We start from the raw sequence: 72089 nt of genomic DNA on the forward strand, positions 1-72089 counted from the left end.
CTGTACTGAGGAGCCCAGAACTGGACACAATACTCCAGGTTTGGCCTCACCAGCTCTGAGCAGAGGAGAAGGCTCACCTCCCTCAACTGGCTGCAACACCCCTCCTAATGCAGTCCAGGATACCATTCTCCTTCTTTGCCCCAAGGGCACACTGCTGGCTCATGTTCACCTTGGTGTCCACCAGGACCCCCAGGTCCTATTCTGCCAAGCAACTTTCCAGCTGGGCAGCCCCCAGCATATATACTGGTGTCTGGGGTTGTTCCTCCCCAGGTGCAGTACTTTGCCTTGCCCTTGTTAGTTTCATCAGGTTCTTGTCAGCCCATTTCTCCAGCCTATCAAGGTCCCTCTGGATGACAGCATGATCCTCTGTTATCAGCCACTCCTCCAAGTTTTGTGTCATCTGCAAAATTCCCGAGGGTGTGTTCTGCCTCATCATCCAGATCATTAATGAAGATGTTGAAGGACCCAGTATTGACCCATGGGGTACACTGCTAGTCACTGGCATCCAACTAGATGTTGTGCCACTGATCACCACCCTTTGGGTCTGCCCATTCAGCCAGGTTTTAAATCCACCTCACTGTCTGTTCATCCAACCCATACATCGACAGCTTGTCTATGAGGATCTTATCGGAGACAGTGTCAAAGGCCTTACTGAAGTCCAGGTAGACAATATCCACTGGGGGTCATTTCATTGTAGAAGGTTATCAGGTTCGTCAACCATGACTTCCCCTTTGTCAATCCACACTGACTGCTCCTGATTATTTTCTTGTCATTCATATGCCTGGAAATGGTTTCCAGGATTAGCTGCTACATCTTGGCAAAGATGCAGATGTGGCACAAAGTAATCAGACGCACGCAATCAGGACTGTTATGACAAAGATTTCACAACCACAGCATGGGATGATTTTTTAAAAAGAGATATTTGCATTGTTTAAATGAGCTATAGACTAGGGGGTTGATGATATCCATCCCCATTTTCATTTGCTTCAAGTTTAGTTGGCTTGGGTAGTTCCAGTCTTCCAGAGCCTGCAAGTAACATGAATTGCTGGTACTCTTTTGATCAGTACCCTTAGTTTTTTGCTAAGTTTTCCTAAACAGACAGGAAGGGTGTCAGTAAGCTTCCCAGAGAGAATTAGTCATTTCAAGTGCCCTAATATGTGGTTATTTCTACAAGATTATGCTTAAAATTGTTTTAAAGGTGTTTCAGCACATCTGAAATCATTAGCTTCTTCTGTAGAGTTAGGTCAAGACAACCTGACATGGGTTATTTTCCCTCCCTCTTTCTCCACAGATGAGAGACTCCAATTAGAGACTCCTTTTAAGAAGTGTGGGCTTCAGTTTGCTGTGGGACAAAGCAAGATACCTATTATTCACCATACTGCATAATCCACAGTATTTGTGGGTGACTCCCCTGAGATTATTGCATCTTTTGTCTGTGTACTTCTAGGTAGAAGAAATAAAGTGTATTTAATCAGAAGTATCCTAAAGGGAAAAAGTACACTAGGCAGAATTATGCAGACAGACAAAGTTCCCATTGAAATATATGGGTTTTGCTGTTATAGTGCAGAATTACTGTCTGATGCTGTGATTCATACAACAGCCCGCACCTCTTCCACAGCAAGCCTGCTGAAGTCCCCGTGGTCACCTCAAGACTGATGCATGACTTATTACCAGGGTTTCTGAATCCCACTCTTGGTGTGATGGCTTGCTGGCAAAGCACAAGCCCTTCAGGCATCTGCTGCTTCCCTTTTGCCTCTTGTTTCTTGATAGGACTCTCTCATCAGCAGAGTCCTTCCACATCTGACCTACGGCCAATCAGCCAGCAAGCAGCAGTCAAGCATGAATGATTGCCTGAAAAGATCAAGACCCAGGGGCATTAGTGAACAGCCAGCATCCAAAAATCCTCCCTCAGGAGAACTTCTTGTGCTTGAGGACATGAAGAGACAGAGAACTGCCTGGGGCTTTGACAGTGGTTAGGAGGGATGGAAGAGCCATAGGGTCTGGCTAGACAGAGCCCCTGAGGAATATAAATTAGGTAATTTTGCTATGTGGAGCTGGCTGAATGACAAGCTTTTTCAAATGGGAAAAAAAAATCTGTAAATTGAGGTGTACGAGGATCACAGTACACATTTGCACAGCACAAAGAAATTAGCAAGTATTTCCTTTTGTGGATGTGGCCAAGAAAACACAATGTTAAAGAAGGCTTGGAGATGGATGTGGCATTCAGCACCCACCTTCAGCAAGGAGTACTTCCTACAGATAGCAAACTGGAAGGACTTTGTGAAGCAGCTCTTGAGTAGGTTTGAAGTGCCAGTGACCTCAGCAGAATGACATAGTATACTCAAGCTAATGGGGTAGCTCAAATGTGTGCACAAGAGCATTGCTGTAAAAGTTTGAAACTTGAGCATCCCAATCCACACAGAACTTCTCAGCAAAAGTAAGTCCTGTGTTTCATATCTGAATTATAGGTAGCTCTTACATGATCTCACACTCAGAAGCAGTATCAAGTTGTGTCAAGTTTTAGCATTGCCATAGAGCTTGGAAGGTGGAGAAGAGAGTCTAATTTTACCTGTGATGTTACTAAGGACTTGTTGCGTCTTCGTATGGTATAGCTGAGATGTTAGAGATAGGCCGGCTGTCAATTGTAACATATTAATTCAAAACTCCGCCTCCCAGACCTATCTCACTTTAGGATGCTAAATAATATGCTATACACACTTTTCCATGGGTTTTACAGTACTGCTTGGTCAAAGAAAGGCTTTGCTTTTATACAAAGCCACTGACTGAAGTGAACAATCAAATCTGCAAAACAAAAGGTTCAGAGAAGAGTTTAAGAAAGAAGTGCCAGGAAAATTCATCTAAGTGTCACTCAACTGATACTTTTTTCACCGCATCTTTGTCCATTCTTTTCTGATCTGTACCATAAAACCTACATAAAAACAGAAATGAGGTAGCACATCTAAAGCTGTTTATCTAGATAGCTGTTTTGGTTGCTCCACGGGAATTAAGAAAGGTCAAAGAAAGCATATCCCCCCAATGAGAAAGACTGGCAAACTGGTAACAATGGACAAGGAGAAGGCTGAGGTACTCAACAACTTTTTTGCCTCAATCTTCACCAGCAACCTCTCTTCCCACACCTCTTGAGTGGATGGACCACAAGAGGGGGCTTTGGGCAGCAAAGTCCCTCCTGTAAGAGAAGATCAGGTTTGTGACCACGTGAGAAACCTGAACATACATAACTCTGTGGGACCTGACAAGATGCATCCCAGAGTCCTGAGGGAATTGGCTGATGTAGTTGCCAAGCCACTCTCCATGATAGTTGAAGAGTAATGGCAGTCAGGTGAAGTCCCTGGTGACTGGCAAAAGGGAAACATTGCACACATTTTTAAAAAGGGTAGAAAGGAGGACCCTGGGAACTAGCTACCTGTCAGCCTCACCTCTGTGCCTGGGAAGATCATGGAACAGATCCTCCCAGAAGCTATGCTAAGGCACATCAAGGATAGGGAGGTGATTTGAGACAGCCAGCATGGCTTCACCAAGGGCAAGTTTTGCCTGTCCAACCTAATGGCTTTCTATGATGGAGTGACTACATCAGTGGACAAGGGAAGAGCTACAGATGTCATCTATCTGGACTTCTGTAAGGCCTTTGACATGGCCTCCCACAACATCCTTCTCTCTAAATTGGAGAAATATGGATTTGATGGGTGGACTGTTTGGTAGATAAAGAATTGGTTGGATGTTCTCATCCAGAGGATAATGGTCAACAGCTCGATGTCCGGATAGAGATCAGTGACGAGTGGTGTCCCTCAGGGGTCCGTATTGGGACCAGTACTGTTTAATATCTTCATCAGTGACACAGACAGTGGGATTGAGTGCACCCTCAGCAAGTTTGCAGATGACACCAAGCTGAGTGATGCGGCTGACACACCTGAGGAATGGGATGCCATCCAGAGGGACCTGGACAAGCTTGCGAAGTGGGCCCATGTGAACCTCATGAGGTTCAACAAGGCCAAGTGCAAGGTCCTGCACTTGGGTTGGGGCAGCCCCCAGTATCAATACAGGCTGGGGGATGAAGGGAATGAGAGCAGCCCTGTGGCGAAGGACTTGGGGATACTGGTGGATGAAAAGCTGGATGTGAGCCAGCAATGTGCGCTTGCAGACCAGAAAGCCAACCATATCATGGACTGCATCAGAAGCAGTGTGGCCAGCAGGTCGAGGGAGGTGATTCTGCCCCTCTACTCCACTCTGGTGAAACCCCCCTGGAGTTCTGTGTTCAGCTCGGGAGTCTTCAGAACAAGAAAGACATGGACCTGTCCAGGGGAACCAACCCCTGGAGCAGGTCCAGAGGAGGGCCACAAAAATGATCAGAGGGATGGAACACCTCTCCTATGAAGAAAGGCTGAGAGAGTCGGGGCTGGTCAGCCTGGACAAGAGAAGGCTCTGGGGAGACCTTATTACAGCCTTTCAGTACTTAAAGGGGGCTTAAAACAAAGATGGGCACAAACTTTTTTAGCAGGGCCTGTTGTAATGGGACAAGGGGTGATGGTTTTAAACTAAAAGAGGTTAGATTTAGACTAGATACAAGGAAGAAATTTGTTACTATGAGGGTGGTGAAACATTGGAACAGGTTGCCCAGAGCGTGTCCAGAGAAGGGCAATGAAGCTGGTGAGGGGTCTGGAGCACAAGTCTGATGAGGAGCGGCTGAGGGAACTGGGGTTGTTCAGTCTGGAGAAGAAGAGGCTGAGGGGAGACCTTGTCGCTCTCTACAATTACCTGAAAGGGGGTTTTGGTGAGATGAGTGTTGGCCTCTTCTCCCAAGTTACAAGTGATAGAATGAGAGTAAATGGCCTCAAGTTGCGCCAGGGGAGGTTCAGGCTGGATATTAAGAAAAATTTCTTTACTGAGAGAGTGGTGAAATACTGGAACAGGCTGCCCAGGGAGGTGGTGGAGTCACCATCACTGGAGGTGTTCAAGGAACGTGTGAACGTGGCATTGTGGGACATGGTTTAGTGGGCATGGTGGTGTTGGGTTGATGGCTGGAAATGATGATCTTACAGGTCTTTTCCAACCTTAGTGATTCTGTGATTCTGTGATGGTAGATGCCCTGTCCCTGGGAACATTAAAGGTCATGTTGGACAGGGCTCTGAGCAACCTGATCTAGTTGAAGATGTGCCTGCTCATTGCAGGGGAGGTTGGACTAGATGAACTTTAAAGATCCCTTCCAACCCCAACTATTCTATGATTCTATGATTGATTCTGTGATTCTATGATTCTACGAAATAGCCTGCCATTGAGCTAAAACATTACTTCAAGTTGAAATAGTAACAACCTGATTGGCTGATTCTTGATACTCTAGTATCAGTACAGCTAGTCAGCAAATGCAGGCTAGAGGACATTTGCATTGTTGAGGTGGCAGGTGCTAAAAGTAGTGGAGACGAAAAAGTAGATGGGGTCATCTCTAGCTGAGGGATCCAACCGTTTTGGAAGGACAAGTTATTCCTATATAGATGTACTGGGCTCAGACCACTGCATGAGACCAGGGCTGCTGAAGACTCTCAGGACTTTGATGTGTTAAGGTTCCCACCATCCTAGCTAATGCTCAACAGTGTTTTACTCATTTGGGGCCATTCAAATTTATGTATTTTATATTTGATGTATCAAGATGATAAAAAAGGGGGTTGAGCACTTTTGGGCACCTGCAATATTTAACACGACTAACTCTATAATAGTCACTGCACTTGGAATTAGCTCTTTATTTTAAATCTTTATTTTCAATTTGAAGTCAGCTCTAATTTGCAGTTTTCCAGCTTCCACACTACAGCCATAAGGAGCTGGGGTAGGTGACACTTCTGTAGTATCTTTCAATCTGAGTAACGCTTACATATTTTACCAACAGTGGCCACTACTTTCAGTTATGAATTTCAACCAGCGAGAGGATGACATACACTACCTGATTATCAGTTAAACTAAGCTAACTGAGTAGATAGGGGAAATGCCTGGTGAGCAAGCTGAAATTAGTGTCCCAGTCTAGAACATACCGGCTTACCATTTAATATCCCTATTTACGCATGACACATGACCCATGTCCAATATCAGCATTCTCCCCACCCTGGAAAGGGATGTCTGTTCACAGCCTTCTCTTAATGAATCCTAGATCTTCCCAAAACTCTCTTCCAGAGATTAATCCAATTAGACCAGTCCTAAAAGAGCTGACAAAATCACAGTGTAGAATAAGAACACATTTTTTCCCTAAATTCAGCTCCAATTTTGCTTTGAGTGAACAGTCTAAGTTACGGGTAATAGCAATAAAAGAGCATTAATCACCATCCACATCTGTTCAATTAATACTTTGGATTTTCAGTCATTGCGCTAGCTAATTCAAACCTTTTGTGTAAGGCACCACAACAGAAACATGCTTCACCTCAGAGGAGTCATTTTTTTTCTCTAGCTATGAACAGGATAGAAAATTCTACCATTTGCATTGTTGCTCAATTGTGTAAGTGCATATTTGCTCATGGCTTGATCTCTAGCTTGGAAAGACAATTTTAACAATTGTAGCACGCTTTCCTGGAATCGGGTGGCTGGTTCCCCTTTACTATCCCCCTCAGGAAGCACACAATCTTCATACTGTTAGTCTTGGAAATCACTCACAAAGGGACAAATGAGAGGCATTTAGTTCCACCTTTGTCCTGACATTTTCTGTAAGTATTTTTCTGCCCACTAACAGCTTTCCGTTCCACAGTAGATGTTCTCTCTTCCATCTCAGTAACCCTGTCGCTTAGATTTGCAAGGCCATTTTTATTCCTGTTAGATTTTCTGACATGTACTGAAGTTCCTACAGTATTTTTTCCCCTCCACTGATGCCACTAATGATATTTACATTTCTGTGTCATCTACTGATGCAGTTTTCCTTTCTCTGAAGGACTGTTGATGAATACAGCTACAGCTAATTGCTATTCCCAAGCAACATAGTCTGTTTTTCAGTAAAAGACCAATTTCCAACCCAACAGGACATCTTAAAGACTATTCAAATATATGAGGGGAGGTGAAGGAAGGTCAGGGAGCCGGAACGGTGAGTTTCAAGGCACTAGTTATGAACATAACCCTGCTCATAACATAACCTTTACAACATTTTAGCTATGTGGGATAGACTGGCTGAAGGTTAATCACTTCCCTTCATCCAGAATTTAGCAGATGGGTAAAAAAGGCATTATTCATTCTAATGTGAAGACATAAAAGCTGTGTATCTGAATAACAGCAGATGGAAACAAGCAGCAAATTCTCACTCCAGAAAATACGAGACGAGACACTACAGTCGTTTCTCAGCCTGCTAAATCCTGCACAGTGAGAAAAGTAGAAGTTAACTTGTGCTGAAATCTCACTGGAAAGTTTTGATTTTTAAGTCTTTCAGTCAAGATGGAGGGTATTCCCAACAGAGTCCAAATTATTCCTGTTTCAGCCCACTCAGCGACAAGTGAGAGGCTCAATGTGGATTTCACTGAAAAATTTTCTGGAGGACAAGTTCAAACGTTGATCATGGTCCATTACAAACTTTTAATCTCAAAACCAGGCTGTTGCCACCAACATAAAACATCTGTCCCCAATACGCGTCCTTCTGCTCCCATGCTTACTCCCCCTTCAAATTAAGACAGCAAAGGCTATCAGTTGACACCCCGTTTATGAAGAAAGTGTCCTGTAAGGCGGGAGTTGTGCCCATTAATGAGAGGATATTCTTGGGCTCACTCTCTGCAAAGCAACTTGGAAATCTACAACACAGATGTGCTTTGTTCATGTTGTACTGTAGGGAGAATGAATAAAAACCAGCCTTTTCATGGCTGAAAGATGGGTGCTTGGGTGTTTTCTAAAATGGCTTCTCTAAGCTTTCCAAATTTCTAGTATGAGGAAAAGGAACCATGTTAATGGGAAAACCGTGAAACCAGGGTTTCATGATTTAGTTCAGAGTGTCCTTTTTTATTCTCCTAATTCTCTTGGACGCTTTCCGGTATCACTCCTTTTTATCACCCAGTATCTCTACCCCAGGTGAAAGCATTTACTTCTTTATGTCACTGGCACATTAAACGTTGAAGCAACATGCCTGAAAATGCTGCTGCTTATAAGGCTCCTCCTGCCTTTCCACATTCCCACACATTTCAGATCCTTTCCTATATTCATTCAGACGGTGGGGATTACTTTGAATTACCATCACCCCTGTGCATCAAAACACAGAGACTGAACATCACCATCACAGCCGATTTATGGCGGGCCTCAGACACCACGGGAAACCCTGCGAAGTGCATCCCAACAGCTAGATTCATTCTTGGGGTCTTGGAGAGGGGGTAACACGGGGGAGGCTTTGGCTCTAAGGGCCTCCTGCGGGATGAAATTCGGCGACAGCACAGCATTTCTGAAAGCCCTGTTCTCCGCTTGCACCTGACTCGGGAAAGGAGAGTTTGGGGCAGGGCTGCTCTCTGTCCAGGGGAGGATTTACTCCGCAAACCCAGCCCCACTAAGGCAGGGGCTTTGCGGGCGGGGGGCCCCGTGCAGCGGGAGCGCAGTCCCGCCTGTCCGGAGCGGGGGCCGGTGCACCCCGGGGAAGGAGACCCGTCGGGGGGTCCGGCGCGGGCTTCCCAGACGCGGTCCCCTCCGCCTGGCAGGGGAAGCCTGCCCGGGGTGGCGGCAGCTGCCAGCGAAGGCGCCGTGGCCATCAGGTGGGGGGAGCCCCCCGAGCCTCCCCGGCCCGCCCTCCTAAAAACTCCCCCCCTACCAACCCCGCAGCCCCCCGCGCCGCGGCACCCGTGGGCGGTGCACGTACTCACGGCTGCTGCGGGGCTCCGGCGGGGCTGGGCGAGGAGGAGGAGGAGGAGGAGGAGGAGGAAGGGCAGGTGTCCCTTGCGGCCGCTCGCTCTCCGCCCGCCGGCTGCTAGAAAACGCCTGGGTGTCTCTATCCCCCCCCTCCCCGCCCTTCGGCAGGGTTTGAGCCCCCCACCCCTGTGCCCACGGCTGCACAGCCGTGCCCACGCGCGCCCGCCGTCACGCGTGGGAGGGCGCGGCGGGTCTGCCGGCGGGGGGGCGCTCCCGCCTTAGCGGAGCGGTCGGCGGAGCGCGGCTCAGAGCGGCTCGGGGGAGGGAGGAGGTAGGACGGCTGCCGCCAGCCGCCCCGGCCCGGCCCCTGCCCGGTCCCCGTCCCCGTCCCGCCCTCCGGCTGCGGCTCCGCCGAGGGGAAGCCGAGCGGTGCCGGTCGTCGGGGGCCTCCGCGCTTCAGTGTCCGGGAAACTTCAGCCACTGCCCGGGGAGCATCCACCCCCTGCCCCGAGGGGCTGCTTGGGTGAAGGAAAGTGGTCCTTGGCACGCCAGCAGGATGGTGCGGACCATGAGACCCGACGACATCAACCCCAGGACAGGGCTGGTGGTGGCTCTGGTCAGCGTCTTCCTGGTGTTCGGCTTCATGTTCACCGTGTCCGGCATCAAGGGAGAGACCCTGGGAGACATCCCACTGCTGGCCATCGGGCCAGCCATCTGCCTGCCGGGCATCGCTGCCATTGCCCTCACCAGAAAGACCGATGGCTGCACCAAATGGCCCAAGAACAAGTGTCCGTGTTGCAAGCAAGTCAAGGACCGGGATGTCATGGAGCTGCTGAGGAGCCCCTCGGACCTGGAGTCTGGCAAGGGGAGTTGTGACGAGCTGGCCAAGAAAGCATATCAGGACAGGAGGGTGCTGCGGGGTGAGGACTCCGTGTCCATATGCACCACCACCACCACCACCACCATGGGAGAGTGCAAGAGCCTCATCAGAAAGGTGGAACAGGAGGAGATGCTGAGATACCTGGAGACCTGTTACCCAGACATGCCAGGGAACGTGTTCGTGGGAGATGGCTCCACGTACAGTGCCTTGGAGAAGAAAAGCTCTTCTCCCACCAGGGACAGCGCTGCTTGTCCTGACATTGAAGACAACATTTTTGTTGCTCCTAAAGACAGTATCATTGTCTGCTCTTACAAGGAGAACAGCCCTTATGACAGATACTGTTGTTACATAAACCCTACTGGAGTCAACTCAGACCAAGAGACCATAGTGTGAAAGATGCATACTTTATATATCTGTATGTATACAAAAACTGCAACTTCAACTTCTTGATAGGGGATAATATAGCTGACTGCACTGCATGGGACAATCCTGATACTATTACAATTTAACCTGGTATGTGACTGATACTCAAACCTTTTGTGCCTGAAATACTCTTTCTGTAAGTAAACAAGCATGTTTAAAGGTTAAAGTATTCAATTATTCATTTTGGAAAAAAGAAATTACATTTTAATTTTATTTTCTCCCCTTCCTTCCCTTTTGTTTTCCTGCTGCCTGTTGTACCCAAGCCCGTAGACACACTGGCAGGAGGGCAGCAGTGGCTGCTAGCTGAGGTCAAGAGCTGAATCAAAACTCTGGAGCTGTCTGTAGGAAAGAATGTGGTGCTCTATGGCTGAAAGGGTCTTAGCAATAGTGTCACTTTGTTTTGGAAGGGATTGAGAGATGTCAGCATGCACTCCAATAGCTGACTGATGTTAGGGAGTGTAGAAGTGATTTGTCTCTCTTCCTTCTTCTTCCTGACAGGATTTTATTTTCCTCTGCTTCAAGGAATTGATGTGCTGACCCTGGGGGCCCTTCTGGAAGTCTCCTAGGAGCCAGATAGGCTCAGGGGAGTTTTCAAAGGCTAATCCATCATCAATAGTGTGCAAGGTACAGGTTTTAGCTTCATTCCCCACTGGTATTGAGTTCACTGGAATGTTTCTACTGCTCTTGGATTTTATAGGCATACTTGACAAGGAGATTACAACATGATCATGACATAGTTCTTTCAGAGGCTGGGACCAGATGTCAGTGGAGTCAGGTCTTAAAAATATCTTTCAGTACCTCTAAAGTCGCTTAGGGAATAGACTTCTATGGGTCAGATCTGACTTTTCTGAAAATGTCATTTTCTTGTGCCTTTTCTAAAATGCCAGATGTTTCTTTATGGGTGATGAATGGTTACAGTCCACTCAGGGGTCTCAAAGCCATGCTTTGCTGGGAGGAGGGAACAGAGGACCTGGCTGACAGATGTTTTTGTTCACAGCTTGTGGATACACAGCAAGAGAAATATGAAGTGAGTAAGGAGGATTAACCATTCAAAATCTGAGCCTGCAGTTTACATAGAGAAACACAAATCCTGGCTATTCTGTCCAACAGTAAATTGCATGTTCCATGCTGTGTATAAAAATCTTATCTGGCTTCTACTATGTAGGTAACAGAGATGTGGTATAATACGAAGTGCATGCTAAGCAGCTACTTTAAGGGTTAAGCTCTCAGGGTGATGGTTACTAAACCATAGATTGATTTGCTAGCATCTCACAAAGTCCCAGTTCCTATAACTAAACTCTCACAACTCTAAAAAATTCCTCTGTGATGGAAGTCTTAACTGTTCTTACTTAGCTGGTTTTTGTCAACCATATGTTGTACCGGACAAATGTATTGAATAACCAGGGTAGGAAAGAAGAAAAACAGCCTTTCTTTTGTAGCAACCTGAGATGTTGTGTAGAAAGTGGCAAGGAATTTTCCACTGAAATAAGCCATTCTTCAATGCCCATGGAATTGTTTGGAAAGTGAATGGAAACTTTACGCATCCACTAGTTTGTTTGTTTGGAAACTTATGTCAAATCATTACAGACAACCAGTCTCTGAAGAGGTTTCCAGGAGGAGGAAATACAATTTTTTACATAAGATAGTTTGGTTTCTTTCAGATCAAACAAGATATTAATGCTTTGGCCTGGCTTTGGTGAGGCATCAGGATGCTATTAGGATAAAATCAAAAAATATTAGCTAGTTTGAGTCAGGTAAAGCCTCTCAATAGGCGGCTTTGCTGCTCTGGCATACAGCAACAGTACTGTGGGAATAAATAAACACTTACACTCTGTACACCCCAAGTTTTAACCACTGAACAAAGGAACTCCACAAAAACAGACCCTTTCCCTGCAATGTTCAACTCCCACTTCCACATAAAAGTACTCTGTTGTTGGCAGGCAGATTGTCTCCTGCAAGCTTCGTCACTGCAGGACCTTATTCTGCAATGTACAGAGCAGCTCTTTGAAGGCACTGGGAAGTCTTATTTCATGACCTCTAAAGCCGACAGCTAAAATACTGCTGATGAACATGATGAGGAATAGGGTCTTTCATCACTTTCAGTTCCCAAGGGAAACAGGTGAGGGTCTCAGCGTGTTCCCATGGCTGCTCAGCATCCCTGAAGATCAGACCCACCATGAGAAAACAGCCTACCAGGTAGCTGTGTACTGCCTTTGCTGGGGTTGTGAGCAATTGCTTGCCTTGCATAAGAGAGCAAAGCGTCAGCCCGCTGGGAACCTAGATTTGTACAGTTCTGCAAATATATATAGGAAGAGGTCAAGTTTTTCCATTTTGTCGAGGATTAGATGTTCTCTGTCAAAAGTTATATGGGGTTTTACAAGGCAAGATAGCAAACTCTAGTGACAAATGGAATGGAAAATATATAACTTGCGATACAGCCACGCAGATCTGAGTCATGTGTTTCATTCCATTCTTAGTGTAACTAGAGAATGTTTGTATCAAAGCAAAGTTTAATGGGAGTCAAAATTTCCCAGAATATAGAAAGAGATATAAAAAAAAGTATTTTTAAAACATGATATTTACAGGCAATGTCCTTCCTCTGTTCATTTAGATGAGGTAAGATTTCATAACAAAATACAAGTTTAAGCAATATTTCTAGGCTAATCCAACATAAGTCGCTGAAGTTTTTTATTGAACATGTGAGAATTTGAAGTTAAAGAAATACATTAGTACTGCCTCTGAAATCTCCTTCTCTATGATTTTTCCTTTCTTTTCTGCTAGGTAAGCAGGGAATGAAATGGAAATGCATTAATTTGGCCATTTTAAAAATAAGTTTTTGTGTTTCTTTTTTCAAAATTAAGTGAGCATTTGTCATACGCTACAGTTTTGCCAGTAGAAATATACTCTTATTTGATCAAAGATGGCATGACAGCAGCTTCAAGCTTTTTATGCAGATACCATGTCCAGGCCAGAGTATTGTTGGGGCTTTATTTTCATTCAGCTCTTGTAGTCTCTTCTGATGGCCACTAGAACTTGTAGGACCAGTGCTGATCTTGGAACAAGCAGGAATAAGCACATTGCTTTTCAGAGGCATCTTTTAGTCCTGGGTCTGAATTTGGCTTCAGGATACCGCAGCTTGGGGTGGGATTCCAAGCCATGACCCAGAGATGAAAGCTTCTTTCTGTCCTTTTTACCTTTAAAACACCTCTGGGTCAAAATCCCACTTCTCTCCTCAATGCTTTTCTCCAAACAATGCATGCAGTTGTAGTGGAGCTCTGTTTGTGGGTTTAATACCTACTCTTATTGAAGTCAATTGCCACATATTGCTTGGTCCTACAGTATGGCTGGCAGGGCACATATTAGCGTTTGAAGAAAACCAGTTGTTTGGACATTCAGAGAAGGTTCCTTAGATATATAACAATTATTCTTAGAATAGCATGTGTCATGGTGCTACAGCGGAGTTCACCTTCTTTTAAGAAACAATGTGATACAGATCAACTGTACACAGGGCAATTTTGTGTTGCTTTGTTTAAATTTCTATTGTCATAAATAGCATTTTTACAGTCGTACAAGCTGATCATTGCAAAGCCTTTAGCAGAAAATTGGGAGTTTTAATCAGCGTGCAGTTTGTCCTCTTGGAGCACTAAACAATAGCTGGTCCTTTCTGCCTGGAACCAAACAAGTGGGAGGTGAGTGTTCTCAGGGTGTGTGTCCCTCGGGACCAGTATCGTATTCTTGATCTGCGTTCTGCAGAAATGTGGTGCTCTTCCACAGGCAGTTCCTGCCCATCCGATCCAACCTCTCCACAGTCCTGGTTCCAGTAACTATTCATTATGTTGTAATTAGCAGAGTAACAGCCACTATGACCCCTTCTCAGCATTTCTCCTGGGACATACCAGGTGGTTTGCAGAGCGAGCTCCAGCTTTTGACTGGGGTGGTAGAATTTGACCCTACATCATCCATCCCATGTAAGCTATTATGTTGAGACATCCAACTAAATCGTCAGTTCTTGCATCACAGGCCTGGGATTTTGCATCTCTATGTAACACCTTTCATACTAAAGGTGCTGTAGAGATGGGTTAGAGATGGGTGACTGCCAGGCCTCAAAGGCACTTCCAGCCTGATTTTCATGAGCATTTAGGGACTGATCTATTTATATGCAGAGCACGATCTGCACTCAGAAACTTGAATCTCAACATGTTGCCAGTAAAACCATATTGCTAGAGAATGCAGTTCTGACACGGGAGATTTTCTGAGTCTTTAAAGGTTTGTGTGTAAGTTTCTAATATCAATCGTATTAAAACTTGTAGAGGAGTTTCCTAATATGTAGACTGGAGGAGTTTCCTTGACACATTCTTAACACACAGCATGGGGCATTAGCTGCAAAGCAGCTCATGCTGAGCCCATTTCTACTCTGCAGCCAGTCTGAACATGCAATCCCTACTGGGACGACAGTCGCCAGGTTTGTTACTTCTCTGGCAATATGGGCCCTTTTATGTCTGGTCTTTAGAAACAACACAGAGAGAGGATCTAGAATTCACTTTTAATGCTCTCTGGCAAACTTTCATTGGTAAGCGTTACCTTTAATTTATCAGTCCTCTCAGTGGAGGAATTCCAGACCCTGTATGTCTTTACCAGGCAAGGAGATCCAGCTATCATTGATTTTTAAATCACGATTTATTTTCTGTTCAGAACAGTTGCATGGAATAGCCGTGACTATCCTATTGTCAGATGCATGCAGAAGTGTTTATGCTTAATGTTTTTTCTTACAAACACTGCACCATGCATAGGTGTATATACGTTACACATTTGTTTGCATGAGCAGGTCACAGAATGCACAAGCACAGCAATATATTAATTTGAGGTCTGCTCAGAGGACCCCTCTGTCTTTCCAATACCTCACCGAAATTTTCTGCCTCAAGACTATTATTGTTGCAATTTAAAATTCCTTCCATCCTTTAGGAGGAGAGAATTTTTCTAAGAGAATTTTTCTCCTTTCTGGCTCTTTAAGGACTCACAGTTCTTCCAACAGGATACACAGAGTTTAAATGTCCCAGGGCTGTGTTTCATTATAACCCCCATCCTGGCTCTTTTACCAATTGCAAACTGAAATTTTCCAGTGCTTTGCATTCAGCATTTCCCCAAAACATTGGTAAAAGCCTTGAACCTTTGGTCAATTCTGACAGATTCAGTACTAGTATTTTTTCAAACTACAGTTTCATTATCTAGGGAATGGAAAACAGTTAAATACTTTGAAAATCTGGCTCTGTACTTTGTTCTAGTGAGGCAAGAACAGAATAAGAAGTATTATTCATGAAAGAAAAAGAGACCAAAAAGGCCTCACAGACAGTATTTCATTATTTTGTTAGATTAACTGTGTTATATTCTGGTCACATAGGCAATATGTTTAGTGCATTCTTCCATATGTGTAGCTTCTTTGGTATCTTACCCTGAACAGGCTCCTCAGGTAGAGACAGAAAGTGTTTTTTCTGCCTAGAGGCAGGATGCCAGAGCTACAGAAAAAAATTGGCATGTAGTAGGGATCTGATGCCAGGAATGCTGTTTCATTTTCAGACCTCATCAAAACTCTTGTTTTGCACTGTTTGCAAAGAACACCTAACTTCATTCCACTTTTCTTTAAGTAAATTGATTTTTTTTGTACACCATTGTATTTTACTAGGAAATGCAGTGATAATCATTAGCAATTATGTGCACTCATGAACATAAGAATGCTACTACAGTAGCCTGGTATTTGGCATTCACTGCTAGGAAGTACCTATTCTATTGCCATTGAAATCCATGGCAAAATTCACAAAGCTGTAACAGTAAAAATTTCACATGGAGCTTCAAGGTCAAACTTAGTACTGTGTGAAAACTGTTAAATCCAGCACTAGATGTTAGTTCCAAAAACGATGCATGTGCGCTTAAGACCTAGTACAGTGGAAAGGTGAGGTACAAATACAGAAGATGGGGTAGCTTGATTCCCTGTCTGAACCAGAGGACCATGGCTAGCATCCTATGGGACACTAAATAACATAATGTAGACTCATGCATGCTCATTGGAAGGTTTCAGTCATTAGGGTTCCCGCACAAACAAATTCTACAAAACCCACTCTCTCACATTTCAACCTGGTTGTATTAAATCTTTACATCAGAAAGTGCATTTTAGCAAATTTTGAATTAGCACAAGAGGGAATTTTCCCCTATTTTCTTTGGAGAGAACATTAGATTGCAAATTATTTTATCTTTGAATTCCAATTTAGAATGTAATAATGTACAATCCAATGCTTTACACTGGCTGGTGTGAAGTAGGGGAAAATTCAGACAGGAATTAGGAGGACAGAGTACTCATTAGCTGAAAAGCAGATGGTAGCCAGCTGGAGAATAATCAGAATAATCTTGCATAGCCTTGTCTTTTTCCTGGTCTGAAAGGACAGCCCCAGAAAGACACTCTTAAAAAACCAAAGACTCTTACTATTGAGGTCAATTCAGATGGAAGGGCTATTAATACCTTTTGGGGGTCTGAGTGGGGTGGGTAAGAGAGATATTCTACATGCTGGGGAAGCTCTTACCAATCTCTTCTTCAGACATAGATTGTCAAAAGACCCTGCACCCTCTAACTGCACAGTCGGGCTCAACACTCATACTATGCCCTTGCACTGTTTGCAAAGAACACCGAACTTCATTCCACTTCTCTTTAAGTAAATTGATTTTTCTGGTTTGACAAATTAACTGTAGGAAGAAGCAGATAACTTTTATGTTTACACAAAAGGAACCATGGAACGGAAGACCCTCTGCATATATCCATAACAAGCTAAATAAAAGATGTTTGCTACCTAATCTAGGGGATAAAGACTAACTTTTCGGTGGCAAAACACAGTCTTTTTCTGATGCCAATGGTTTGAATAAAATCTAGGAAGTTTTACACCTGGAAATACATTAACCTTTTTTTTTACTTCTTGGGATTTTTTTTAAATATTGTGGTTATTCGATCTATTCCTCAACATTCAAACTGAAACAATGTAGTGAAGGTTTATCAATCTAATTAAAGACTTTCACAAGTCATTTTTTGCACTGTGTGATTTATTTAATGTACCTGCCTGCATACTCATCTGTATGTAGATGGAGCTGCAATAAACAATAATCAAAATGCACAATCATCTTTCCATACAATCTCTACATCATGAATACAGTATTAGTATCCTCTGCATTATTTTACGTGACCGTAGACAATGAATGGCCACTGAGTGAAGAACTGAAGTGATCTATAAAGTATGTATCACCTTCAGTTCTTTAGCTCTGTTATTACAATTGCTTTCCCATTTTCTGGTAGGGGTATAATCTCCTAGGAAAGGAAAAACACATCACATATTTATCTTTATAGACTGCCATTTTAGAAAAGAATACTTGCTAGATTAGCTGACTAATTCCACATCTGGGTTGTGAATCTCTGTGGTTTTAAAGCATCTGACAGATGAGCACCGTGATGGTTATCATACTTCAGCTTTACCAACTGGTAAATGCTTTTCTGCATTGCCAGGGTCATCAGGACTTTAGCAGCAGCTACAGTGTTAGCCACAACAAGCTTCCTTGCTACATTTCCTGGGCAGTGAGAGATACCAGGAGCTATAACAGGACTTTCTGGAGATCCGAATTTGCAGTAACATCAGTCACAAGTGCCACCCCACACAAGGATATAGATTTAGAGTGGTGAAATGGGACAGCGTTTTGGTTTGCAGATGCTGTAAAGACCACCTGCCCTTGTATATGAAGTTCTGTGTGGAGCATGACTCTGTGTTCCCTTGGTGGGTTCAAAAACTAAGATGCTTCCAGAGTTCAAATCTGAGTCAACAATTGTCAACAATTTTGTGTCCATATACTGGGTATTGATTTGCACTAACCTCTCACTATACAGCTATATTTATAGCCAGACATGTTTTACATATAGATGAATATGTAATTCTCTCTATATTGTATATATTTTATATATATTCTTACACATACGTATGCCTGTGTGGCCACAATAATAAAGAAAAAAATGGTGTCTGTAGCTATGCCATCCCCAGAGGTAAAAGTAAGGCACATCTCACAAGCTTTGTGCTGCAGCTACCTTTGCTGAATTTGCTGTATCATACAATCTCTAATGATTGCCGCATTGTATCTTACTTCTAGTAAAAATCTGGGTAACCAAATAGAGCTCATGTGCCTGAAACATGCTCTGGAGAAGAGGAGGCTGAGGGGAGACCTTATCGCTCTCTACAACTACCTGAAAGGAGGTTGCAGAGAGGTGGCTGTTGGTCTCTTCTCCCAAGTTACAAGTGATAGAATGAGAGTAAATGGCCTCAAGTTGCGCCAGGGGAGGTTCAGGCTGGATATTAAGAAAAATTTCTTGACTGAGAGAGTGGTGAAGCACTGGAACAGGCTGCCCAGGGAGGTGGTGGAGTCACCATCACTGGAGGTATTCAAGGAACGTGTGGATGTGGCATTGTGGGACATGGTTTAATGGGCACGGTGGTGTTGCGTTGATGGTTGGACTTGATGATCTTACAGGTCTTTTCCAACCATAATGATTCTGTGATTCTGTGATTCTATTGCTTTGGTAGTTGACAATGAAATATGACTGTAGGCATTGACTACATCTGTCAAAACGCCTGACATAAATCTTAAATACTTACCAGTCACAGAATCACAGAATCACTACGGTTGGAAAAGACCTGTAAGATCATCAAGTCCAACCATCAACCAACACCACCATGCCCATTAAACCATGTCCCACAATGCCACGTCCACACATTCCTTGAACACCTCCAGGGATGGTGACTCCACCACCTCCCTGGGAAGCCTGTTCCAGTATTTCACCACTCCCTCAGTAAAGAATTTTTTCCGAGTATCCAGCCTGAACCTCCCCTGGCACAACTTGAGGCCGTTTCCTCTTGTCCTATCACTTGTCACTTGGGAGAAGACACCAACACCCACCTCTCTGCAACCCCCTTTCAGGTAATTGTAGAGAGCAATGAGGTCTCCCCTCAGCCTCCTCTTCTCCAGACTGAACAACCCCAGTTCCCTCAGCCGCTCCTCATCAGACTTGTGCTCCAGACCCCTCACCAGCTTCATCGCCCTTCTCTGGACATGCTCCAGCACCTCAATGTCTTTCCTGTAGTGAGGGGCCCAAAACTGAACACAGTATTTGAGGTGCAGCCTCACCAGCGCCGAGTACAGGGGCACGATCACCTCCCTACTCCTGCTGGCCACACTCTTTCTGATACAGGCCAGGATGCCGTTGGCCTTCTTGGCCACCTGGGCACACTGCTGGCTCATATACAGCCGGCTGTCGACCAACACCCCCAGGTCCTTTTCTGTGGGGCAGCTTTCCAGCCACTCGTCCCCAAGCCTGTAGCATTGCATGGGGCTGTTGTGACTCAAGTGCAGGACCTGGCACTTGGTCTTGTTGAACCTCATACAATTGGCCTCGGCCCATTGATTCAGCCTGTCCAGATCCCTCTGCAGAGCCTTCCTACCCTCAAGCACATCAACACTCCCGCCCAGGTTGGTGTCATGTGCAAATTTACTGAGGGAGCACTAGATCCCCTCATCCAGATCAGTGATGAAGATATTAAACAAGACTGGCCCCAAAACTGAGCCCTGAGGAACACCACTTGTGACCAGCCACCAACTGGATTTAACTCCATTCATCACAACCCTTTGGGCCCGGCCAACCAGCCAGTTTTTTAACCCGTGAAGAGTGCACATGTCCAAGCCAGAGACAGTCAGTTTCTCCAGGAGAATGCTGTGGGAGACAGTGTTGAAGGCTTTACTAAAGTCTAGGCAGACAACATCCACAGCCTTTCCCTCCCCCACTAGATGGGTCACCTGGTCATAGAAGGAGATCAGGTTGGTCAAGCAGGACCTGCCTTTCATGAACCCGTGCTGGCTGGGCCTGATCCCTTGGTTGTCCTGCACATGCCCTGGGAGCGCCCTCAAGATGAACCTCTCCATAATCTTCCCCAGCACTGAGGTCGGGCTGACAGGCCTGTAGTTCCCCAGATCCTCCTTCCAGCCCTTCTTGTAGATGGGCGTCACATTAGCAATCCTCCAGTTGTCTGGGACCTCCCCTGTTAACCACGACTGTTGATAGACGATGGAGAGTGGCTTGGCAAGCTCCTCCGCCAGCTCCCTCAGCACCCTTGGGGGGATGCCATCAGGCCTCATAGACTTGTGAGAGTCCAAGCGGCATAGCAGGTCGTTAACTGCTTCCTCCTGGATCATGGGGAGTTTATTTTGCTCTCCATATTTGTCTTCCAGCTCAGGGAGCTGAATACCCTGAGGATACCTGGTGTGTCTATTGAAGACTGAGGCAAAGAAGGCATTAAGCACCTCAGCCTTTTCCTCATCCTTTGTGACATCCAGTAAAGGATGGAGATTCTCCTTGGCTCTCTTTTTGTTGTTAATGTATTTGTAAAAACATTTTTTGTTAACCTGACTAAGGACATTTCAGTTTGCATCTACAATGTCCATTACCCCGTACTTCTATTTTGTGGAGGAAGAACAGTCATATCATCACAGTCATCAGACAAACTGACATTAGTAAGGACTACTGCTTGAAGTCTCAGGAGAGATACCACAAGTTCAATGATGCTTAGAAAATAATCTAGTTCTCATTCTGGAGATGCTCTGTTCGAGGAGGGGATCAAGAGATAACAACAAAACAGAGAGGTAGGCTGTCACTGGTGTTCTTCAAGCTGTACCTCTTTTGTAGATAACCACCAGAATCTAAACCTCTTGAAGTCAGCAAGAGTCTCTCTACTATCTTCAGCAGAATTTGAACACTACCCAAGGACATTCCGGTGGTGAAGGCTGTCAATCCAACAAGCTTGCTAATGGTCACTCACCACTTATTTCTATTTAGAAGACTTCAAACTCAGAAGACACTAATTTTAAAGCTTTTAATTCTAAAAACAACAGTAAAATAAAGCAGAAGAGTAAAAGCTGAAGTACTGCTACCGATGAACATAAAACAAAGAACATGCTTTCACATTCACATTTGATAAAAGGCCTTATGATATGCACCCTTCTAATAAAAATGTAAAAAATGCTAACTCATTAAAAGAATAATGTAAACTATATTATACATCATGCAGCACTATTACAGAGCAGAGAGTTTCACAATATCTAGGTAGCATTTGGATAAAGGAAATAGTTGTATTAAAGGACATCTGTGGGTTCTGGATAACTGAAAGGTTTATTTTGCTAAGATTGCAAATAAAGTAACTGTACTGTACTGTGTGCTAATATGAAATTCAAAAATAGAGAAAGGAGTCTTTTAAGTTTAGAAAAAAATGTGAAACCAACTAAAAATTTTAATTTTTAAAAATTTGGTGGGACTCTATCTTGGGATCTCATGTGACAAAATCAGCTATGTTTATGTCCCTTGCTGAGATTCTGGTCCCATTCAAGTGGCAGTAGTCCCACAGACTTCTGAGACAGAGTTTCACTCAGAATGTTCTATATATTTCTGTGGATTTCAAATAAGCCTTCCATAATTCCGAAGGATTTAGCGTTCTGCCTCTGTTAGGCATCTCTGAAAAATCTAACGTTATCACTGCATTTACTTGCCACAGAAGCTGAAGGACTGTAGTGAGACTCCTCTGTTACTACCACACAGCACAGATTCAGAATTAAAAATATGCTAGCTACATGGGAACATGGACAACTAGTCAGCTGCTTGTTTAAGCTACATAAATTTATACCAGAAAAAATGCATCGACATGTGTATTTTTGTACTTGTACCTAGAATTGGGGACAAACTGGAGGATAAGGGAGCAGAATAAGGAGGAGTAAATGGTGCTATATCACTCATAGTCCTTCCTTTTCACCTCCTCCCAGTTAGCTTTGGCCAGCCCACTTCACATTATGGTGGAGCTGCTGTGACTCTTGGTGTCCTTCCTTCCTCTAGTTCATGTATCTAATTCTGTTAGACTGTTAATCAGTTCAACAGGGCTGGCTAAACCATTCAAAATAGACTAGCCCTGAAAGGAAATTTATTGCCATAAATAAAACCCTAAAAGGTATAAGCAGGGTCCACTGTACATATGCTTTGTCTTTAAAGAAAGTCAACACCAGCAATGCTTACAGATCAACAGATTACTCCACTTGTAGTGAAGCATTACAGGAAATGCTTGCTTAGGAATGACCTTCTCTATACTGTGTCCTAAATTACACAGTGACTCAGAGGGCTGCCTGATTTCAGCGTCAGACATCTAGCCAGCAATAGTAGGTTCACCACCACTTTAGTCAAAGCAACTCCATAATACAAGCTAACGTTAAGAGCAGTTTTTCGGAGAAATCCCAGAGCAGCTGAAGACAAGAGCAGCTGTAAAGGACTCTCTTCTGTTTAACAACAGTATACAAAGTCTTTCATTTATCTCCCAAGATTTTCAGATCTCTGTACCAAGATGGCAGGTATCACTAAGTGTTGACTCCATGCAAATATCCCAGACTTTCTTCTTAATTCTTCTTTCTATGCTCTAGGCAACGGAGATGAAACGGAAGCAGGAGCACAAATTCTCATTTCAATTTGTATCCACTATGATTGCACTGCTTCATCCTCCTCTTTAATGGGCCTTGCTTTCTAATACAATACACATCTTATTTTTCCCTTTCACAGCACAAAACCAATCACACCCACAAGGTTTATCATACCACTAAATAGCAACACTATACTGTCTCCTTCTTTCCTGTGGGAGCAGCTTACAGGCTGGAATGTCCAGCCAGACGGTTTTGAAGTGATGGAGGCTGCTAGCAGGGGATTACCCAGCAAAACCAAATCAACAAGTAACACTGGGAGTTACTTTCAGCCCTAGTGGGTGGTGGGCCAATCTTATTTATCATTCCTCAAGATGAGTTTTTGCTTTTTGTATTTTTCCCGCTACTGGTGGGAGAGAGATACCTGTGTATAAAGTCTGAGCTAACACATCCACAAGGCCAAAGGGGCGTACTATCTCTTTTCTTACTTTCTGATTCAGCAGGGTGACCTAGCAGACTGAAAGCTGGATGGATGCTGGAGTTTGTGAGTGGCTAGTAATCAGGACTTGAGAGAGGATCACTGGGAAGGACACCTGGTATCAAACTAAAAGAAACTCTGTTGGGGTCTTGAAGAGTCACAGAAGTGCTGGTGACTGCCTTCTGGGTGGCAGAGGCTTTTTTACCTTCAAGCCAGTATGTTACCATGTCTCCTTTCCCCTAAGGAAGAAAATGGTTCATGGGTTATAATACTACCCATCGTTTGTGTAATAATCTTCTTATTACAACTCAAAGGAAGTCCCAAAAGGAGACTGATGTACCTGTTAGCCATTTTACGTACAGGAAAACTGAGGCATAAAACTTTTCCTTAAAAGATAGTGGTAGCACTATAAATTAAAATGATTCTTTGAAGTCCCATCCAAAACTGAGTCCAGAAGTATGTTAGTCCTTTTATGGAACTCTTACCAATGATTTATGAAGTCTCTGAATGACCTTTTTTGATTTCAAGCAGTTATGACAAAGTGACATGCCATGCAGTACTTCCAAGTTTGGCTAAGTCCTTCATCTCTGAATTGTCAGGGTTGTCCCATGAACAAGACCATGGAATTGGTCCTGGTTTAAAACTTGAGCCTGCTCTCTTCAGGGACAGGAAATAGTCTAACCCATAGACATAGAAGACTGCATGGGTTAAAATTCAGGGACTCCAGAGTACTTTCACACTCTCCTGTCTGTAAAGCTGAGTATAAATGTTGCATACACACCTTGACTTGTAAATTCCCACGGCATACTAACACATACTCTCCAATCTGCTCCAACAGCTGGTATGCACTTGAACTGCATTGTATTTTAAGAGCTGGAAAGAGAGACAATTTTCGTATTACTGTAACAATTTAAACATCTAAGACAGACCCATCCCCCTCTGTGTGCCAAAGACTTCAAGACTCATTAATGAACTCCCCTTTGCTTTTTTCATGTCTTTGCTGTCATTCCTCTGTTATTTGAAATATTCCCACACAAGTTCCAGTATCCTGCCCTCTTTGTGAGGGCATCTCAGGACAAATACATGGCTGTCAACAAACACTGCTTTTCATATCCTGTATCTAATAATATTTGTCTACTCTTCATAGCTGCCTGGCTGGAGTTACTGATGAGCACCCGTTTCATCTTGCGAAGAAAACCATACATAGTTCTACCTCCTGGTCAATAAAGAGCCAGCGCTTTCTTTGCACATGCAGTTTTCAGCAAACTCTAAACATTAAAGAAACTGCTATCCTTGCTCTTCTTCCAAACTTGTAAATAAAAACAGGGGGAAGAGACAGTATTCCCATAACACCACTATTTTTTTTTAACAATGTGTTTTTTCCTTAGTTGAGAATTTATCTTCATGTAAACCCTGGCTGTCTTGCCTTTTGCAAATGATGGAGGAAGGACCAAGGAGGAGGACAGATAGAAAAATTCTGAATACTGCTTTTGCCAGAAAGCAAAATTTTTCCAAAAATTCCTGGGGTTTTTTTGCTTTTAACATTCTGTGACACAGACTAAATCATTATGCTTCTTTGTTTGAAAAAGATCCCAGACGATAGTAGGATGGGCCAAGATTGTCTTATTGATTTTTCTTACATCAGAAAATTATGGTTTTGTAATATCCACTTTTTTGTTTGTTTGTTTAAATGTTTCTTATTGAAAGTCTCAAAACACTCCCTGTAGACCAGGAAATATATGTTTCAACATATCCAGATACATATCTCTGAGATATTCTTTCCAGTAGATACGTGATATTTTAACTGGCCATCCTGCTTGGGAACAAGACACTAGCACTCAGATTCCAGCTGATAACAATTTTAATTTACATTGCTAGTAATCAATTAATCTATTTTAAAGGGATCATCTTAGGTTTAAAACTTGTTAATGTAATTTGAGATCCTCAGATGTACATAGCCAGAGAAAGAGGGACATAAAGAAAGGCTTAAAGATAAGAAGCTCTGTCTTTATACTTAAGTTTATAGTGGTGATGAGCCATGTGAGAAATAGACTGACATACAGAACAAAAGATGAAATATGAAGAATGATGGAAGCAGATTTTGAAGGCATTAGTTTTAAAGCAGTTCCGATGAGATGATATGAGGAACTGGAAAAGAGGAGGAGGAGAAGGAAAGGAGTTATCTGGGAGACTGACAGAAGGAAAATGAAGTTACATGTGTTCCACTCAGGCTAACATTTGCTTTGGAAAAATGTTTAAAATGGTGAGAAGGAGTGGATCCTGGTTGATTCTCAAAACCCTATGATAAACTTTCAAAGCCATCATGTAGGACCACTTCTCTGCCTTTCTACCTTGTTTTTAGTGGGTCATGATAGATGTTGCAAGCATCACTTTTTGTCTTGAAATTAAACTTGAAAACACCTTGGATTTTGCCTAATTCAAATCCATTTACAAAGCATTGCAATGTGAGCCATAAAATTATTCAGCTTCATTTCATGAATGAACAAAACAAAAACAAGCCATCAAGGTTATTTGACCTTGAATGATTCCCTCATCCTTTTTTTTTTTCTCCCCCCAATTCTTGTAGATCAGATTAAAATATTTCAGCAGTTGAGGTTCAAATGCTCACACTGGCTAAAGATAAAGCTTGCTAACTAAACATGGAACTCTGTTATCTCCTGGGAAGAAGTGATATTGAGGATATCTCCATGATTTAATCTCTAGAGATTTCTGTCTAATCTCTTTGCTGGAGGACACATATATAATCTTCTATACTGGTTAAAGACAGACACAGGTCCCATGGAGTTCTACCATCTCTTGTGTTCTCCGTTAGAGGAAGCTATCAGCAAAAAAGAGGAGTCATGAAAATATTTTTACTCTAAATTCAGCTGGGAGCCACAAAGGAATACAAACAGTGAACATATCCACTTACCTCTCATTTTTTCTGATTCTTACCCTTTTTTATTGGAGAGAACTTCAAAGCCATGACAATCCCTCCCTGAGACTTGGGAAATGAGGGAATCTTGTTACAAAGGTTGTAGAGAATATCACTGGCATAATTTTCCCATAGGCACATTGGACCCAGAAATCAACACCCTCCTTACAGGATATGAAGTCATTTAAACAGGACAGGACTCAAAACTCAGCATAACGTTTTTTTCAGAACTCATTAAGGGATGGTCAAAATCACATCTGCAGGTTGCTCCTTGTTACCTTCACTGGTAGATTCCATCCTGGAAGCTGTATTCACAGTATCTCCGAATAAACAATACCGTGGCATTTTGGTCCCAACAACTCCAGCTACAACTGCCCCTGTTAAAGAAAGAAAACAAGATATTTTGTGGTTTTAAATCACATAATCAGTCATACAGCCTCCTGGCTGCTTCCTTCATTACCTTATATCTCATTGACTGACAAGATAAAGACTAAGTGTCAGTATAGTCTTACATGGGTTATACATCTGACTTATAGATGGCTTCCAGAGCCATGGAGGGAATTGCATGGAGGAAAGCCACCAATAGGAGTTGTGCGCACAACGCTCACTGGCCACATGGAAAAGCAGGAAGAGGAAGTAACCTGCTCCTGCTGAAGGCAGAAAATGAGCATTTTGATTCTTTCATGCCAGCCCCAGGGGACTTAAAATATAGAAGATATGATCTCTTGCTGAAGCAATGTAAGCTGCTTAATTTGCAGATGCTGGGCTGCACAGCACATGTCCAACTCTGGCTCTCTATCAAGAAGGAGTTGCACTCACACATCAGCTTAGATCAGGGAGCTTGGAGTCTGAGAGTCAAAGCTAGATCAAAGAGTCAAGAAGCAATTCACTGTTTTGAGAAGAGAACAGCTGAAAAGGACAAGTAACAGACACAGAACGGCAGTCCTCACTCACATCAGCAAAGGCACTGGGGCCATGTGGTGTTTCCGATGTTGTATTCCACACTGCGTTCCCAATATTCCAGGTATCCAATAATTTATTCTGGTGGGATTACCTCTATGAGGTGTTCCATTCCATGTCCAGAAATTAACTTCATTGAGGAAATGCCACTACAGAAATATTTGGTAAACCAGAGAAGGGCTCTTTTAAAGCCCTCTCAACATACCTGAATGGATTCCAGCTCTTATCTTTAGGAGGGTGTTGGGCTTGTGTGGGATCTCAAAAGTCTTGCAGACATCCAGAAGGTCTAAAGCCATGCTTGCGATCTCACCGGCATGAAGGATCCCATTCTCTTTGGGTACTCCTGACACCACCATATCTTAACACAACAATGCAACTGTATTAACATTTGGCATTACACAGAGATTTACCAAAGGAAGCTGCCTAAGTTAGAAAAAAATAAAGCCCTGTTCCTTCACAACCTGCAGCACAGTTGTGCCTGCTGAGCAGAGAAAGCCAGAAACAAACGAAGGATAGGGCAACAGCTCATGTGTGTAATTACCCTAGTTCTGAAAAATGTTGGATTTCCTTCTTACTTTTCCATAAGATCTATTCCCTCCTACTCTTCCTTCCTCTCACCCTCCATTGAGGATACTTGAAGTGGGACAAGTAGTGGGAAGTTCAATACCTTTTGTCTTTGGGCAGATGTTATAGAGGCAATGATTCCCACTAGGCATTGTCCTACGCTTTCTGCACTGACTTTTACTGCGCAGGACAAAAGACAGGTCTCTTCAGGATGCCTCGGGTGCATTTGTTCAGGAATTTTATGCTCCAGAATGTGCTCAACCATGCCACAGAAAAAAAAAGAGTAGGTTTTTTTTTTCCACATCTCTCACAGAATTTCCTGTCTGTCTCATTCAAAAACCCTGCTAGATTCTGCTACGTTTTTGATGGAACTCAGTTTTAATGGTAGTCAATCCCCAGCAGATTCCCGTGGTAGCAAATAGAAAGCCATTTTTCTAAAAATCCAAAAAGAAGAGGCAGCCAATCCCCTACAGAGCATTAGAAGAGAGAAGGTTGTTATGGTCTTTGCAAAAAAGAGAGATGATAAAGCTTATGGAACAGCATCTATGCTTCCATATAGAAGGCAAATTTTTTAGTTGTGTTCCTGTGAAACAGAAGTTGCCAACTGGGATTAATATGTTACCAAGGTTTAAAGTCGGACCTTAGAGGTCATAGGAACCAAATAAAGAGTAGCGGTAGTTTACTCAGCTCATTTGTCCTATCCACAACATTCATCAGCTGTAGAAATGATGATAGGTATGCAGGAAAATGTTCGTAAAGTTTGCTAGGGCTCTGCTAGGACTTCTGTTTTGTGTGGTCCTCCTAGTGCTAATAAGCTTTCCAAACCTCCTTCATCTATTCTTCCTGTCATCAAAACAGTCTCTACCCTTATGAAATACCCATACTCCATCACTGTCCACAGCTCAAGGAACTTACAAGCATCTCCTATTGTCTCCACCTTATAGACATCATAGTTATCTATGATTTCATCAAAAGTGGTATAAAGCTTGTTCAAGAGGTCTACAACTTGGTAAGGTGTGCTGCTGCTGGACAGCTGAGTGAAGCCAACAATGTCACTGTTAAAACAGAACAAAAAGAACATACTCGTCCACTGTCTTAACCATTGCAGATTGGTAATCCTAAACACGCGGTAATAATTTCTCAGTGGAACTACCTCAATCTTCTCTTTTTCAGCATTTCTTTTGCTAAGGATCTTACAGAGTAGTTTTGTCTTCAAACATTTACTTAAACTGAAAACAGACCCCTTCCATTTAAACAGACTGACTGACCTAAGTCTTTTTGCTTACCAAATCAGTAAACCATTTTTTACAGCTACACTGTAATCTGTGACAGACTGAGTAGTCTTCCATTTTGGTTTATGTACAAATGAAAAAAGCTTAATGTCTGTCCATTTATGACAAGTGAAGACATGCAATTTTTATGTTACTTCATGTACACATAACAAGTCAAAGCCTGTAAATCTATGTGGACTCTAAGGATAGAAAAGTTTCCTTTACACAGCTAAATGCTAGAACATTTACTTAGGCTTATCTTAGGAAACGGACATGCATGTATGTGTAACACACCTAAAGTGACGTACTGCTGTGTATTAGAGCTCCACAGTAATCCCATTTTTTATTTAAGTAATTATAATGAAAAATGGAGAGGTGTGAGAATTTTGAAAGACACTTATTTGCAGAGTCAAATGTTGCCAGCTGGTACAATAAATGGCAGTTTGGGTAGAAATTCTGCACTCGGTTAGGAGCTTCACTTGCACTAGGAGCCCAGAAGCTTTTTCAGTAGGAGTCAGTTCTAGTCCTATCTTTCATTTTTGTTTACCTGAAAAAGATGGTGGCACTTAAGTAACTTTGAGCTTGTGCATGTTTTCCCTGCCTGAGATCATCTGCTACTTGCTTTGGCAACATACCTGTTGTAGAAAGTAGAGCGTTGTTACTTTTTTGACATGGATAAAAGCACACAATAAACAGAACATGTTTGTTTAAAGTTACAAAAGCAATGTTCATAAATGTGAAATATTCTGAAGGTGAAAGCACTTTTTAGCATTAAAATCTGCTCTGCTGTAATGTGAGAATTCATGGTAAATCTCATTGATAACAAGTCCAGATTTTTCAGATGACCCATAACTTTTAGTTCAAACAAACCAATATCTATATATTCCAAGTCAGAGTAAGGTTAGATTCTAATAGTATCACTTGGGATACTACAACTCTTTTGTCAACTCTTTGCTACTGTTTTCTTCCTGTATTAGGTTTGTTTACTATCTCTTCTCTGTTTTTTTAACCTTCTTTACTTCTCCTATCTTGCACTTTCACAGCCTTTTTTTTTTTTTGTCTCCTATGTGTTATACCTATTCCTTTATCCCTTTTTTCTTGCGGAATTCCAGAAGATACACTGCCATCAAAAGTAACCTCAGTCCAAAATTAATCCCCCAATATTTATTACTATACAGAAGGATTGCCAAGTAAGATCAAAGTGAGAGCACTATGGATTCTGGGGTCAATAGCTCTCAGGTGGGTGCACTGATTTTTAGGGGGAAAATATAAGAAGTAGCTAAATATCTTTCCAGCTTTGCAAGGAACAAGTATATAGTAATTCATTGGCAACTAAATGTTGTCTATTAAATAATGACCTATCAAAGGGCTTATGTTTGTAATTAGTCAGTTAAAATCAAATTATTATTGAGAAGAATATCCAGTATTTTTGCTATATAACTCACTATACAACAGACGATCAGTCTTCTGTTTTTCATGCATTAAATCCTGGGTTCTCTCAGAAACCAGTATCTCCAGATGTTTGCTATATTTCTCCATCTAAGTAACATAGAGAATTGCATAAATTAATCCTTTTACTGAAACAGATTCATAGTTGGATAGGATTTAAGCATTTGAATGATTCTGCTTTGAAAACATGCAGATAAGCAAAGGCTCAGATCTGAGAGAGCTAATTTTTTCTCACAAAATCCAAAGATCAGATTTCTCCCTAGGTAAATTAATTATTCTAGATTTGAGATTGTTCCTTACACACAAGAGGGCAGAAGCCAATTCCAGACTTTTCAAAGTCCATGTAAACATTAGAGGTCCAATCCAATGCAGAGACCAAGCTGCAGACATGGATTAAAATGTTACCAAAACTGAAAGTATCTAAGTCTCAGTCTTTCATCAAAAGCTCACAATGCTCTTTTGTAAACTGTCCTGCTATGCTATACCATGCTTTTTGCATCCTTGCTCTGTGTGAGGCAACAGGCTGTGGGGGCAGGAGTCTCTTTTCTCTGCTGATGGGCTTACGATACTCTGCTCAAAATGCATCTGTAGACATTCTATTTGTGGCATGCAGGGAATCTAGACCCCCAGTACTGTAAGACCACCACCCAGCCACTGGAAAAGGGGAATATTGTTTCCTGTGAGTGCATTAAAAAACAAACAACATTTGACTGAAGAAACAAAAATGTTCAGCCCCAAAGAAGTTGAGAAAGTTAAAAACAACTGACAGAAATGGAATGAGAAAGAAAGCTGGGTCTCAAGCAGAACTGCAGCTACAATCAGCCCACCAGAGGTGAATGAATGACTGTGGGTTTTCTTATCAAACAAGGGGTATGAGATCAAAAAACAAACCTGAAGGATAGAGGTGAAAGTTATTGCAAGTGAGCCGATTGACTTGGATTGTATTAAAAAACTAAATTTACCAGAGTCATCATCATGTCAACAGGGCTAACTTTATTAGGATTCATCTTGTACAACATTTTCTTGACTTGTTCAAATGTAGGCCTTTGGGCTGGATTATTTTTTCTGCACTTTCTGATTAACTGCAGCAGGGAAAGAGAGCAGAAAAAGAAACAGCCTTTTGTCATTTCAAGCGATGGCAGTGTTTCTAATTAATACTACTATTTTCTTGGTGCAAACTGTGCATGTGAAGCCCTATCTGCAGGTGGTGAAAAGTGGCAGAGGTGTACTGAAGTCTCCAGAGTTCTACAGATATATGCTGAATGAAGCATGGTAGTTCATGAAAATGCTGTTGCGGGAAATGATGAATTAGATGCTCACGTTCCTTCTGCCAAAGACTGCTTAAGCTCTTGTCTTGTGCTTTAGGACAGTGTTGTGCAGTTGGAGTCACATACTGTTTTCAGAGGACTTGTCTGTACACAAAACTCACAAAAGATTAAAAACTCAATTACTTCTTAAGATTGTTAACTCCCGACTAAAATCCAGTGCTGCTTACAAGAAGTTTGTTACATCTAGGTTGCTACAAATCACCAAAGGTGAATTATATAGCTCTCAAGCTGAAACAAGGATGCCACAATCTTGTTCTGATTTAATTGAACTGGGAGGGGTGTACTTTGTTTCATTAGGCAGTTTGAGGCTACTGACCACATAAACGTTCTGCATGAGAATCAAACCAAACTCATACTTTGCCTGAGACGCATACTTCACTATTTGAAAGTTTTTTGCCAGTAAGCTAAATAGATATTACTAATATCAAATATGTATGAAACTGAACCCTTCATAATAAAATGAAAATGCACAAAAATAAATTACTGAATATTAAAAACATTGTTTATTACACTGACAATTTGAGGGGACAACTGAAACTTTCAATTTGTCAGAATGACTGTTTTTTTATTAAGGATACTAAAGCATTTCATTTTGTCTTGTTTGAGATGTACTTCTTGACTTCTGTGTTGTTTACACTCATCAAAGGTAATATAGCCATAAAACTTCTGTGACATGTCTTAAATTCACTTCAGTAAAGAATTTTTGTACACAATATTGTATCTTACTCACCTCTATGTAATCTGTGGGACATGGGCAAGAATTCTCAGCCTTTCCTGAAATTAATTCTGCCAAAGGTGGGCACCAAGAATATTCAGCTGAATGCACATCATCTTTCTGGAGAAAAAGGGATTAAACAATGTTGAAACAAGTGGCGTGTTTTTCATACTGCCCATTGAAAATATATTACTATGCTCATCATTACTTTTACGACATCTTCCCTATCACTTCCAGATCAGCTTTTTTACATGAGAGTACAAGAAAAAAAACCAAAAAAAGGACATAACTCAGTCTAAACTGTGTGGCCTTGTCTAAAAGCTTTTTCATGGCTGAAAGACTTTAATCTCAGTGCTTATATGAGGTAAACAACTTTTGAAACAAATTAATACCTGGCAAGATATTGGAAAACTCTTGAGAAACCACAAGGCCTACATTGGTCTATTATCACAAACTGTCAGAAATGGAAGAATGGCAGTTTCAGGTCTTCATTGTTAGAATTCTTGTTAAGCAAATTATTTCAGACAGAACATGGTTACATATCCAGAATGTCTGGTTTCAATTTCAAGGTGTACTTTTTGTGTTTGCCATTTAGCACTGGTCAAAATACACGTGCAAAGAAGACCTTTTCCTTATGCAGAGCAGCTCATTTGCTCTCCTAGCATATTCTTACCATTGCAAAACTCCACTGGAAGGGCATGTGCACGGCAGGAAAGGGAAGGAACAACAGGAGGAAAAGGAAGATGTTACGGCATACCTTCCTGCTCCACCCCCCTGCCATTAAGCCTCACAGAGCAAACCAAAACACAGTTTTGGAGTTACATTATTTTTGTCATTCACTCTTCTTCAAAGTCCTAAAGGGAAGACTGCTAGATGCATGAGGAAGCCCTGATTGCATGTTCCATTGGAACTGAACTTGCACCCAGAACACCAAGAGGAAAATGCGTGCTCAAAAAATAAATCAAAGGTGCAGTTACTCAGAGTTTGGTTTGTATCTTCAGCAGAAACAGAATCAAAGTTGTTATGCAAACTTCAAAGTTCATCTTTACTTACTTGCACAGGGTCACTTCTTGTGGCAATTTCTAGTAAAATGATGGCATAACTGCAGAATAAAAGCAAACCAAAATCTTAATGAAATAACAGTTAGTGGAGTCAGTGATTTCTTCTTTCCATGGTTTCTTATTCTTCCCCATTTTATGACCTAAAACCTAGTATCCCAAAAGGGAGGATGGCAACAGTGCTGCTATCTGTTACTACTCTGTGCTTTCACAGGTCTGTCACTGGTCATTTCATAGCAGTCTCCTCTCACAGTTATCAGTCTCAGAGATGAAACATTTGAGTTTGATGGACAGCAAAGCAATGTTCTCTGGAAGAATTAATGGAGTCCGGAGGGGGTATGTGCAGGGACTTACATGATACCTACCAATTAAACATACAGGACAGGTTTGTGCTGTATTCAAGGGGCAGGAACAGGTTCAGCAGAATCATCAGCTGGAGGAGTGGCTTCTTTTCAGCATAGATCACTGTTCTGGAAAATCTCCGAAAAGTCAATGACGAGACAGTGTGTCCAGAGTAGATCTTTTACAGTAAGAATTTTTGCTCGTTCTTTCTGAATTATATTTTCATCATCATCATCTTCCTCAGATGAACCAAGGTCAAACACATTCATCAAGGGTGAACAATGGAAGAAATAGGGTAACAACTGGGTGTTCAGTCTCCTTATGGAACTCACTGAGATCTTTTAGAACAGTGATCTCTGAGAAGCCAGCACCTCCTCCAGCCAGCAATCCTGATAAAGATGCTCTTTCCTCTTCATGTATTGATACTGTGTAATAAGTAACTCCCCACATGCACCTCTACTTGATAGCATTTATTTTTATGGGGAGTACTGGTTTGCAATCTGTTGTGTTGCTAATGGTTGCTCTGTTCTGTAAGGCATTCTAGCTGTATAATGGGGTATATCATCTATCTTTCAGTCCACTCATGAACCACCACCACTGGCAAATAAAATAATGCACATAAACCATGCTGAATAATGTAGAAATTAATCTGATGATATTTTTATGTTAATTTTTGGGTGATTTGGTAGTAGAAAGGAATACCAATCCTGGTGAGACAGCAAAGCTGAAACAGATTCTTAAGGAGAGTAATTAGATGAAGGTAACTCCGATAAAGCAGTATTGATTTCATTCAGCTTCAGCAGCACCAGTCAAAAAAGTCCTAGCATAGTGGGTAGTGGAATTCACATAATGATTACAAATCAAGAGGAGCCAATCTAGGAGAAACTGTGACTGGAAACAGCCTCTTCAGCTCAAGCAGGAGCTGCTTTCATGCTTCTGTTCTCATTTCCATTTTAGCTTTCCCATCTGACCAACACATTCCCTGGAGAACTTTAAAAGAAAGTGATTCATCTGTAAGAGCATACAAAATTACAAGTCCCACTCCTGCATTTTCTACTCATTTTTTTATTTGGGCCATACCGTCAGTAATCATAATGGAATTTTTGCACAGATAAAAACTGAGGATTTCAGTCCTGGGACACTGGTCCCTGCCCAGCGAGCCCACATGTATGTATCAGGAAGGCTTAGCACCTGCTCATATCATCAAACAGAAACTGTTAAAATGCAGGTTCTGAAGAATAGCTCAGTTAAAAAGACAACTCTTTTAATGCTACATGGTACATGTCTATCTTTTTTTACCAAGAAAGGATTAACAGCAGTACAACAAAAGAAGACCTGGATTTTGCAGACACAGTAGTGACAGCAAGATAGATTCAGCAAGCAATCACTGAATCTGTCAAGTGTTTACTGTAGTCATCTATGATATGAGCAAATCAGCTCTTAGCACTATTTTAAGGGAAGTCCTTGGCAAGAAATGGCTTCAGGAGGCCAAGTAGCCTGCAAAGTCATGTAATGATATCTGACCTGAACAGGGGCAAAGCATGAACCAGACAAGCACCAAGGAAACATTTTCTGGAATGCATTTTCACTGTGGGGCAATGATAAGCTGCAATGCATAAAACAATCCTAAAATTACTGCTTAGTTGGAGCACAGTACTTTCTAGACCTGTCCATGTTGAAAAAGTAAAGACCGACACAGGATAAATGGCAATAGCCAGAAATATCAACACAGTGACAAACTGCCTCTAGCTGATCTATTTTTAAGCAAATTCTAAGGGCATGTTTAAGCCTATAGATGTAAATACTGTTGAGATCTCAAATTCTTACTTACATAATCTGATAGAATGGATTACAATTAATAATGTTCCAGCACATTGAATATGCATACATTTCTTCACAAGGGAATAATGTGCATTAATCCAGGAAATCTTATATATAAAATCATGTCTTCAGTCCATATAATTTTTAATGACTCCTAATTGAAAAAGGGGAAGGCTTAAACAACATTCTCTGTTTCTGCAACTAATTTTTCAATAAAAGCCCCATAAGAGTCACTTAAGGGAGTAAACATTTGTTGTGGCCTAGTGCAAGCCAGAGTAAAACTCAGAGCTTTTCATAAAACGCTATACTAGCTACTCTTTGGTAAATAAACGTATTAGTGTTTTGTTAATAAACAGTGCTAATAACCATGTCTTCTGCTCAACTGTATTGCACTATCAGTATTTCAATCTCTAATTGAATTCCAGTTCTTTACACTCTGCTAGCTACCAAAGTCACCAGGAAATAGCAGACTTCTGCTGGGCTGGGAATGTGGCAAGAAAAAGTAAGAGAAAAGGGCCACAAAACATCTTGTAGTACCATTCTGCAATTTCCCCTTTCAAATGGTTTCAGCAAACTACTGGAAATAAGCAGACAGAGGAAGTATCATTGTTATGAAATAGAATACACCAAGAACGCAGTAATTTTCCTACTTAATACAGAAAATTCATGTAAGAACCAAGAAATATAGGTAATTTTTTAAAAAAACTAGTTCAATGACGTTTTCACTAAATTATATTATCTGAAAATTCAATTGTAATACCTCTTATCTGAAGTGGTTGGATATCTTATCTGAAGTGTTTGGATAGAAGCTATCCGTCACTGGCAAGGCTAAACCTCATAGCCAAATAAGCCATTGCAAAGTGGTGTTTAAAGGCTTTTGAAAGGAAAGGGATGGAGCTATTCACTAGTGCATCCATTTTTTTTCCTACCTCTATTTTTTCTCTGAAAACCAAATATTGTCACTGGGTGTATGCAGCAAAATAATATATTGACACTAATTATAGAAGTATGGGATGCATACAGCATTATGACATCCTAGAAAATTGATGCTATTAACATTTAAGGTATTGCCTTTATTGAAAATAATCTACTTTTTCATAAGAAACAGCAACAAAAAAGGATTACTAGATAATAGCAGAACTTGATACCTTTTTTATCTACCAGTCCATTGTAATTCCTTATAAATCATTAGACCAACTCTGCATTTATATAATGTCAGTGAATTCAGTATTTGGTTATCTACCTTGAAAGAGAAGATCTTGTGATATCTATGCTGTTCTGTATTCCAGGATCAATCCTTTTTAAAATATAATCAAACATATACCTGTGATGACCACAGAATTACACTGAGCCTAATTGTGATTAAAGAATACTCAACTCGAGATGAGATTAAGTGAGAAAAACAGGAAAAGTTAACTACCTGTAGATGTCTGTCATAGAATTGGGTTCAAAGTCTGAAAGGGAATGGATTTCAGGAGCTGTGTAAATCTGTATCAAATGCTGCTGGTATGAGCTTGACCCCTCAGGAGAATCTTCTTTTCTGTATGACTGCAAACCATAATCTAACATGGAATAAATCAGGACACAAACTATTCAGTGGGTACTTCACATGAATTAGTAGACAGTATCACAACTAGTCTAAAGGAGTTAATTTTCCCTGTTTGAAATACACATCTTAGTCTAAAAATATAGTCTGTCTGGTTGTTTTGTCCCTCTAAACCAATCGCAAATATAGGATTTGGAAACCAAATGTTTCTGTAAGATTGCATGACAGCAAGGATGTTGAATTACATGGCCTCTTCCAATCAGAATTATTTTATGATATACAATTATATTCAGAGAATAGGCTCGCTTCAGTGCAAGAGTTAGCATGCAAATGCAGGTTTCTGTTCTACTCGTCCTCTGATCCTTATCTGTGGTGGCAGGTTGCTAGAGTACTTACAAGTTAGACTAGAACTACTGAAAATCAGATGGTGGGCTTTACTTGCACACCACTAGCTTCAGAACAAAGGCAGCATAAATGTGAAACATCTTTGCAGCTATACTTCTAGCCTAACACAGAAGAGATTCTCTGCATGTGACTCAGCATCAGAGAGGAGAAAAAAACAACTGACTTCAGTTTTCTTTCTGATATGAACAGCACTCTGCTGAGTGTGTGGGAAGTGAGGATGCAGATGTCTGGTTTTGTTTGGAGTGACCTCTAATTAAGATGGTCCTAGAGCTCCATTCTTTATGATGGAGGTCATTGGAGTTTTTCAAATTGCCCCCACATTGGTTATTTGTGAGGTTTATTTAACATTATTGCATCCAGATAAACCACGAATATTTGAAGTCTCTACAGTACTACCAGCTAATTTCTGAACAATTTCACAGAGATCCCATTTAGTTCAGTGGAGCTGTGCTAAGGTGATGCAGTTGATGTAATTCAAGTATCTCTATTTTTTGTGCTTTTCTCCAGAACAGGCTCTAAGCAAAGTAGGCAGTTCTGAAGGCAGCAGGTTACTAAACAAATTGGAGAAGCAGGCATGGCCCTGTGTAGGAGCCTTAGTCATAGGATGAACCATTGAAAGACAAATCTGTTGCTGCTGTTTTTAAGATGGCTGTGGGTTATAGAGTGTGATAACTACTTTGGGGAGGAAGTAGATGAGATGATCATTGCCTTCATTCCCTTCAGCAGCTGCAAACTAAGCTAGACTCTCCAATGGTTTACCTGTCCCCACAGGCTGTCTTCCTGTACCAGGAGCAGACCAGACCTGTACCTCTGTCTCTGGGAGAATACAATTCAGTTTTGTGTACAGGACTGAAAAACTCTGAGTTGAGTCTGCTTTCCTCCATGAAACTACCTTGGGTTTACCAATCAGTCAGCATTATTCCATGTCTTTAGAACACTGTCCATGGCTCAGGTTTTCTCTCTGTATCAAAACGGAGAATGAGATAGAGTTTCTGCTCAGGCTGATGTTGATAGACTCCATCATTTGTGGGATCAGATGTGAGTATCAGTGACTCATTTTAAATGACTTGACATGATAACGTAACATGAAACTTGCTTCAGCACGGGGCATTTCTAGTGATGGCTGGTATAGTCAGCATTTCTTCATGAAATGTCAGCATGGAGGTGCTTGGGAGGAGTGTTGAGTGTGAAATCTATATGCATTAGCGGGTTAGCTGGACAGTTTTGAAATTTCGGTCTTATCTTCTCTTTACCTGCAACTTTACAAACCCATCGGTCATCTATCACACAGTTACTAGACTTCAACCGTCCATGGTATATTTTGTGGTGGTGAAGATAGGCCATTCCTTGTGCAATATCAGTAGCAAAAGAAAACCTGAAAGACAAAAATCAATGAGCTAGTATTTCCACTAAACTTTCACTCAAGAGTGGCTCCAAAGCCTACTGAAGTTGACAGAAAGCCTCCCTGTGACTGCAATAGCTTTCAACTTGTATCCCCATGCTCATTTTTCCAAAACATTTAAGGTGGGTTGCTGAAAACCCTTAACTCCCACTCAGTTGTCTGAGTCCAGAGGCCTTTAACATCTTTTATAACAGTTGAGTTTCTTCTAGAAATTCCCCGTACCTTTGTACCCTTGAGAATGCTTTCAAATGTTTACAAAAGAAACAATTTTTATTAACTTCCTCACTTTATTCAGAGGGTTTCCTCCCTTACAATCTTTTTCTTTGCTGAAGGCAAACATAAGGCAGAAGTAGAAAGAGTGTGCCAAGAAGATTACTCTCAAAAAACAATGTCATTGCCTTTGTGGAAGTTTTATTGACAATGCGAGCTCATTTTCTCTATTGGTAAATATGATAAAGTGTTTGTAGGTGTGTTAATCATTTCACCAATATGTCTTCGCAACAGAGATGCAGTGATTTTTAATTAAATGGGGATGCCCAAGATATTTGAAAACAAAATGAAGTTACATGGGAAGAAAAGGTTTAAAAACAGTTTTGCAGTATAACTAGAGATGGCTTGAAAAGTCATTGGCTTAGCACGACCAGCGCTAAATATATGATTGCTCAAAAATCCAGAGGACAATTTGGGCTGCGTATTTGAATTAGCTTTCTTTCTTCTTCATTCGCTCCATATCACAGTGCAGGCCTGTCTATCCAAGGACTTCATCTAAAATTAACATCTTGTCCTAAACATCACATAGCACAGTTTGTGTCATTTAGCTTTTCAAAAGCTTTTTCTACCTGAAGCCCCAGTTCAACGGAATGTCTTCATTGAGCAGAACATCACTCAGACTGCCTTTGGGGCAGTACTCTGTCACAATTGCAACATTTGGCACTTCTATGCAACCTCCAATGAATTTGCAGAGATTAGGATGGTCAAGTTCCCTGTGAAAATCAACAGAAATCACAGCACACAAGCAATTTTTATGGATGTCCCTCCTACTTTTTGTACAGTAACTGGAAAACCAAGTGCCTTGTATAGTAATGAAGAGAGAAAGGCAAAACAGGCATAAGGAGATTTTGATCTGGTGTCAGAGCAAAGTTTGAAAGAAAGAGGAATATGAATTTGCAGTTACATTTGGACAGATTGTAACCCCTAAAGAACAAGTGTAAAAATGGAACAACATACACTTCCCAGGTTTCACTTCCTACCTCACTTGCTTTACTTCTTTACGTATGGATTTGGTCAGTGTGAATGCCTTCTTCATTATTTTCTTCACGGCCACTGTTCTGCCATCACTGAAACAGAGTAAAATGCTGTTCACAGAGTTTTAGGCCAACTTCATAAGCCACACAGACTACAAAAATGGACTGGATATATTTTCTATTGTGGGCAGCTTCGTATGCCTAGAGATGAAGTACAGAATTTAAGCATGTCTATATGTGAGTGTAAGTCTGAATTTGAGTACCTGACTGGTGATAGGGCCCTGTTTCTATGATAAGGGATGCATTAGTGATGATATTCAAGCATCCTTGATCTGTGGATGACAGTTGGAAGGTGAGAGCATTAAAGTCAGTTGAGGCAGCTGGATGATGGAGTAGCAGCAAAGAAAATGTCAGAGCTAGTGAAACACATACAGCAACATCCCTGCTATCTGTTGCTTCTGACTACTGTTTTGGAGATCCACCACTGATATTTTACATCCTTTTGTTCTCATGGGATGAAGCATTGTCAATGATGAAGCAGCTGAGTTTGATAGACAGCAAAGCAATTTTTCTTGTAAGAATAAAGGAATCCAGTGGAGATACATGTAGGAATTTAAGTGATACCCACCATATAAATATAGAGAACAGGGTCTGTGGTATAGCAGATGTAGGTGCTTCACCAATGAGACTGAATGCCCCATTCTTACATCTTTCACCCTTGATGAATGTGTTTGACCTTGATTCATCTGAGGAATATGATGATGATGAAAGTATCATCGTTCAGAAAGAAGCAGCAAGAATGCTCACTGTAAAAGATCTATGCTGGACACAGTGTCTCATCAGTGAAGTGGCTGTGATTTTCCAGAACAATGATCTATGCTGAAAAGGCAACTGCACCCCAGCCAATGATCCTAAGTAAGCTCCTCTATCCTGCAAAGCACAGATCCTGCCCTGGGTATTCAAATGGTAGGTATTACTTCCATCTTCACACATGTTCCGCCCCTACCCCCTAATTATATTATTTTTATGGGAAAAATTGCTTTCTGGATAGCAGGATATGGCTATATTGTTGCCTGTATAGTTATACGAAGTGCAGCTTTATAATGCGATCCAGAGGTGAAATGCTCTGTATCTTCATTCACGTCAGCTGGTTTAAGGACAAGATTTCTAATGTGCTACTGTATAGGATGCCACTCTTCAGTGCCAAGAACCTAGCTGTGCTCTGTCTGCATTTTAGAAAAGGGGCTGCGTAAAAGCCTTGATTGCAAATATATTTGAACAGTAAGGGCCACTCATTAACAGATGCACGACACATTATGCAGCCACAACCTTTTAACAAGTCCTGAAGAGAAAAGGAGAAATGACAACCAAAACAGAAGCCTGGCATATAAGATATTCCACAGCCAGTATGTGGTACAGAAGTCAGATGATGTTATTAACTTACTAGATCTGGCCTAGCAACAGAAATGTAAGCTTTTGCACCACCTATCAACAGTAAAGTGGCAGGAACCAGAAAGCAAGGTGAAACTGTAGTATAGTAGGTACTGTAGTAAATGAGTAATATATTGACTTACTATCTCCCAGTCTGGGTGAAGTACTGTTTTCTGGACACATTAGCAGCTGCTGTGCAGGAGCTCAGAGCAGTGATACAGCTGGCACTGGAGTCACTGGGTGCTGGGGGAGCACTCATCACGCTTTCTGTTGCTGTCCATACTATGCGATCTAAATGGGGTGTGGGATGATAAAAGGCACCCGAAGATGCATATTACTGCCAAGGTAGAGACTCCAGAGGCAGACAAACATAAAGTACTCTCCAAATCTTTGCATCTTGGCTGGTCCTGTTAACGCTTAAGACAGAAAGCCATTGCTTGGAATGTGACTGCTGCATAAAAAGTAAAAAGTTCCAGAGATGATTCATTGCCAGAGATCTTTCTGAGTAATCCACAGGATTTGATGCAAGTTTCATTTCTCTGCTCTTGGGATGATTAGCCCTTGCTGCTACTTAGATGCTGAGGACAGAACCCAGGGAAGCAGAGCAAGCCCTGTGCCATACTTTAACAAGTCTATTTGGAGCTCCTAGAAGACTGTAAAGTACAGGGATGTGGGAAGTGATTCTGACACCAGAGGGAAGTCAGAGAAGAGCAACAATACAGTCAGATGAAAAAAAATCAATGATCTCAACGTATCTTTTTTAATCTGTTGACCAGCTTAAGGTAACAAAATGGATTTCAAAACAAATTTAATGAGTTATATACCATTTCACTATCTCCAATTAAAACCCAGATCTGGACAATTAATCTTAGCTTTGCTGAAACCTCTCAACTCTCCTTGGTATCAGTATCCAATAAAGTATTGCTCAGGAAGTTCAGCATCTCACCTTGCATCAGGACTGCCATGTTCCCACACCATGTTATTATCCATATGCAGTTCAAAATTGCGTTGATGTTTGGAGTCTTCCTACAGCATTCCACCCAGAAATATACTAGAGATCCCTGAGACAGCTTTGAGAATAAGAGTGTGTATATATACATATATATATTTTTTATATGTATATATATATATATATGGTGCAATGCACCAAAAAAGGTGTTATCTTGAAAAAATAAAGGTAGGTTTTCACACATTACATACCCTGGGTACAGCACTGCTGATGTGTTTCCATTTAGGTAACTGTACATTTCAGGCTACTATGGGTATCTCTGGACAGCTCTGTCTAGAGGAGACATACTGTCTGTTTCCAAATCTCATCATATTATCAGTCCTCATTACTCTTAAGTTGTTAATCATCACTTCTAGGTCTTAAACAGTATTGTTGCTTCACAAGCTCCTCTCCAAGAAAACTATGTCTTTCATTTTGTATTTTTCAAATTAATTTTTAATATGTTATTTTTTGATCATGCTTCTAATTTCCGTCAGTCTCTTTCCATTGTTTCTCCTCCCATGTGATATTTATGACCTTTTGTAATTCACTATCAGCTGAAAATTTGCTCATGTTCCTTTTTGTTATGTTGAAAGACAATTTTCCTTTAGTGTTCCATTTATGTTTTCACAAATCTGGATTGAAATTCAGTTTGGTTTATGTACTAAAATTAATTTCTAAGCCAATAACTGTTCTTTACACCAACAAGGATGTCATATCAAAACTACATAGAAATTAATGTTCAAGTCCAAGGCTGAAAGTATCTCTACTGTATATTAACACAAGAATGTCTTCACACTTCTACTAGCAAAACAATGACATAACACAGATAAAGCAGACATCTCTCTAGCAATTCCTCACAGATACAGAAAGTGAGTGTACATCAGCACAGACCCATCATCTTCAGCAGATTTCTAGATTTACCCTTTCTGAGGGTCTATGCGTTATTTTCCTTCTGAAAGCTAAAACAATGAACAGCAAAATAAATAATCTATACCTATTTTAAATGCAGCATAGTAAAACATATAATAAGATCTGATTTTATTCTTAAAATGTTTAATTACAACCAATTAAATCAACTTTTATATCCAGAAGGGAAGATGAAGAAAACTCTGGCCACAATGAATTACTTTTTGCAGCAAGTCTGTCAGAGATAGCATACATTGAGAGAAATTAAGATCTCATTATATCCCTCATTATATTTGTGCAAATCCAGGGCAACTTAGTGAGACCAATTTTACAGAATGATACATTCACTGAAGCAACTGTAATTCATTTTGTCCAAGTCCAGAGGTTATCTGTTTGTTTTGGGATAGGTCTTTTTTAATTGACAAATCACCATAAAAAAGAACAAAACTACTTAAAATAACTTTGACATCTAAAGTTTCAATAAACAAAAATATCAGTGATCAGCTCACAGAGGTTACAGGGATGAAACTTTGGATATTTCTTTCACAAATTGGCTCACCTTTTGTAAGACCCTTAAAACATGAAGATGTGCTTATGATTGAGATTATTTCTCAGGCTTATTAAGCAGACTCACCATAGTATCAAAATGACAAGTTACTAACCTTGTCTGATGCAGGTGAAGTCTATAATCCAGCTTTCATCCCAAAACATCTTTTGTTTCTGATAGTGAAACCACTACAAAAACAATTCAAATTCATTACTGATGTTGCCCTACTAACTTTGAAGGAATTGAACTAGAGATTTTTTTTTCAAATATGAAAGTTTATAAGTATCCAAACAAAATCTGATGTTTAATCATCCAACATATATCTTATGAGTAACATTAGAACCAAGAGTATTAATAACAGGCTTAAAAGAAAACAGCATCTAATATATATCTCAAAAATGGTACATTCTATATTCTAGAATCTAATTACATGTCATATTTTGCCTTGGCTACAAACTCTCCATTATTGTCAATACGTCTTAGGCACTATATTTACATCTCAGCCTGGACGTCATATGAGTGGTTTACATCATCTCATGTCATGCTATGTAAGTGCATGACAAGAACACACTACATCCCAGCCCCAAGATAAGGAGCAGTACATCCTGGATCCTGTAACAGAATTAGCTCCCAATCCATGAATGAGGTAATATTATGTCAAATACTCTAGCATAAAGAATATTAGGCAGGGATTCTGTGACTACTTTGCAAAGAAGACATTGATCTAATAGCTGATTTTCTGTAGGGCTGACATACAAAACTAACAAAAAGTGTAAACACATGCTTTCAAAAAAGGAGCAGCAGATTAAATTATACAGCTGTTATAGATGCAGTCAATGCCGAAATGTCAAACCAAAGCAGCATTTTACTATCATGATACCATTTTCTATAGTCTGGAATTTAATATTAGGAATTATGCATTCACTGGAACAGGTAACAAAAGCCCAGATAATACACAAGGAACATGGTGTGGAGATTGTGTCGATATTTTGGTAGGAATTTATGACAAATATAGAGCACACTGAATCAAAATTAAGTCATCCCATTTATTTCAAAGGCTTCTGAGAAGAGACATCTACATCTTGTCTTGCAAAGGTATGACTGAACAAAGATATGTTAGCTAGAAGTAAGCACTAGGCTTGTTACAGACACTGATATCAAAGGAATCCTCTTCTCTACTTGAATGATTAAAGAAGGCATTAGCTTCCCAGATGGTTCTTTTTACAAGAAATTAATTACTGAATTGGACAAAAGGAACTTTCCTATCTTGTTTACTTATCACCTAAATAAAACATTAAAAAAAAGAAGACACTACTGCAGAAGTTAGCAGGAGTAAGTATACAGAAATGCAAGAAGAAAAAAATAAACCTCAAAACCTACAGAAAAATAGCAGCAATACATTTTGCTACAAGACCTTTAAATAAACCCAGGCAAGGCCAAGAAACTCCATTGCTGTTTCTAAAATGCCAGTTGTTTAAAACTGTCTGAACTTCTCAACTGTCCAATTAAACATTTCTATCAGATCATATGTGTTTATGGGACGGTTACTAAAAACACATTGTCACAACTGCCCTGTGGATTATAAATGCTCAAATAGTTTTCAACAGTGCTTCTGCTCCTAACTCACAAAGCCACACAGAGAGACACAGCATAGAGAAAAAAACTTAATTGTGATTCAGGCCTCCTGTAGTACCTTACTGAGTGGGCCATCAGCCTTCTCCTGCCCATTCCCCCTCAAGTCACTTGCCTACCTCAGATGGTCACTGCAGGTGCAGTACAAGACAGAAAGACAAGGAAACCCTGAGGAAAGAGGAGCCTATAGATTTACAGGATTTAAAGGCCAAACCTCAAATAAATTATCTGTTACATACCTAGTCAATATAATGACTCTACAACTGCCATATTCACTTGCTAAATCCTTGTTATGAAATTCAGAAATGTATTTTTTTTCCAAGATGCAGACACTTAAGGAATATAGAACCTCTTTCCCAGAAGCATGGTGAATTAATAAGCCATAATAGCATGTTGTCTCTTTATACAGACATTTTCATTCAAAGGTATCCAAAACTACTTCTCCCATATTCATATACTCCTCTCTCCTCATTCCCTTTTTGTTTTTCTTTTGTGAATCTGTTATAATAATTGATAACTATTATACAAAATTAATCACTTTGAATTGAACCAAACTGGTTCAGTTACACTAGGAAAATAAGCCTATTAAAAAAACCCAAACAAACGAGAAAAAAAAGGAAGATCCTCTTCTCGTTATTTCTTTTGAGAATATTCCAAATTGAAAGTTTTCCATTGTAAGTTGTATTTGGATTCTGAGATTTAATGGCCTCTGGTGGAGCTAATCCCTTTATGAATTTACCTAATTTGTTTTTGAATTCATTTATATTTCTGGCCTCCATAGGGTTTTGAAGCAGTTAATTTCATAACAGTTTTATTCTGAGTGAAAAGTACTTTTACTTTACTGGCACCCCCTAGTCCCTGTGTTGTGAAAAACCTCTTCTTCCTTTACCATTATATAACCATCCCTCTGTTACATTCCTCTTGAATCTTCTCTCTTACAGGATGAAAATTCCTAGCCCAATGAGCCTTCCCTCACAGAGAAGCCAAAAAGTTGTTTCCCTTCCTTCTGCTTTCTTCCATAGCACAGAGGTTCCGGATGCAGAAGAAAATCTATCCCTCTACTAAGAGAGCGCTCCACTCTAACTCACTGTATCACGGAAGTAAGAGAAAGGAAATAGAAGAGGAGAGAAAGGATACTTACCATGACTGTCAAAATGAAGCCAGTGCAGACTAAAGATATTGGTAAGGCAATTGCTATCCTAGCATCAGCGGACAGCGGGCATTCTCCACAATCTGCTGGACAGATAGAGCAGTCTTCTTCTTCCTCACAAAAGCCATCTCCACAGACTGATTAGAAAAGTAAGCACATATCAGAATATTTTAAGGCAGTTTCATCCATCCACAAGGTTGTATTCAGATTTAAACACATGGTTCTTGAGCTGGGAAACCTCAGAATACCAGAAAGAATAAATTTTGAAGAATCCAGAGATAGCACCCCAACAGCTGATATAATCATCTGATTTTTTAAAGTGATACAAGATCTCTTTGATCAGATTAAATTGTTAATGACATCATGCCTTTAACATGTTTTGTGTATCAATCACTTCATCATTACTGTTTCTCATTGTCCATCTTTTTTTTCTGAGACTTAAAGTTCCTCAAGGCAGGCATTGTCTTTTGTATTCTTTGTACTTAATCCAGCCCTTGAGATCCCCAGAAGCCGGTGACCCTTCCTCAGCAGCAGCAGAAGACACTGGGTACTGCAGAATGAAACCTTGCAACCCATACTTCAAGGATTTCTTTTTCTCCAAGGTCTTATGAAAATTATCAGCAGTATCAGATGTGATTTAAAACAAAAGCCCTAAAGGACAAAACTCCTTCTCCCATGTCCTGAATGGTGTTTCAATTTTATCACTGTGACTAAACTAATATCACGGTGTACTTCAGCCTTCTGAGAAAGCTGAAGGTATTATTCTGTCACTATGTAATATATTTTTTTACAAAAGCCTCAACAAAACAAAATCCACTGCTCAGTAATAATTCTGCCTCAATCCATTTGATTCCAGTATAATACCATGATAATCACAGAAGTCACTTTCTGCCTCAGGGGTAGAGCTGCATTTTTTAAATTTCTTTTCTGATAAATTGTAAGTTTCCTGGAAAGCTCAGCTGCAGCTGTCTTGAAATGAATAACAATTTCTATAGTTAAATATGTCCATCCACACTAGAGTTGCTTTGGTTCTTTTTTTGTTTTCATAACATTGGGAAATATATTCTCAAAATCCCAGAAGAGTCGCTAACAAGAGTACTGTGAGGCCATTCCTATTTTACCCAATATTTTTCCTCAGGTTGTGTGTTCATTAAATAAAGTCCACTTTTTAAATTTTACATTGCTAAGAGAATTGTTACAGTTATTTCTGCTTCCCTGCATACAGCTATACTAAAGTGAATGAAAGACTGACTCCTTTGGGAGCAACTGAATTTTTAATACGAACAAGGGAACCAAGATGGGTTTCTACTTTTCCAATATGCTTAAGGCTAGTCTGCTCCCTTGCAGATGAAGAGTGTCCAGATCCTCACAACATACTAGCTGGAAGAATATTAACACATGCCCATCAGCTGCAGACAAGCCTTGTAGTACCTGAAGCCTTTGGTTATGGTATTTGACTTTACGTATTTGACAAGAGTGGCTTCCTACTGTTCTAGATCCATACACAGGTTAGAAGCTCAAACACTTTTTAAGATGTTCAGTGTTATGTGAAGAAGAATTTTAGGAAGACTTTTATGTGTTTTCAATGGTAAGGGAGGGTAGGAGTCCCTTTTGCTCTTGGTAACCATGCATGAATGATAACAGCATTAAGATTTGCAGTAAATAAGCAATTCCCTCACATCTCCATTTTATATCATACCTACTGCAGGAAGGACTGTGGTTTTTGCTTCCAGAGCAACTTGCATTCTCCCAACTCTGATGTGTGCAATGAGAGAAGTCACACCCACATGAACTAAAACAACCTGCCGAACAAGTGAACAAAGCAGCATGCATCAAAACTTCACTTGCATACAGTTGGCTGTTATGACAACAATGGTCCAATTGCGGTGTCTTGCGAAAGAATGCATGCATTTTTTCAGAATCAGGAAGGACAGGTGTCCTTGACTGGGTAGACAAACAGAAGCAAGAGAGACAACTCTTGTGAGAAAGGCATGTCTGATTCCCCTTCTGGTGTGTATTGTTTTCACCAAGCAGCACTATCAGCTTATGCATTCTGCCATGTTTGCTTCCCTGTTACTTCTGCTGGGTAGAAGCCCCCTAATCACCCTATTAGCCTGCAACACAGTCCAGTCAGTAGTGTAATATATTGTTAGTGTAGGCCTTAAATGGGCAGATTAGTCTATTTTCTTCCCTCCCATCCCCATTACTTCTACTAACTACCCAAGGAGTAGTAGTGTGAAAAGCTGTTACTTCCAAGTCAAGTCACTTGGGAATTGATATTACTTAGCCATAAGTGTCACTTACATAACACTGACAGATAAATAAGATGGGGAACATGTACATGAACTGCACTAAACTACTAGCAAGTAATCTTTGAAAACAGCAAACCAGGAAAAATCCTGTCTGCAGTAAATACACCTTACCTTGGCAGTCCAGTTTCTTTGGCTCATTTTGCCAGCTGTAGACAAAGTGTGAGTAAATATCTGGCCATCATCTGGGATCCACGGACCACATATTCCTCCTCTACCCTTTATCAGACAAATTGGTTATGTCAGTAAACCATGACACAATGAAAATCCTAGCTCCTCCTCTTTTACTTTCTTAAAATGACTTGTGTTCTCTAACAGCAAATAAAGTGATATTTTATAACCAAACTATTAAAATGCCAAAGCACAAGCAACACTGTTCTGTGATAAAATAAAAGATAAAATAAGAGAGAAGCAATTGTGCCTATACTGAGTTAAAATCTCACAAATATAGTTATTTTCTAAAATACATGAGGCAAAATGTGGTCCCAAATTTTAGCTGCAGTAATTCTATGAAGCTAATACACTTTTTCAGGATTTGCTGTATTAGAACCAGAAAAAGAATCATATCCCACTTTTTATCTTTTTCTAAAGGGCTTTTTTAATTGCAGTTTCACTTTTGATATAGCAGGGTTTTTTTTCTCTAATGAGGAAGGAAGGCATGTCTTCTCTGCCTGTTTGCAGAGCACTTCTCAGTAAAGCTGTTAAGATGTAAATCTCCCAGCAATTGCAACCATAGAGGATTATTTTGTCTGTCTGAAGATCTTGCATTTGTTTGTTTGTTTGAAAGGATTAAGTCTGTCTTCTAACTCCAGATATTTCTTCAGGCTCTTCTTTCAATGCACTGTAAGACATATACCAAATCAAAAGAAATGGAGTTCATATTAATAAAGATAAAATGTTTTAAAAGTCATGAAACTGCAAAAAAAAAAAAAAAGCAACAAAACTTCCTTTCGAATAATGGAAAAAGCTTGCTTTGCAGTGTATGTTCGATCTTATGCAATGATACTCATGACCTTCTTGCTGTAAGGCAGTCAACCTGCTTAGACTTCTTCTAAGCAGGAACTAAAATATTTACAGTACAAGGAAGCCAGATGACGCACTTTGGCTACATGCTTTCACCTTTTCCACACCTTAATTTCAAGCAGAGATAATTGTGAAAATAAGAAATAACAGCAAGGTCACCACAGCGGTGGGATGTTGAAGCTCTTTACTATGGCTCTAGACAAAAGTTTTGATGTGATGGTTCCAGCAGGGAACCAGAACTTTTAAGCCAAAGTCCTGGTATCAGCTAAGGCCCCCAGGGAGTCATTAATAAAACAACTCCTTAGGAAGGGACTGCCAAGAGGTAAGCTAGAGCTCTTGTGGAGACATCAAGCCTTCACACAGAAGGGTACATGAAATAGCTGCAAGATGTGTAGACTAGGTTTTCTATCACATCATCTTTGATTACGAAGAATGTGTCAGATTGCCAGAAGGGAGATCAACTAGAAAGACTGGGCAACTGCAGGAAGGTCATTATGTAGGGTAAGGCTTACCTTACAGATAAAAAAAGAAAAAAAAAAAGTGTCCCAAACTGTCTTGTTAGAGTCAGAACTTTAAATATTCATTCAATTCACTCTTATAAAGAGACAAGCAGACAAGTTAAGAATGGAACCTGCTTACAGTGCATGAACAAATTTTGTTATCCTGTATTTGGATTCCCTTTTTTGCTCTGATCCAATACAGAAAAATCATTCTTTCTCAGGACATGTGTATACAGGCTTCAGTCTACAAGTCACAACCAGTGATACTCACCCCACTCAACTTCAGTAATTCAAGCAAATCATTCAGGGTCCCTCTGTAAGCTGCAGAGACAGTAACACCTCCAACTGACAATTCACCATGCTTACTTTAGAATTAAATCATCTGTCTTTCTTTCTCTATTGACTGTGCAGAGATTTGAGTCGAGTAATCTCAGACAGATGAAACTGGCCCCATTAAATATAATGACAGATTCTGAATACTGCCTTGTCCAAAAATCCAGCTATTTGCTTTGCAGCCTCAGCATCCAATGCAAAAAATTCTAAAACTGACAGATATCTCCACAGTGGTTTTAGTGAACTATAGATTTGATCTAATTGTAAGCACAGAAAGACTTCATAAACTTGAACCTGGTTATTTCAATGATGTCTCATCCAGTAGCAAGAACAGAGCACATGATGCTGCACTGTTATACCAACCATGAAGGCCAAAGGACAGGAGTGAATGTTGGCATGGTAGACACAGCAGTTCTCCCCGTTTGCATCTTTCCAGCTGGCAGGGCATTCATGATCCTCACAGAATTCCTTCGCAGCAGTAGCATTGCTAGCCAAACAGCAGAGAACGAGAGAAATTTTACATCCATTCCTCATTCCCCAGAATTGCAACAAGCACATGAGAGCCTGTTCTTTATCCTGCACAGAAAAATTAGCAGCAAAACCATATGGAGTGAAATAAACACTGTTATACTGTTTCTTTCTCTTTTGTTTTGCTTCTGCTTGAAGCACTCCTACAGCAATGAAGATTGCTGTCAGCTGGACCACTGTCTACTGCCACGTGGTAGGGAATTCTGGCAGATACTATGCTGCAAGCAGATACCAACATCGACTTCTCTCCCCAGACTGACTTCATGACTCGAGATTACTTGGCACAGCTACAAGTGGCACATTACTCTACTTCCACTCTCAGAAATATGTGTCCCTGGATACTTTCATTCTCAGTGTTTTTAATTATATACCTTCATCTATGCATGTGATTCATACATATCATTCAGCTCCAGTCTTCACTCCACAACCCAAACAGCCAAGGAAAATAACTATATTGGACCATAATATCAGATACAATTCCCCAAACCAAAAATTTAGAGCAAAAAGTGGACTTTATGAATAGACTGTTCTGCAAAACAAGGTGGGTCTTTTGAAAGTTCACCCCTGAAAGACAAATGTAGTTACCTGGAGATGTGTAATGCAACACTTTTTCCCACTGTTTCCTCAGTTATGTTTTCAGTCAGTTATTGCCCTAATAAATTTTGCTTTAAACTAAAATCATTTTCTGCAAATATGGTTTACTCAGTAGATATAGCCAGATTTAGTAGTAGGGTTTAGTTTAAATGTTAGGCACTTGTGATAGATGTCTATAAAGCAATGCCAAAACACCAGGATTTATTTTTCAGTTTGTTTTTTATGAAAGAAGAACTAGCCAGTAATGAGTAGAATTAAGACAGAAGATTGTATTATAAAGAACAAACACAAACACAGGGGATCAGTTTGACATAGATTGTATTGATGGCCAGATTTACAAAGGCATAGACATACTTGAAACCTGAGATAAGCAGATTTGTCAATCCCCAAGACATCTAAACAGATAAAATCTTAAAATTTATTGGCATTTGACCCCATGTTGGGAGTTAAAAAAAATACTTAAGCAAGTTGGTGCCTAAATACATCATGCATTTGTCTTTATGGCGCTTTTAAAAATTTACACCGTATTCTATATTTTTTATTCAATATCTTCATCATGGCTTCAGCCAATTATGCTGATGTCCATACATTGACTTGCCAGCCTCAGCCATATTTGGGTCAACCACTGTAAGCTTTAGAGCCAACGAGATAGTCTTCTAGATAAAATGAGGTGCAAATTTGATCCCTTTAAACAGCTGCAGCATAGATTTCTCTTTTTAAATATTTGCCAGCTGTCTCTACGTGCAAGATACATGTAAGTAAACAAAGAGCAGAATTTTCCAAATTCCTTACTGATTTAAGCAAGTGGGTCTCCCTCGAAAGACTAGAAAAACAGATTCATTTCCAAGCAGTGAAAAAAACCTGCTTTATGGTTAAATTCTTGGAAATATTACTGGCCATAAATTTCAGAAAATGTGATAAATTTTACAAAACCATAGTACACGGGTGATCAAAATACAATAACAACTTTTTGCCACTGGAAATGGATTATAGGTCATCTTTCAATATGAAAAAAAAAATCTGAACTTTGCAATGTGAACACTCAGACTGGCAGAGAAAAATGTGAGGTTTTGCATAAACATCTCTTACACTAACCAAGTACAGCACAGAAAGTGGGGACATACAGCTGCAGCCTCTGTTCTAGACATTGCTGTATATGGATGGAGAACTGCTATGTACAGACAAAAGTGTAAAATCGGGATGTATTAGCCTTTTAGTGCTCTGGAGTTGTACACATAAACATTCTGTATTTAACCTCTGTTGTCTACAGTTACCAGCACAATCTCTGAGTTGATATATAAGCTTTTGGACTGATTTCAATCCCAGAGAAAACAAAATAAGTTTGTCATTGAATTCAGTGGATTCAGGGTCAGGCCAGCCTCTTTTTCATATCCATGTTGTGCATTTCAAACACACTTACGACTAAAATGAGTATAGGACACAGTTAGTTTGGGACTTGCACTTAAACTTCAGTTGTAAATTCCTTGTGTAGAGAAGGCAAGAAGTGATGATCAGAGTTGCACTGAGACAGTAATGCAGATACAGGATGATGTGCCCTACCCTTGACCACGCAGGCGAGCATGCCATGATGGCTGCTCTGAGAGCAAAGCCATTGCAGAGAGGTAAATGTCAGGGCAAACAGAGCTATAAGAGACCTCAAGAGATGCAAGGAATTAGCGGGTAGACACGGAGTATGTGTTCCAATTATGTTACTGAAAATGTACACACAGAATCCCCCCATACTCATGACAATGAAAGCATTTTTGTAGGAGGTAATACCTGTGAGAAAGGATTCCATTTTGCACTGCATATTGATAAAAGCCATCTGAAGCGAAGACTGCATAGGTCACATTGAAGAATTCCCCACTCACAGCCTTTTCTGGAGGCCTTTGCACCCATGCCATCTCCAGGCCTAGAAACAACACAATCGTGGGCCAAAATATTTGCTATACTTTTCTACTTTACAGATGCATACAAATGTAAAACTTTTTTTGTAGTGATTTTCATCTATTGTTCCTATTTCTTTTTATGAGCCCAAAACAGTCATCTATTTTAGTGGCTGTATAGGTAAACACAAATGCACATTAATTGAACAATTCTGACACTCACTTAGAAAAGATCAAGCAATTGGAAAAATATGACAAAAAATGCAGTCGTCTTATCTAATGTAACTTTGCTCCCAGTATAATGCAGTGCTGCTTCCCTGCTATATTTGCTTTCCTCTTTGATCAGGCAATAAACACCGTTCTTCATTCTTGGCTGCTTTTACTGAGGCACACACTTCATTATGGAAGAACAGACAACTCTAGAACACATGAAATTCAGTCAAAATCCTTAACCTCATGAGACATAAATTATATATACTAATAATTATATATTTGAGAAAGCATTCTCATTTTATAAAACCATATCACATGTAGAACAGAGGACAGTGCAAGGAGTGCTACTCAGACATCTATAATTTTCCATTTCCACACTCTTACTGGGAAAGATGATTTATCCCGGTCATCTCTCTTGTCCCTGGGACACCTTATTACCTGCTCTGAGCCTGGGAATGAAGCGAGATAAGAGGTGGGAGAAGCTTTTAATCCATATTCTTACACAAAACTATCAAAATCTCACTCCCTTCACCTACCTCTTTCTGTATTGTTGGATGAAGGTTTTAATTTGCACCACATCAAATGACTTACGTCTTGCAAGTGTGTAGCTCTCAGTTTGTCAGGAAGTTTTAGATCCCTTCTGCAGAGGATGGGTAAACCTGCCCTTCACAAGATCCTAACTTTTTTGTTGTGTTTTTTTTTTTAATTATAAACTCTTTCATTACTCTGGAGTTGCTTTTACAAGTGTATTCTTCACTTGCACTGTTAGTGAAGCTGCTATTTTTTCTCTAAACATAACTCCCTTTCAGATATAAAGAAGCAAATTGTAAAATAGCCTCTTGATTTCATATCTCCCTTGAAAAGTAAACACTCATTAAAATTGCTAACACTATGAGAGAAACTACAACACAAAGATTTAAAAAAACCCGCTAGTGTGATTTACACTAAAAGGTAAGAGAAAGCTGATCTTCAGCGATTGTGTGAGAATGAAGGCAAAATGTCAGCATAAATTTCAGTCAAAGTACTTTCTAGCTCCCTTTAAAGGCCTCACAAAGGTAAACAAAGCTCTTCTTTCAACAATAGATACTCCCACATCTAAATGCTTTGAAGATCTTGTGTTAAATCCACAGCAATGAGCCTATGGTGTATGCCTCTTGCTTTGCTTTTATCAATGCCCAGAAAATGATAAGGAAGAACTGCAGAGAAAGGCAGAATACAGCTTGGAGTTCATTCTAAAACTGGTTGTAAAGGGTATATGTTAATTAAACAACCTACTCATATTTATTTCCCTTGTACTCTGTTCACACTTTGATTTATTAGAAAGAATAGCTTTAAACAAGTCATCTGTTCTGATAAATAGTTGTTTCAATGTGAATGCAATAGTAAATTCATACAGGGATGAAAGTCTTAGCTGACAATCATCGAGATCATCTTTGAATTTCACTGTTCCAACTGAACTCTTTGGAAAATATTTAACTTAATATTGGGCTCAAAGTGTGACCCAGCAGTATATTTCCTGGAGTGTTTTATGAGTATTAGTTTCTCAGGTGTTCTTGTTTTTTCTAAAAACCCTATTGAAACACATTGTCTCTGGTCTTTTCTTTTACAACATAAACAAAAGTGTTCCTTTACATCAGTTATTTATCAGTTACAGAGTCACAAAATGACAGAATAGCTGAAATTGGAAGGCACCTCTGGAAATCATTTGGTCCAACTCTGTGTTGCTCAAGTCAGGGTCACCTAAAGCAGGTTGCTCTAGATTTTATCTAGCTGGGTTTTGAAAATCTCCAAAGATAGAGAAACCACAACCTTTCTGGGCAACCTGTTCTACTGTTTGATCACCCCTACAATATAAAATATTTTTCTTCTATTTAAATTTAATTTCCCGTATTTCAGTTGCTCTTTAATTATTTTTCAATCTAAACAAACCAATTTCCAACATAAAAAATTGTTCTGTTTTTTATTATCTCATCACGTAAATTCATTTCAAAACTGAGTGGAGTAAGTGGTTAAAGATCTAAAATTCTTTTGAAGTACTCATGGTACACAGTTTTGAGCAAGGTGGAAAAGCATGACATGTAGAATCAGTGATTTTGCTTACTGGCTGGAGGGTTTAAACACAGTCCACTTTTGAACTGACACTACAAAATTTCAGCAATGACTCAACAGAATTTGCTGCAATGCAGAGTTGCCTGCCTGCTTTGTTTGGATTAAGTTGCATTTGGTTTTCTAATAAAAAATAATATTTTTACAGTTTCTTTCTGGGGGAAGGGATTCAGCTGTTGCTATTACTTTTTCTTTTGGAACCAATGAATATTGGACAAATAATTGTTCTGAAGTATCTTTTGATTGTTTTCTTTCACTTATTTATCTAGAAAGAGAGGTTGTCACTGACTCAGATGTTTTCCACCATGCATAACATTCGTCATGAGTTAGGTATTATTCTGAGTACTTCAATTTTGGGTTTTCAACTATTCCCCAAGCAAGAGATGACCTTTCTTCAGAAGCTTTAAGACTCACTTACCTCCACAGTCCACCATGTTATACTCATCTGGTTTTTCCAGGGGCCAACAGTCATAGTCTTTGTTATCTAAATCATGCCATCCCTCCACTAATATCACCTGCCAGAAAAAAAGCATATGAATAGACTCCAAAAAAGGCGGTATGGGAACAGGGGAAGGATGAGTTCCATCTCCAAAGTTTATACTTCTTCTAAAGAAGTCAAACCAAATGCAGAAAGGTAGACTGGTATATTTTGCTCTCTTCAACTTTTGGAGCAAAAAAATGATAGCTTCCTAGGGGTATACAAACTTGAACAGTATATTATTTTGATCTATCCAGAAACCAGCCATGAAACAATGAGGGGACCTAACAAATCCCTCTCTTGCAGAAGGTGTTCTCTACAAAGAGCAGGTGGTTCTAGGACCATATGCAGAGAGACATTTGATTTAAAGAGGTTTTTTGTTTGATTTTAAAATGGCACCCCCCTACTCAAAACTGCTCAGTTTCTTTTAAACTTTTACACCTAAACTGTTTGAATGAGTAATTTTTTGTTATACCTTTAATAACATGATACAACTGTTAATTACATAATTGTTAAAACACATAACTATAGATTACATTAAGATTACATAAGCCTATTACAGGTAGAATACAGCATCATAATAGCATACAGATTGAATTGCAACAGTAGCAGAATATACATTATACCTGTACATATATTATACATTATAATAGATATATTAATCATGTAATAAAATATACACGCTTGCGTATATATGAACAGAATATTTTATGATAATGCACCCTGGTCTTATTCCACTTCTAGTAAAATATAATAGTTTCTATTCATATAATCTGCTATTATTCTTCTATATATTATTGGAGGATAATCATCTACTGGATTAGACACTTACTTATCACAGTATTCATGGAATAAGATAGAATTATATAACTGATTTTTCCAGTATATTCCTCTATTACTCTTCTTATCTACATTACTAAAATAACATTCAACAACTGCCTGGTATAAAGAGCTGTCTCACTGCAATAAGCCATTTACAGTTCTTTCGGTATGCACAGACCACAGGAATAAGTTCTGGTAAGCGAATCTATGTAGTTTACCTACCAATAAACTGAGCAGGCTTCGGAGCCCTAAGGCTGGTGTTTTGACAGCTCTCATGTTCCCTAACATGCACCCAACTCACCAAGTGTCAGGGCTGCTTCTGATGTTGCTGTTGCTACTGAATTAGATGCCCTTGCCTAAGAAGGGGCAGGGGTTGCTAGGCAAGCTGAACCTGGCAACTCCAGCTGCTGCAGCTGTTCTGACTCCTCCTTCGCTCTTCTCCCCCACCCCAATTCTTGGTGCAGGGTGGAAACACCCCTCTGCACCTCTGCTGAACCTCTGAAAAATTGTCACTTGTCTTAGGGGCAGCCCTGTTCTCAGATGATTGAAGTCTGTCAGTTCAAAGCTGGAAAAGCAACGGGAGGATTTTATTTCACTGCCTTGTTGGACTTGGGTAGCATCTGACCCTTAGGCAGATGAATCAATACTGTGGAAATAAACACAGAGACATAGCTGGGCCTGAGGGAGGAGAGGTGCATAAACTCCAAGGCAAGAAAAGGTCACCTATGTAAGGTAAACTGTAAGATTAGAGGCTGGACTAGGTAATCTCCTGAGGTTCCTTCCAACCTGCCTTATATTAGACCCTATGACTTCAATTTCTCAGTCCCTGGACGTGTAGGAAAACTTCTACGTGAGAAGTGTCCTGCTACATACACAGGTGAAATAGACCTCTGCCTAGCCATGCTGGTACGATAAAGACATAAATGTGTCCATGACTATTTCTGTTTGTTGAAGTCACTGCCAACACAGAACTTCAGTTGTGATTCAGCTCTCCTGAATAGTTCCCTGTGTTTTCTCTGGAATTCTGGCTGTCAGCCCAAAGTGACATTAAGAATCTTAGTCAAAATGCTTGGACTTCACTATTTATTGCATCAAAATAGCATGAAAAAAATGCAATGTGTGCCCACATTCATCTTGAAAGGGTTATAGATCAATTAAAAAATCTCTTTGGAAACACTCATAAAAGAGATATTTGTATAAACTAATACAAACATTTTAGGTTGGAATTTTATGTTTGTAGTGAAATCCTAAACTTCATTTGTGTTGTGTCTTCCCGTGCTTCTCTATGACCATTTCAGCCAAAACATAGGTTTCAATATATGGAAGCCTTTAGAGTATTTTAGCTTGGCTACATGGTAGAAAGAGAAGAGAAAAAAATGCTTTTTTTTTCTTGGCTAGAATTATCTACTTGAAAGAACTCTAAATATATTATCATCTTGGAGAGGTTTTACTGGTGATTTGTTTTAGGATACCTTGTGCTTAATGAGGAATTTGCCGGCAGGGAAGCTAAGGATTACAACTTGTTAGACCCTACAGCAGCCAGAAGATTACCAGACTGATCCGATTTTCTTTAATAGGACTGTCAAATATTCACATGACATTAATGTCATGATTCAAGGACTGTAAAGATCATACATTACCTTTATGTATCTACCAAGTCCTATCACCAAATTCAGAATTCTTGGAGAGTGGCCATGTACAAGAAGCTGGTCTGGGAATCATGGATTAAAGATGGATGGATTGGAACGGCTAGTGATGATCTGATTTAACAATCTATCCCAGCTATTTGAGAAGCACACTACCACCTCTACATTTAAGCACTGGAGATTTTAAAAAGAAAACCAGTGAGGACTATTTTTATATATATATATATATATATATATATATATGAACCTTGGTAAAAAGAAAGGATTGACAGCTTAGTGAGTAATACATTCTTTAGATCTGTCTAGAACTCTCTGTATATAAAGGAAATCAGAAACAGATTTTAATAAAGTGAGATGGTCATCTTGAAAATATTTATCTAGTCTGGCATTCAAACTTTCCAGATGGTTCTTGTCTTGATAACAAGCTGAAGTTCAAATAGAGATGTTTAAACTACTTCATTTTTAATTAGATTAAATTTTCTAGCAAGACACTTATTTTCAACAAAATACAATCTCAAAAAATCACTACCAGGTCTCATTTGAAATTTCAAAATTATGGAATACCAAAGATACCATTTATCAGAACTGTGTTCTCATTTGTGAAATCAGAAGTTAAAACTTACGTTCTTGAAATACAAAATTCCACTATGCAGAGTACGTTCATCCTGCACACGGACTGGCATCCTGCTCAATGCTACACCACTCCGGGTTCCTGGCATCTAAAGGGATGTAAGATTATCTATCCTATTCTCATTTTATAGTGTTAGCTAGAATAAAAAGCATTTTAAATGACACAGACTCTCAGTGACTTTCTTACTGGGATCATAACGATGATCTTAAAGGTGTTTTCCAACCTAAATGATTCCATGATTCTATGATCCCAGCAAAGCTTCCGACATTCACCGTGATTGCAGAGGTGGTGAGCAGGCATGGCCAGAGCACTCTGACACTTCCCTCTAGTGGTTTCTTTGCAGAATAACGCCAGAGTCCCCGCTATGCACAGTTCGGTTTCAGGATAGCCTCCTCTTGATGCAGAAGCTGCCACAAATGGAGTCCTTAGGAGCAGTGTAGCTAAGAACCTGCCTGAACTCAGGTTGTCACCTGGCAGTTTGGTGGCAGCAGCTAGTGGCCTTCTACCCCTCCCCTTCCCAACAGCAGAGTTGGAGAGCCACAAGAAATTCCCAGGGCTCTGGCGTATGGCCATGTTACCACAGCACAGTAGGTGATCACACCTCCACTGGGTCACCATAACCATTTGTTTATGGATTTTTAGCCTGAAGAAAGTGCTTTGACATCCTACATAATGCAGGCCCACAGACAAAGGGTGTTGATCTTGTCTTGTAATTCCACATTGACACAAACAAGTACATGTGTCAAAAGAGGACTTCCAACATGGGCTTCTTGTGCGCTCTCCCTGTGATGCTGGTCCTCCAAGCTTTCTGCTACTTATGAGATGAACTGGACAATTGGATGAAAAGTCTGATCTGGTTACAACTGCTCTTTTTAAATTATTATTATCATGCTGCATTAGTTTTAACTGGGTCAGTCTTTTTTCCTCCCACCCCCTGCCTTTTCTCACCTGTTCTGACTACAAACTCTTATTGAAGTAACACATATGTGTGTTCATGTGGTTTAGCGAGACTCAGACCTCAGCTGAGCCTGGATTAGCAAGATTAAAAAACAATGTCTGATTTTCTCCAAAATTCTTGGTAATTTAATTAAAAGACTAAGCATTGTCATAAGTTTTGTAGTAGATCAGTAGCTTCAGAAGTGTTGACTCCCGTCAATTTGCTGGGAGTGCTAAACAGGCAACAGATGTGGGTCTAGTAAAATGCTGGAGAGCAGAAAGCAAGCTCCTGAGCCTTGGACACACACCATCCCTTAACTTTACAGTATCTCTCCATTTCTCTCACACACTCTCCCAAATATTGGAAGTTTGAGAGAATTCCAAAGAAACAGGCCTTGGGCTAAAAGAATCGTAATCATAAAATAAAAAAGAGGTAATAACATATTTGTTACTAAAAATCTGAAAGGTTAATGTTAGATGATTAATCTTTGATGACAGTTCAACTCAATTGCAGCAGAAGGAACAAACAGTTACATAGTTTACACAACAGAATAGAGCTGGGAGGCAGTATGAAAGCATGACAGATCAGAGAAAGAGTTTTGTAAAAAGGTAATCATGGACATTGAAAGATACAGCTAAGAAACTGTTTCTTCTGACTACCATCTACGATGTTATACATACCTCACAAACTCACAGAAACCTCAAAAATGCAAATGGTATTCATTGGTAAGGTGGCAGGTAGTCTTTACTGGACTCTCAAGTTGGTGGGAATGCTGAACAAATTTATGCTTTTACAGATGCATTGCTCAGGTCCACTCTAGTTCATGGGGCATCACAGGAAGGCTTGTTCTGTTGAAGAAGATTGACCAGTACATGAGCTGTTATGGAAGGAAAGCAACATTCCAGGATCTTCATCATGTAAAGCAATCTCTAAAGAGAAGGTGGAAAGAATTATGACATCTGGAATTTTACAAGGAGAATACTCACAGCTAGAAAACTAACAGGTAACTGATTCTCTCTCTAGCTGAAAATGCTGTTGGTCTTAGTAATTTGATATAACATTATGACTGAAAACCTCTAAATGGACTGGATAAGAAAAATTGAACTCACAGTTATCAGAGAAGCCAACAGGAACTTCACTTTCAAAGTCATCCAGGTTAACCTTTAGAAAATCCTAGCCTAAGTACATAACTTAAAAGAGATTTCTGCATCAAGGGATTTGCTTGAATAAATCATTGGGTTTCTGTTACTATAATGCAGTGTGTCAATGCTGTAGTTGTTCAAAGGGCATTCAGCAAGTCTGAGAATGTGAGAATGAATTCCAATTTGATAGGATGACTGCCTGAGAGGTTTAAGAAGAGTTGGTCCCAGTTCAGCACAGAATAATTTGAGTTTTCTGTTTGGGAAGAAAGTGAGCAGAACATCACTGATGTTCTCAAATGCCTCCCATCTTTCAGTCCTCCCACACAGGCAGAAATGTTATAGATGTCTGCAGTGCTTAAGAACAGCAAACTTGGCTGCTCTTAAGATCTGCTGTGGAGGATCTGGGTGTCAGTGACAGATGGCAGCTGAGGGACATTTCTGTTCTTACCTGCATCATGTTCTTAAGGTCCACTGGTCATTCCACTGGTTGTAGCAGCATTCAGCTGAAATCTGCATTTTGCCTTAATGGGTTTTTCCTCTCCTCCTCACTTCTCACTGCATGACTCATGGCTTTTTTCAAAATTCTTGAATGACTTTCTGCCCATATTTTTATGCACATTAGCACTGCACATTTATTGACATTGCACACGCCCTTTCTCCCCCCAAGAAGACACCCTCTAAGCCACAATTCCTTCCACATTTCAAGGGTCTCACACGAATTCCTAAGAGACACTGAGAGGTCACTGAGACAGGGGTCTCTTGGCCTTTTGTAACTGAAGCTCATCTCTCTGGACTAGCCCCAAAGTGAAACAGAGGTCCAAACTATTTTCTTCTCCCAAGTCGTGAACATTTCTGCATGTCAGGCGGGACAGGTGTTTGTTTAACCTGTTTTTAATGACCTTCAGCAGTGAAGCCTCTATCCCTTCCTTTGTGGCGTAGTCCAATACTTCACTACCGTTCCTTGTTAGAAAGTTTTCTCTGTGGTTCCACCTGCTTCTATCTTGCTATAATTTCAGTTCAGTAGTTATCCCAGCTACAGAGAAAATAGTTAGCATGCTCTGTGTACACATTTTTCCATTCTTGAAGTCTTTACCATTCTGGCTTCTGCCAGTTACTATGTATCAAGATGCCTTACACAAATGTATTCTCACATTTTTTCACAGGGAAAAAGAATTATCCTAGTTTCAGCAACATAATACAGGAATAAAGAGTGATTAAACAAAATGTGTATGTCTAAGCAGAACAGATATTTCAACCATGGGAATGAACGCTTTCTCCTTGGATCTTTGGGTGCAAAGCAGCGATCCCAAATGCAGCTCAGGATCGTAATCAAGAGCCCACTCTCATACTGTAATTAAAATAAACGTCACATGTCTAGAAAGAAGTAAAAAACAGTCTTTGTTTGACATCTCAGTCTATCTGCTGATGGAGGCTTCGTGTCAATGAGCTTTTTAAATCTGTGCCTCAAGTGGAGTGAACTTGGTAAATGTCCAGTTTGGCATAATGCCATTTTTTAGACTGTTTTGTGACGGACTAGTTGTCAGAACTACTCTAGTGGGAGAAGCTGAGGATTTTCAGATGCTACTGAACCTGAAAAGATTTCTCTGCCATTCAGGATTCTCTGGTTCTTTGGGTACGTTACTTTCTCTGCTAAAGTCAGACATGCCTTCCTTCTGTCAGAAAACACTGGGGAGCCAGCAACTTGTTTTGCTGTCATGTTTAGCACCCAAACAGAGATCAATCTACCATTTGCACTGTAGCTTTGACACAAGGAACAGTGGCTTAAATGCTGACAGAGAAGAGACAGAAAAGAAAACTGTTTCAAATTTGAAACCTAAATACTTGATGTGACTTACCTGTTGGGATAAAAGAAAGTATCCTTTTGTAGCCACATGCAAGTATCACCTGATTTTGGGCTCAGCCTCACTTTGACAGAAATCCCTGGCACACGTCTTTGCTTCTTCCAATGTTATGGTAGTCCCAGAATGGATAACTTGAGAACACACTGCAAGGAGAAATGTAGGCATAGTAAGTCAGTCCAGTATTTCACTTTTGTATTGCCTAGGGCTACCAGCTAATTAGCTTTTTCTTCTGTCTTTTGGTATCTGTCTCCCTTCAGAGAGCACACTCCAGAGTGCTATCATTAATGGTTTCTAGTGCAGTCTGGTTAACAAGAGGCATGGGGTATCAGTGTAATTCTGCCATGAATTATTTCATTGCTCTGCTCTGACAAATATTAGTTAGGAGTTGAGCTGTGTCTTCTCATCTTACACTTCCCTCCAGGCTCCTCAATTCCCTTATCATTTTATTCCTGTATAATAATTCCTTGGTTTTTAAACTTCCAAAAGCAGGAGATTCTCAAAGACATCAATAGCAGCCAGAGGCCTGATGCCTACTAAATCTCCCCATGGTTTACTACCACTTACTTCTTGGAAAAATCTCTATTTTTTGTGTAAGTATGTGTACAGTGAGTAATAAAAGGAAACACTCACAATCCTAACACTGGCTATCAAGGCCCTGAGCATACCCCTCTCTCCTGGAAGCTATGCTGCCTGGTCTCAGGGCCAACACTGATAGTGCAGCTTTTCAGCCTTGAAGCTATGTGAAGGAGAGCTGCCTAAGAAGCCCTTGCAGGGGGTCTTCACCTTCCTCTCAGAGCTGCTTTTAGGCTGGGCTCTCACACTTGTTTTCTGCCAGACCTACATTGCACCTATGCCTATACCTGGCCAGGCACCCTGTCGATCTGAATCCTGACCCTGACACGTGGATTTGACTTCTTGGCTTGACCTCCTGTCTCATCACCATGGACTCATCTGTGAATCTCCATTTTTGGCAGACACTCTTCACTATCTCCAGACCTACCATGCTTGCCCTCTTCAGGCACTGTAGACGTGGGCTCTGTTTGGGGTGACAGTGCTCTGCCTGCCTTGCTGTCACCCTTGGCTCCTGGATCTCCCTGCCTTGTGGAGCACGCTGACCTTGCTGCTCGCTGACAAGGACACCTCAGCTGTAATGCTGCAGTAAAAAAGAAAAAAAGAAAAAAAAGGTCAGGAGTACATATGCAATAAAGCAAAATTCTACCCAGAAAGGAAAATGTAAATGCTTTGCTTGAAACCTTGTAGAGATAACTCTCTACAGCATCTTTTACTAAACTGTTTCTAATTGCAAGTATGGATTATTGTAAAGGATTTACTCTTTACAAACAAGCAAGAAATTGTTTTCATAGTAAGTAGGTAATTATCAGGACAGAATTCTATGCATAGTTAACTTCAAACACAGACATCAGTATCTTGGGATTTTCTGGGGTTTCTATAGTATTTTTACATGAACAGTATTATCATTGATTTAGTTTGATTTCCAGGCACATTTCCACTTCAAAATATCTGCTTCAGACTGACTGTGGTTTTAGAGATTTTTATAAAATTTATACAGGCACTTTAATTTCTTAACAATGAAAGCTTTTTGTTAATGCTTGACCACTACCAATCGTTACGTCAGTTCATAATATCATTCTTTCCCTAGTCATAAAAAAGACTAGGTGTGTCCTCTCCTCATGCCCCAGGTGCTTATCCCATTAATAGGAGATGACTTTTAACTTGTATCTATTTTTTTCTCTGTAATTCAGTGGGAAGAAAACCCCATTTTATTAGTGCCTTCCTTACATCCCATGGAAGCTGGATAAGCAGCTCCATACTTGATGGGAAAGTTTAGAGATGCAAGTAATTAATTTGGAAGAACGATACACAAAATACTTAGCCCTCCAAGCATGAAGTAGGACAAATGTCCTACCATTGTCAGACAACAGAGGATTAAAGAGCCAGACTACCTGCAGAAAGGGTAGGGAAACTAGATATGCTGTATATGCAAAACCAGGAAAGAAATTGCTCTTCTCCCAACTCCTGGAGAAAGTGCTGCTTCTCAGGGATCATGAGACTTATTCACTTTTCTTTCTGTGAATAAACACCTGGGCTGTGAGGACTGATTTCTACAGACCCTGCAATGAGACTGATGTTAGTATATTCCACATTGAAGGAGAGAAGGGGTGCATGAGAACCTGAATGTCCAGGAAACTAGTGTGCTCCTGTGCTGGTGATAAAGGGATGCCATTTTAAATCGTGGCTTGTGATGAACTCATTAGCACATTGGAGTGACTCATGAAGACTATTATAGAATATCTTAGGGGTTTTTTTTTCCTTTACATTTGAGCAGAAGGATACTTTTCATCTCTGGCTCAGCTATTTCTGATACTAGCTAGGGGATGTTTCAAGGCAGTCTCCGTGCTTCATGCAGGGCTTATGAAAAGACTATTTTTACCACATCACTATTAGCAAGTCTCTCCAGTCCTCCTGCCTCCCTCAGGGTCAAATTCTCCCCAAAAGTGTGCTCTGATTATGTAAGAGATATAAATTGAAATTCCATTGGGGAGCTATGGCTAGCATAAAGCTGAAGAGAAGATTACTTGTGTGGCTTTGGTTAAACACAAGTGGATCATTCTCTTAAATAATTCAGTGGTTATTTTTGTTTCCTCTCATGTACCAGTGGTTCAATAAATACCCAGCACATAAGTTTGGTTCTTAAACCAACTTACACCTTGTTCTGCTTCAAACACCCCCACAAATCTAACTGAGTTAGTGAGCTTTTGTGGAACAAATATATCTCTGTGTATTATGACTAGGATATATTTAAAATCTGATCTTTCTGGTCCCACAGAGGATTCTTTACTCTCTTAAAAGCAGTCTGAGATCACTTTCACTTCCAACCATGGAATGAACATGACCTATCATTAGCAGCACCATTTCACTGTATTACTGTATGTTCACAGCATGTAGCCAGGGGACCAGACTGACTTTCTCAAGAAGCAACATCTCTCACTCCTTTCCTGTGTGCTTGGGAGGCACTTTTGTTTAAAAAAGAAGTCATGAAATGTAAGAGAATCATATAATATACTCACACAATATATGGAGTATTGCAATGTATATATTGTAACTGTGCACAGAAACCTGGGTTAACCAGCTTTGGTAAGTCTGCCCAAGGAAAAGTTTTGGGGTATAAATGTTAAAGCCTTGGAAGAAGAAAGAAGAAAAAGAGAACTTCTTTCAGAGTTGCCTGGACTTGTATGACCAACAGGACTCTGTGGAGTCCTATAGGCTATATGCATTCTAAAAGAATTTAAATAGCCAAAATGTTTGTTGTTAAAGGAGTAAGGAGCAGAGCAAGGACTATGCAGGACAGCAAGCAAAGTAAAGAGTAGCAGGAAGGATCAAAGACCAGAGCTGTGAGGACAATGGTTTATGTGTGCCCTGTATCACACAGTGAGGAAGTGCTTGTACCTCTGTGTTGAACAAATGTGTTTCACTGGATTTCCGGGCTGAAAGTGACCTTGATGGGATGCAGATATACTCCAACTGCTCTGTTATGCTGTCCACTTTTTCCTGACTGGAAAGCCTGATTGCTAGATGAAACTAGCTGAGAGGCAACAGATTTGCTGAATGCTGGCCACTGCAGTAGAGACTGCAAGATGGACCTGTGATTTCATAAGTACTGGGAGATGGCAATGAGAATTCGAGCAGAATAACACTTGACAGGCAAGCAAGGAAGTAGCTACAGGTGCAGGGTCTACTAGCCCTCCCTAACAAAGGGTGTCAATACCAGTTTGGTCTGATTTAGTTGAGAGGGGCAAAAGGACCTTAAAGGAAGAATGAGTCTCAGTTGCTAGGGAAGAATGGGGAAGTGCTATTCAGAATTGTGAGATATGTATTTACACTTCATTAGATGTATGAAATGAACAATGACAAGAACCAAGCACGTCTGGACTTACCCTCTGATGCCATTGAGGGCATCTTCTCTGTCTCACATGAGCACTGTCATCAATATTTGTTACTGCTGCCTTCTGTAGTGAATGCAGAGTCTCCATTTTTCTTTAGGGTGTGCTGAAAGGACTGCCTTGTCTGAGATCTACAAGAAATAGTGAAAAAGACACTTGACAGAACAGAAGTCTCAGTTCTCAGAGTAAACTGCCATAATCCAAGTAAGCAACTTGTATTATTTAAATGTGTTTTAAACAATGCTGTGCAAAATATGTTTTCTTATGGGTAAAAGAAATTATAGTCACATATATAATATAGATTTTTTACATGTATTTACAAATCCCTAGCTCTGCCTGTGCCTTGTATTCTTACTAAGGGATTTGGTTTCAGAATGGAAGAGAAAGATCCAGATTCACACCAGGGATATTTAGACACAACAGCAAAAGAGCAATGCAAGTTACTACCTGATCTGTAAAGAAAAATCAAAACTGTAAATAAAGATCATAATGACCATGCATAATTAATGTGTCACCGTGGGGAACTCTGGTAATGCAACATTTTTACAGATATATCTTCACCAATTTTCTGTAATAATTTTTTGAATGCCCACTAATTTGGATTTAGCCAGGGTAAATGTTACAATTCTTAACATATTCTCTTTTTTTTTTTTTTTTGTGGTGTTTTCATTAGCCAAGATGTTGCTCTTCTATTAATACTTACTTTTAGTTAGTTCAATAATATACTCATTTAACTCCTTTAGTCCTAGGACAGCAGGAATCACAAACATAATTCTGTATATGTGACATTCATTTACTGTCCACTGGAGAATCTCGATTCTGCCTCAGTGGTGAATCATGTCTCACTTGTTAGAGGAAAAAATACTGATTGTTAGAGCCATAAAAAGAAACACCACCAAGAAGGTGAATTCTTTAGAAACAAGTTTTTTATTCTGGCTTTGTTACAGTGTTGAATGAAAGGAAATAGATATAAGGAACAAATTTGTATTACAGCAGTAGATTTATAAGATGTGGGTAAATCAGAATGGAGAAACTCCTAAGTAAGTTTTTGTATTTTTCTATTGGGTTCACAAGCCTTGAATTAGTGTTGGCTGCAGAACCGTAACCTGAATTTCTCCCTCTCTAGACTGCAATAGGCAGTCAGCACACCAAAAAATATTTCACGCAATTTCTTTCAGAATGGTTTCCCACTACATGAGCTAATAAGTTTTGTCAAAGCTGTCCCAGAATGCATCATTGTGGCACTATAATTATTTCAGGACTTTCGAACTTCTTTTTTTTTAATAGCAGTTGGACTTTATTACTCTGCTAAATTATGGAAAAAATATAGCCAATCTCAATTGCCAGGATTAACTCAATTTTCTTCTCAGCATTTTTTTCACCTTCATTTAAAATTTGTTAAAAAGATATTCATAAAATCCATTTGCCAGTATTTTTCTATCTCTAGCTTAAACACCTTTTCTTTGGAGGATGTAATATATTTTTAAAAGAACTCAGTTTTCAGCTTAGGTTTTTCAAATTTCATTTACACCTTGTTTTTTAACTGTTTCATTTAAAGCTAAAAGAGAGAGAGATATTTAACCTGCTTAAAAGATTGTCAGCAGCACTTATTCTAAGAGCTATTTTCGGAAAAAAAAAAAAGGAAAATTAGTTCTAGGAGATGGGGACTAGTGGAAGGATCATATTTGTCTGACTTTCTCTTTATTGGAAAGTGAATTTACAGAGGACCTAGAAAGTGCTGGGGTACCTCAAAAACTGAGGGCATTGTCAGTAACTAGAAGAGGCAGTAAGGTGGTGACCCTATATTATCTACTTTGAAGCTCCTAGAGCATCAGAACGAAAAAAACCAGACAAACCCCTTTGTCCCACAGGAAAAAAAAAAGCCCAGTCTCACCACATTTAATTGCAGAAAACAACAGTACATGGAGGGATTAATAATTTGGCTGCTATTGAAACTGTGTTATGCCATGTTCCACCTCTCGGCACAATTAAGTGCTTATAAAGCAGTACAATTTTACTGAATCCCTTCTGAGACAATGCCAAGGAGGCAGTTTACAGCACTCATGCAGACATTTAACATAAACTTTTGATGGTTGCTTAAAATAGGACTCTTACATGCCTCATAATTAATGGATCCTGATTTACCACAAGTAGGAGACCTACTCAATGCTCTTGCAAAGCAAAGCTATTTTTTAATCCGTGCATACACGCTTAACTTTTTCTTTCTAACTAAAAGACCCAGGTATTTTAATCTCTGGAGCTGCCATTTCAAAAGCTCGAGTCTTAAAAATTTCATATCCTGGTCTCACTTGAGGTGTCTGTCAGAGTTTATAACTAAGAGAAGCCTTTGACGGTAACAGACCAAAACTCCTTACAAGAAAGAAACAGAGGTGGGGAACAGCACGTCAGTCCACAGGCTGTTATCACTGACTCAGGTGATTGAAACTAAAATGCTCCAAGGATGGCATTGCCAGTGAAAACCTAAAGGAGATTGATATCCTTAAATGAACAGATTTTGAATGGTTTGGTGGGCTACTTCTGTGACTTTATCTAGCTCAAAAATATAGATGGCATTGTGCTAATGTAACATTGTGGGCCAGCAGACATGAGGAACAGTTCCAACTCTGCCATAGACCTGCTCTGCGTTAGCGTAATTTGTTGAACTTTGCTCATCTTCAGCTTTCCTATTTTTTAAACAAGGCTGCAAGTAACTGACTAAATAACAACCTAGAGATTAGAAAAAATTCTTTACAAAGGTGAGAGCTTGATTGCTGCAGAGCTGTACCGGCTTCTCAGTTCCAAACTGAGGTGAGATATGGTATATAACTATAACATGTATTTGCACACCGAAATTTTTAAAATTCATATGAAAACTTTAGTGTTCAGCATAACTCCTGCAGTAAAATGTTGAGGTAAGAAATCCTCATGAATTTTAAGAAATGGCTATGTATTTGACTCTTGATTGGCTCTCCAGAAACTATTTGTAACAATACATTATGAATTAGTAATGCTATAGAACAAGAGTAAGAATAAACACGACTCCTTACAGGTGTGAGTGTGTGTGTGTTTATAGACAGTGGTTGCAAGCTGACATTAAATAAAATTCAGTATGCAGTATAACCTCTTGGCCTCTTTCCTAAAAATGAGCTCAAATGCCAGAGATTCTAAACAGAATTTTCAGTTCTGGTATCCCAAAATTGGTGTTAATTCAGGTGTTCCTGCTTCCAACTAGGCTATGATTAACATAGATACCAAGCATTTGTTCTGATCTATTTTCACTCCTTCTTAGAAGTCAATTTTTAGTGCCTGGGAAACACCCCTTTCTTCCCCATAAAGAGTCAAGCTGCAGCCTTAGATATTTTCCAAGAGCCCTGTTCAAAAACCTACTTTTCTCAGGATGTTGTATTACCTTAGTGATTTCCTATCAGTTCTGGTTCTTTCTTTTTAAGAAGAAATGATACATTGTGAGCAGTGCTGAATTAAGAAAAAACTTTCTTCCTTACATTTTTTAGGGCTTTGCCTGTAACATTTTTCGGCCTTCTAATAATGTGTCTGGTGTCACTGTTTCCTTTAAAGATAAAAAATAGCAAGGCCTCAGTTATCTATTTTGGAAGAAAGTAGAAGTTCCTTCATAAACAATTGACAATATTAGTTTTAAGGGCAACTGATCCTGCCTTTCAAATTCTTGGTTGGTGTGCTTCGACAAACCCTTCTATTTTAAATCAGGTAGCTCCAGATCATAACTCTATAGAGTATGCAGTTGACTTAGCAGTGCACAAGATAAGAGTTTGTCCTTCAAACAGGAGAAACAGTACCATCCCATCACAAACACAAATACAAATGCAGTTTTTTCCATTAAACACAGCTCTTGTGAACTATCACAAGAAAAATCTAATAAATTACACACACCAGCTTTGTAGTGCATCAAAAATGCAATTTGTATAATTCACTGCTCCTTTAATCAATGTGATGCCTATGAGATGGGCAGTAGGAACACCTTAAATTACTTGTGATGAAAATGTTACCCCATTCATACAATGTCCATCGAATCTTAAGATCACTGACCTTCTTAGAGATGTGGTAGCGTGTTGTATTAAATGACTGGGAAGGAAATGCATGTTACATAGCCTTTTTGTCTTTCAGTTACAATGCTGGCTTGAAGGAAGTATCACATGGCAACAAAATTAGGAGATGTGTCAACACCAAGAATTAGATATTAAAGAATGAAGAAGGCAAATGATTTTTCTAAACAAAACAAAGCTAAACAAATCAGACCAATTTCCAAAATGCTGCAGAAAGTTCCTGGGAAACTTGT

At 40.1% G+C, this 72089-nt stretch overlaps 2 protein-coding genes across 2 annotated transcripts; one reads left to right on the top strand and one right to left on the bottom strand.

Annotated features, from left to right (window-relative positions):
• The first annotated feature begins 9358 nt into the window (after positions 1 to 9358).
• On the top strand, positions 9359 to 10075 carry TMEM215 (transmembrane protein 215). Its single transcript, XM_059834320.1, has one exon. The coding sequence runs from the start codon at positions 9359 to 9361 to the stop codon at positions 10073 to 10075; it is 717 nt and encodes a 238-aa protein (XP_059690303.1).
• Positions 10076 to 23179: 13104 nt separating this feature from the next.
• LOC104260289 (atrial natriuretic peptide receptor 1) lies at positions 23180 to 57870 on the bottom strand. Its single transcript, XM_009815962.1, has 24 exons — positions 57817 to 57870; positions 56713 to 56809; positions 53869 to 54001; positions 51331 to 51454; positions 49226 to 49330; positions 48502 to 48604; positions 46794 to 46939; positions 44136 to 44208; positions 41947 to 41964; positions 41720 to 41849; positions 40152 to 40238; positions 39741 to 39884; positions 38753 to 38874; positions 36969 to 37110; positions 33381 to 33429; positions 32343 to 32447; positions 31247 to 31366; positions 30281 to 30374; positions 29383 to 29470; positions 28480 to 28619; positions 27206 to 27358; positions 26319 to 26417; positions 23887 to 23978; positions 23180 to 23344 (listed from the first exon to the last, which is right to left on the bottom strand). The coding sequence occupies exons 1-24, from the start codon at positions 57868 to 57870 to the stop codon at positions 23180 to 23182; spliced, it is 2583 nt and encodes an 860-aa protein (XP_009814264.1).
• Positions 57871 to 72089: the final 14219 nt, after the last annotated feature.

The sequence above is a fragment of the Gavia stellata genome, chromosome Z, assembly GCF_030936135.1.
Source record: "Gavia stellata isolate bGavSte3 chromosome Z, bGavSte3.hap2, whole genome shotgun sequence".
In the NCBI taxonomy this organism is placed as follows: domain Eukaryota; kingdom Metazoa; phylum Chordata; class Aves; order Gaviiformes; family Gaviidae; genus Gavia; species Gavia stellata.

What these genes read in the sequence shown, in the direction of transcription:
- LOC104260289 (XM_009815962.1), bottom strand. Translation starts at nt 57,870, where the DNA reads ATGAGAGCTGTCAAAACACCAGCCTTAGGGCTCCGAAGCCTGCTCAGT. An exon ending in CACAGTCCTTCCTGCAGTAG is followed by an intron (nt 46,940 to 48,501) that starts GTATGATATAAA and finishes TTTTCTAATCAG; the next exon opens with TCTGTGGAGATGGCTTTTGT. An exon ending in TTGACATGATGATGACTCTG is followed by an intron (nt 30,375 to 31,246) that starts GTAAATTTAGTT and finishes TATGTTACTTAG; the next exon opens with ATGGAGAAATATAGCAAACA.
- TMEM215 (XM_059834320.1), top strand. Translation starts at nt 9,359, where the DNA reads ATGGTGCGGACCATGAGACCCGACGACATCAACCCCAGGACAGGGCTG.